The sequence below is a fragment of the Loxodonta africana genome, chromosome Y, assembly GCF_030014295.1.
Source record: "Loxodonta africana isolate mLoxAfr1 chromosome Y, mLoxAfr1.hap2, whole genome shotgun sequence".
NCBI lineage: Eukaryota > Metazoa > Chordata > Mammalia > Proboscidea > Elephantidae > Loxodonta > Loxodonta africana.
The window spans coordinates 8,594,943-8,667,031 of record NC_087370.1 but is presented as its reverse complement, the minus strand read 5'-3'; the positions used below and the strand labels follow the sequence as shown (position 1 = coordinate 8,667,031).

Below are 72,089 nucleotides of genomic sequence, written 5' to 3'. Positions count from 1 at the left end.
GTAATATATGCACAAAGGCAGAACCAAGGAAGTGAGTGGGGAGAAGATTATATGTGCTAAAAAATGAGGATAGATATTGAAGTATAATTACATGAGTATATTTATAACAATAATACACATGTACACAGATGTAATATACATATGTATGCATAAATTACACATAATAAGTAGAATTAAGATATAAAATCATTTTGTTGTATTTCCTTTCCAATGACTCTTTTGATTCCTATATTACTTAAGGAAAACTGTGCAATAATTATTATTATGCATATGGTATTAGACTTGCATTATGTTCAGATGTAATGTGTGACAATAACAACATACCCAAAAGATGGACAACTGTATAGTACTAAAACTAAATTAGTATTAAGGTACAATGAATGTTTTCTAAACTTAAGGTGTTAACATAATTTGAAGGGAAACCATAAAGAAGGAAAATGAAAAAATGCAGAAAAAAGTTAGAACAAAATTAAAAAGTTGCACTGCCATGAAGTCAATAAAACACCAAGACAGGAAGCAAAGTATAGGTCTTCCAAAAGCACTACCTTAGAGAACACTTTCTATCTCATTCTACGAGTCGAACGTTACTTTGATATCAAAGCTAGAAAAATACGCCAGGAGGGAAACAACAAAACAACTACAGAGAAATACGTTTTACGGATATGCCTGCAAAAATCCTGAACAGAATGCTAGCAAAATCCAGCAGATAATTACAAAGATTATATTCCACGTTCAAACAGAAGGTATTCCCATCATACAAGCTGACTGAATATATAAAAATTCATACACATAATACAGCTCATTGAGAGAATGAAGAGAAAATTTACATCATCTCAGTGCAGAAGAAAACTGGACACAACCCAACAGCCTTTCATGATGAAAACCCTCGAACTAGAAATAGAAGGATACTTAACGTCAAAAGGAAATTTATTAAAAACCCCAAACTAGCATCGCATTCAATAGAGAAATACTAGGAGCACCCCACTACTGCCAAGAACAAAAGTAGGATGCCTGCTTTGCCATTTGTATTCAACAGCACGCCCAGAGCTCTAGCCAGAGAAATTTAGCAAGATATAGATGGCATCAAATCAGAAGTGAAAAAGTAAAACCATCTCCTTCCACATATAACATAAACTTACAATAAAAAAAATTTTATAAAATCCACAAAAAAGAAAAACAACAAAAAGTATCACAGATAGGAAAGAAGTTAAAATTGTAGAACACAATATCAAAATGAACTAAGTCCAGTGTATTTCTCTGCACCAGTAATATACATTCTGAAAGGAAATCATTAAAATATTTGCACCTTGGGTCTCCTTTTCCTGCATTCTCTCCCAACACCTTACACATGAGTTTGCCCAAGTATGGCCAGCAGCACAGATCCTGTTAGCAGGCATAGGCCTTGGGGTATGTTTTGTTGAATGGCAAACTGAATTTGAAGGTGCTCTCCAGTGTGTGTTCCGTCGATGAGTCTGAATATATCCTAGGCTGAGCATGTTGGGTCAGGCATTATACAGGCAAAGTGTGCGACCAAGTGAGGCTTTGCCAGCCTGTTAGTCCATTGGGCTTCAGACCCTTTCCTTTACCTTTTTCACTCCTTTTTGAAAATTCTGAAGACCACAACTGACTGGCCTCGCTGAGCTCTCTGCTGCTCCCCAGCCCCTGCCCTGGGAGAAAGTGCCGAGTCTTCATCTGGAATCCCACAATATGCAGAAATCCCTTTCTCTTACTTGGTAGCCTGACTCCAGCACACATTGACAATTTCCTGACAAATTCGAAATCTCTGTGGGATTTGATGGTTTACTCACGGAGCCCACACATGCACACACAAACACTCACGCTGATACACGCACTATTCCACGTGCACTTCAATAGCAGGACACTCCAGGGTTATCACAGGCTCACATCTTTCACACACACGCCCTCATCCCAACCTCATTTATGACAGGGCAGCAGTGAGAACCAAGTTGACTATTCCTCTGCACCTCTGCACTGGCTTCCAGGTATGTGCTGTTTGAGGTAGTTTGATGCTCCATCGACTCTATGGTAAAAGCCCTGGGTGCCCTAGGAGACAGACCTAGAGACACGCGTGTGTACACACACACACACAGAAAGATAGAGAGGGAAAAGGATGCAAATGGAAAACACAAACACTCATTAAAACTGTTTATTAACCTGAACATTTTTTAACGGATTGTGTGAAATCCCTTGAGCTGCCCTGGAAAAACTCTTCTTTTCCCCCATAGGATATATTAAATTGCTCCTACCAGGACTGTAAAATTGCCCTTGCCAAACTGTGCAAGGTGGCCTGTCTTCTCAGGATGGCTGTGGGAGGGTACACATATGTAGCAGAAAAGTCAAAGAAGATTCCAATGATCACAGCAGAAGAGATGAGGGGACAATGCGGTGAGACAGTGGGTAAGATCTGGAGGTGCGGCTTGGGAGGATGGCAGGAGGGGCCTCCTTCATGCTGAGCTTAACCTCAGGAAGCTGGTGGAGGCCTGAGGGAGGCTTGACAGCCACGGGACAATAGTTCAAAGAAGGGGTTCTGCGATCCTTTTTGCTTCTGTCAGAGTGGTCTTGGCTGGTCACGCTCTGAAATGGATTGAACTGAGTCCCCCAAAGTTTACGTTGAGGTCCTACCCCAGGTGCCAGTGACCGTGACTGGGTCTAAAAAATAGCTTTTGAAGACATCATCGCTTAGGAGAGTCATCAGTACAGTAGGTCCCAATCCCCATTTGAGGTAAGCCCTGATAAAAGAGAAGAGGTACATATAGATAGGCAGAGAAATGGTGTCCATATGGAGATGAACCCACAGGGCAAGAAACTCCTGGGGGCCAGCAGATGCTGAGGGAGATAAGAAAGAATCTTCCCCTAGAGCTTTCCAACAGAACCTGGCCCTGGCAGGCTCTCTGAATTTGGACCATGGCTCTGAGGCAATGCCTATTGTTTAAAGCCACCTGCTGTGTGGCAGTTTGCTAGGCATCCCTGGGAATCCAGCACAAGTGCCTCCACTGGGGTAAAGCTTCCCTAGCCTTAAGCTCTTTTGGACTACAGTCCTCTAGTATGCATGTCTCAGACTGACTCCCCGAATGTCCTGGGGTGACTCGCTGTCTCCCTGTGTGCTCCAGGGCAGCAACTCCTCCGCTTGAGAATGACTGTCCCTGGTCCCCAAAAGCGCTCACTTCATTCAGCCCTCTACCCCCTGAGCTCTTACCTGATGTCCTCTCCACTCCTCCTTCTGGTCCTTTAGTCCCTCAGGTAGTACCGCAAGGGATCAACCCATAGGTCCTTGCAGATGATCTGGTACAGGAAAAGGATGGGTCAAGCCAGGGCTCAGATCCCTTGCCCTAGCAGCAGGGGAACCCACTGAGACCATTTGTGGTGTTATCCACAGGCACCCACCTCAGTAATCCTGTTAGACCCTGGGCTGTTGTGGTCAGAGAACCAGCTGAAGAAGTGAAGCCTGCAGTCATGCTGTCTGTGGCAGCGGGACTCACGTTCATAGTCCCACAACCACTGGATTGGGGTGGAATGAGAGGCCCTGTATCCTGGTTGTGGAGGGAGGATGAAATGGTGAGGGAAAGGGGCTGGATTGTGTTGTCCAGGACGTACCGCTCACACTCTCACCCCCCATGCAGGTTGCCACCTCTAACCTGAAACATTAACTTCATATTCCTTAATGATCATTTCATTCTGGAAATAGGGGTTGCTCTCAAAGAAAAACATGATCTTGCAGTGGTTCTTGGCACCTCTGAACTCCTGCACCTGGCCAAAAGGAATGCAAGGCCAGGGTGTTAGGTGTTTTCAGGAGCCCTGCCCATGCCTGTTTGTAGGGATGGACTCTTTCCCATTCCCCTCCCCCACCCGACTGCTGGGACTGACCTCCAAATTGATCAGGTAGCTGAGTATGTCTTCTTCAACCTCACTGATCATGGCCGATATCTGCGGGTGGTTCACAATCTGCTTTGGGTCAAGGAGTATCAGTGGCTGGAGACAGAAGGCCTCAAAGCAGGCCTCAGTACACCTGGCTAGCAATAGTGGCTGAAATTGGAGGTGCCTGCCACAGCCACCCTGCCTGCCCCTCAACCATGGTCCCTCCTGGTGCAGTGGATCCCTGGGCTTTGTGCTCATCAGAAGCTGTCTGCAGGCTCACTTGCAGTCAGCCGCCTGTCAGCTTCGGATCCGTCTCCTCTGTTGTGCGTGTGTGTGCTGAGGGCGGCCCTGACACTGGAAACACCTGCGTGTGGGTCCATGCGAAGGACAAGAGCTGGGAGGCAAAGCCGACTTGTGAGGAGGACCTTTGTTTTAGCATTGCCCCAGCCGTAGTGACTAATTGGTGAAGAAGCGCGGTCATGGGCTCTGGTCCTTTGAGCGATTCTTCTGCTCTCTGTGGACTCTGCTCCTACTTCCTGGGAAGTTTTGCCTTGCTCACTACATGGCCTAAGGGTCTAAAGGCAGTCCCTTGATCACGGTCCTCTTAGGGTGGCTGCTAGCAGGGGTCTCTCCCACCACCAAATCCTCCCTGGACTGTCTGCATGAGCCCCACCCCCCTTTCCTACACCAAGCCCTCAACCTCCCCCCCAGCCTTAGACGCCAACGCAAGACAAACCAAGTAAGGATACTGCTTGGACCCAGAAGCCGGGGATGCACTGGATGATGAGTCTTCTCCGGTCCAGGTATGGCTTGCAAGTCTGCAACAGCTTACGCCGCAGGCAAAAGTAGGCCCTGTTGGCTCTGGTGTTCCAGGCGTTCAGCTCTAATTGAATAATCTCCAGGGCCTCCAGGGAGCGCCCGAGGCTGCAGGGTGCAGGCGATGGCTGGGCCTGCTTGGGCTCGGGCTCTTCGCGCTGCTCCTGCTCCTCCGCCTGTTCCTGCTCTTCCTTGTCCCCCACGGTCACTACCTCCACCTCCTCAATTACGTCCCCCACCACCACCACCACCTCCTCATGAGCCTCCGCTCTCTCCCCCCAGGCCCCGCTCTCCTCTACCAGCACCCCACAGAAGATGGCGGCCTCCTGAGGCGTCTGGTCCTTCGCCTGCGCACCAGCTGCGACCTGCTCCGGCTTGGCGCTACAGCTCTCCGGGGGCTGCTCCCCGGGACACCCTGGGAACCGTCCTTCAAAAGGGCCACTTCGAAGGCCGAGGTCCTCCCAACCTCCCGGGGCAGCCCTGCCTTCCCCAGGCCGCGCCTCACTCGCCATGGGGCTAGTGGCCGCTGAGGCAGGTGTCACGGGTGGGGCTGGGGGGGAAGACCCCCCGGGGACAGTGGACCGACCTGGCCCTGGTCAGCCGCTCTTCTCAGAATTCTCCGCTCGTGGAGAGTGACGTTGGGCGCCCGCAGGTCTCTGTGGAGAGACTCTCGGCACTTGGCGGGAACGGGCCTTGTCGCGCCACTGGCGTCGTCGCCAAAGGCAACCAATCAGTGACGGCCAGGGGCGGAGACTGCTCCTACTCCTACCCCGCCCCTTGCCTCGCTTAGACTCAGGGCAGCCTCTGCACTACCGGGCCCCAGCCTGCAGAGGGCGCCCTGCACAGGACAGAGGGGATCATCTTGGCCCTCCAGATGGAACGTGGCTGGACCCTGGTCATTAGCGCTGCAGGAGGTCCAGGCTGCACCTACAGGCACATGGTGGCTCATCTCTACTGTGCCTCCCTCCAGAGGTACTCATTTGTCTCTCCGTCCTCAGTTGGATACCCTGGTGGCGTACTCTCCGTCCTCAGTTGGATACCCTGATGGCGTAGTGTCTAAGTCCTGCTGCTGCTAACCAAAGGGCCGGCAGTTCAAACCCACCAGGCGCTCCTTGGAAACTCTATGGGGCATTTCTACTCTGTCTTCTAGGGTCGCTATGAGTGAAAATCAATGGAGGGCAACAGGTTTTGTGCGCGGCTCATGCAGTGAGCCTGCACCATGGGTTTCCTCACTCCACCCAGCCAGAAACCCTCCTTTCACATCTGATCTCCAGGAGAACTGCTCACAGGCAATCTCGCATTGATGGCTGTGGCTGGAAGCATCTTCTTTCCGAGCTCTCCCCATCATGTTCCCTGTGGAGCCTCAAGACCACCTACCGCGACCGTGAAGCCCCTCCCCCATCAGCCTGCCTGTTAAACAGAAATGGTGGCAGTGAGGGTGGCTGAGAACCCAAACCAAACCCCTTGAATTCCAGTCAATTCAATCCTTAAACCTTAGAGAAGCTCAGTCATATTTCTTTCTTAAATCTGACACAGCAAGCCCAGTATTTTGAAGTCTGGATCAACACACCCCGCTAATTATCCTCAGGAAAACTATCCTTTTTTACCTTTATTACCTTTCAGTCAGAACCCTTAGAAGGACTTAGGTTGCCACATTAGCACTTAAAATGCTTGTTCGTTTTCTCTGTCTGCCCTTTTCATTTTCTTTTCTTGTCTGAGTTCATTCACCTTTCTTTTTGTCTTTCCATTTTTTTTTTTTTATTCCCAAGTAATAGGAACACTATAAAGTAATGTTCCTCAGGTTCCTGCTTAATCTCTATATTTTCTAAAGCAAGGGTGTAGGGGAAGTTAGTTGCACAGATTCCTTCCAAACCTCTGCCATTCTCTCTGACTTTCACTGAACAGAGAAATAGCCAAGGGGAAGGCAAAGTAACTGCGCATAACACTTTGATCCCTTGTGTCATACTCATGATGTCCTTTTGGACATTCTCAAGCCATTTGCCCACCCACTTAAAGGAAAAAAATTACCTCCCAGTCACTTTTGACTCGTGGTGACCTCATGTGTGTCAGAGTAGACCTGCTCCATAGAGTTTTGAATGGAAGATTTTTTTGGAAGTAGAGTGTCAGGCCTTTCTTCCAAGGTGCTTCTAGGTGATCCCCCAAGCTTTTTTTAATAGCCAAGCATGAAGGTGATCTGCACAATCCTGGACCCTCTAGTATGGCAAATGTAGTGATAAAAAGTTTATGTAAAACTACACACAAATACATACAGCAAAGCAGAGTGGGTAATGAGAACAAACTCTTTATGGGTGCATTATGTAGAGGCCTTATTAAAAACTAAATTAATCAGAGGCTGGAGTTGTTGGCTAGAGTGCTCAGCAAACTTTTCTGTGTGTTTTGTTTTGTTTTAATTTTATTGTGGTAAAATACACATAACATAGTTGTTGCCACGTCAACTTTTTTCTTTTTTTTAGTTTACAATTAACAGATGTTAAGCGCACTCATTAATACTGTGACAACAATTACAAATATGTATTTCCAGGATATTTTCGTCATCTCAAATAGTCACTCTGTACCCATTAAACAATAACTCATTGGCCTATTCTAGATACCTGGTATAAATGGAACTGTAAAATAGTTACCAAATTTTGTGTGGCTTCTTTTACTTACCTAATGTTTTCGTACTTCATCCATGTCATAACATGCATTACGACTCCACTCTTTTTGATGGCTGACTAATATTCCATTGCATGTAAGTATCATATTTTGTGTATCAGTTCATCTGTTGACGGACACTTAAATATTTCCACCCTTTGGCTATCGTGAATCATGCTTCTATAAACACTGGTGTACAAATACCTGCTTTAGTCCTTCAGTTCATTTCTTTGGTGTTTATACTTAGGTGTGTTATTGCTGCTTGCTATGGTAATTCTGTTTTGTCCATTTATTATGTTGTTACTTATTAATCCAGTTGTGAGGATTTTTGTTTTCTTTATGTTCAGGTGTAGCTCATACTGAAAGCTGTTGTTTTGATTTTCATCAGTAAGTGCTTCCAGTCATCTTTGCTTTCATCAAGCTGGGTTGTGTCCTCCCACTATTGCAGGTTGTTAATGGGTCTTCCTTCAATCCTGATGACACATTCTTCTTCACATAGTCCATCCTCTCAGCTTAGTCAACATACAGATTAAATACATATCATGAAAGGATACAACCTTCATGGGTGCATTTCTGATTTAAAACCACAGTCAACACCCAAGGAAGCAGCAGGCAAGAAATCAAGCAGCTTATTGCCTTGGGCAAACCTGCTGCAAAAGTCCTCTTACATTTTTGAAAATCAAAGGTCATTTTTGAGGACTGAGGTACACCTGAGCCAATCCATGATGTTTTCACTTGCCTCATATGCATGAGAATGCTGTACAATGAATAAAGAAGATGGAAGAAGAATCGATAGCTTTGCAGTATGGTTGGCAAAGAATATAGAATATTCCGTGGATGACTAGAAGATTGAACAAATCTGACTTGGAAGATATACAGACTGAATGTTCCATGACACCAAGGATAGAGAGAGTTTGTCTCATCTACTTTGGACTTGATTTCAGGTGAGACCAGTCCCTGAAAATTACATCATGATTATCAAGATAGAGAACCAGTAAAAAATAGAAAGCCCTTAGTCTGATGGACTGACACCGTAGTTGCAAATACGGGCTCAAACATAGCAACAGTTTTTAGGATTGACCTCGCCCATTGTTTTTTTCTGTTGTTCATAGTGTCACTGTGAATCAGAACCAACTTGATGGCACCTAAGAGCAACAAGTAATTGTTTAACTTTCTGAAGAACCACCAAACTGTTCTCCATAGAAACTGCATCGTTTGATATTCTCTGCAGCAAAGCAGATATGCTCTGTTTCTCCACTTCTATACGCATTGTTTTGCTTTTGTTTTTAACGGGTGGGTGTTGTTTTGTTTTTATAATAGACAAATAGAGGTAAAGTAGAATCTCATGCATTTCATTTGAATTTGTCTAATGACTAATGGTGTTGAGCATCTCATTTTGTGATTAATGGTCATTTGCATATCCTCTTTTAGAAAGTCTACCTGAGTCCACCACCAATTTTTAAGTGGGCCCTTTGTTTTTTAATTTTTGCTGTTGCTGTCATTGTTTTGTTTGTACTAGTTCTTTGTATATTCTGGATATTAATCACTTATCAAGTATGTAACATGCACATATCATCACCTAATCTCTGTTTTTCTTTTTCTTTTCAGTCTCTTGCTAGTGCACACACTTTTAAAATTTTAGCTATTAAATCCCGCTTTCTAACTGTATTTGCTCATTCTTCTGGAAGTACGTGGCATGTTCAATACTCTTCACCAACACCATAGTGTAAAGACATCAATTCTCCTTCTGTCTTCCTTAATCATTTCCAGCTTTCCCATCAAAGAGGTGATTGAAGATGCCATGGCTTGGGCCAGGCACACTTTAGTTCTCCACACAACATCTTTGCCTGTTAACACTTGGAAGAGGTCTTTTGCATCAGATTTGCCCAATGCAATTGATTTCTGACTGCTGCTTCCATGGCATTGATTGTGGGTTTGAGTAAAATGAAATCCTTGACAACATCAATATTTTCTCCATCTCTCATGATGTTGCTTATCAGTCCAGTTGTAAGGACTTTGTTTTCTTTATGGTGAGGTGTAATCCCTACTGAATGCTGCAGTCTTTGGTCTTTATTAGTAAGTGCTTAAAGACCTCTATGCTTTCGTCAAGCAATGTTGTGTCATGCAAATTCAGGTTGTTAATAAATCTTCCTTCAGTACAGTTGCTACAGTCTTCCTAAGTCCACTTATGGAATTATTAGTTCAGCATACAAATTTAACAAATATGGTGAAAGAATACACTGCTGGCCCACAAGTTTCCTGATTTTAACCCACTCAATATCCACTTGTTCTGTTCTAAGAACTGATTTTCTCTCTATATACCAGTTCTTCATGAGTGTAATTAGTGTCCTGGAGTTCCCATTCCACAGAGTGGAATGCCTTTGCACAGTCAATAAAAAAACATGTACACATTTTTGTGGTATTCTCTGCTTAGCCAAGATCATTCTGACATCATCAATGATATGCCTCATTCCACACCCTCTTCTCCATATTGCTTGAATTTTTTTGCATTTCCCTATCACTGTTCCCCCACAACTGGTTTTTAGTACTTTTCAGGAAAATTTTACTTGTGTGTGATATTAACGATATAGTTTGATAATTTGCACATTCTGTTGGGTGGCTTTCTTTGGAATGGGCACAAATAAGGTTCTCTTCTAGGTAGTTGGCCCAGAAGCTTCCTTCCAAATTTCTTGGCATAAACAAGTGCGCACTTCCAGGATTTCATTTGTTTGCAGAATCATCTCAATTGGCATTCTGTCAATTCCTGGAGCTTTTGTTTTTCGCCAATACCTTCAATGTAGCTTGGATTTCTTCCACAAGACCGACTTACTAAAATGCCTGAACGTCAACCAGTTATTTTATATATGCTGTATTCCTTCCATCTTCTTTTGATGCTACCTCTAACTTTTAATAGTTTGCCCAGAGAATAATTCATAATGGCAACTTTTTCTTTCAGAACTGATTTTCTTCAGTTCTGTCAGCTTGAAGAATTGTGCATGCATTCTTCTCTTTTGATTTTCCAATGCCTGGTCTTTGCACATTTCATAATAATACTGTAATTTGACATCTCAAGCTGCCTTATGAAATATTTTGTTCAGCTCTTTTACCTCGTCATTACTTCTATTCCGTTTAGCTGCTCTACATTAAAAAGCAAGCTTTAGAGTCTCTTCGGACACTATTTTGATCTTTTCTTCATTTCCTGTCTTTTTATGACCTTTTACTTCCCTCATTATATTGTCCTTTATGTCATCTCACAACTCATCTGGTCTTCTGTCATTAATGTTCAGTGTATGAGAGTTATTCTTGAGATGGTCTCTAAGTTCAGATGGGGTTCACTCTAGGTCACGTTTTGCCTTTCATGCCCTTGTTTTAATATTCTTCAGCTTGAATTTGAACTTGTATATGGGTATTGATGGTCTTTTCAACAGTCAGCTCTTGGCCTTGTTCTGATGATAATGAGTTTTCTTACAGTCTGTATACACAGATGTGGGGCCCTGGAAACACATTGCTTGAAGAATTTGGCTGCTAACCAAAAGCTTGTCAGTTCAAATACATCGGCTACTTTTTGGAAACCCAATGGGGTACTTCTACTCTGTCCTATAAGGTCACTATGAGTTAGATACGCCTTGAAGACAACAGATTTGGTTTTGGTTTGTTTTTTTTTTATACCCAGTTGTAGACCATTTGGTTCCTGTTTATTCCACTTTGTGGGGTTCATGTGTATAGTCAGCATTTATGTTGTTGAAAAAGGTATCCGCAATGACTAAGTCATTAGTCTAGCAAAATTATGTCATGTGATCTTCAGCATCATTTCTACTGCCAAAGCCGTATTTTCCAACTACTGATCCTTCTTCTTTGTTGCCAACTTTTACATACTAATCACCATTAATATCAATGCATCTTGGTTGCATGTTTGATCAATTTCAGGCTGCAGAAGTTGGTACAAGTCTCCAATGTATTCATCTTTAGCATTAGTATCTGGTGCCCAAATAAGAAAAACAGTTGTATTAACCATCTTCCATGTAGGCGTATATATAGTATCCTTTCACTGACAGTGTTGTATTTCAGGATGGACCTTAAAATGTTGTTTTATGATGACTGTCATACCATTCCTCTTCAATTTGTAATTCCCACATAGTGGGCCACATGATCTCCCAATTGAAAATGGGCAATACCAGTCCATTTCAGCTCATTAGTTCCTAAAATTTGGATCTTTATGTGTTTCACTTCATTTTGACGACTTCCAATTTTCTAGATTCGTGCTTCATATATGTTTCTATTATTAACGGATGTTTGCAGTGATTTATTTTCATTATGAGTGTTGCCACATCAGCAAATGAAGGTTCCAAAAGCTTTACTCCATTTACATCATTTAGGTCGACTCTACTTTGAGGAGGTTGCTTTTCCCCAAAGGAATTTTTAATGCCTTCCAACCAGAGGGCAACACTACATCGGACAATATTCCACTGCTCTTTATAAGGTTTCCACTGGACAATCTTGTGAGAATTAGACTGCCTACTTCTTCTTCCTAGTCTGGAAGATCCACTGAAATCTGTCCACAATGGGAGACCCTGCAGGTATTTGTAATACCAGTGGCATAGCTTTCAGCATCAGAGCAACACACAACCCACCACCATAAGACAAAGTGTCAGGTAGTATACAAAAAATATGCTCCTATACATTTACATGGGGGTGGCATCAAAGTACAACGAGGGTGGCCTCTGGGTCAGGATGGCCTTCCACCCCTTCACCGCCACGGGTTGGAAGCTGTGGGCAAACAACATGGTCTTCATTATGACCCTAAGCAGGAAGTTCACACCTTCTGCCACAAAGCTACCAGCTGTTCTGGTTCTTTCTCAGCAGATCCCAGTGAAGCTACAAACTGGAAGGGTGAGGTGAGCAGCATTGTTAAGGTCGCAAACCGGAGTTGCATGGGGAAGAGGGTCAGCATCATGACGGCAATCTGGGCCTTCTGTAGGGCACTGAAGCACACTCCATCCACAAAGAGATTTGGCCCAGGTGTGCCAGCTGCTACACAGCGCCACACTCCTCATTCTTTCACGCCATTCCCATGACCATGTCATCTGTCATGATGAAGGCAGAAACAGGACATCCCAATGTAGGGGAATCTGATCAAGTACATCTGGCCAGTGTTTTTGTCCTGTTCAGATCAAGATTCAAGCAGGAAAACAGTGGAAGAGATAAAGAGATGATTTTTCCAGAAGGTACTTAAAACCAACGGGACATGCTTCATTACTTTCAAGCCTGGTGTATTTATCCCTGCAGTACCTCTCCAGCGTGGTTTTACGGTACCCAGATAAGCTGGATAGTATAATGTGGATGTGGCAAGGACCTGGAGCATTGAAAATTCCATGGCTCACACTGTGTCATTTCCACAATCAGGTGGAAATTGAGCCTGTTCCAGTGTACCAGTCTTCAGAGTAGGAGACGAGGAAGCTGGCAGTGTACACCAGCAATGTTAGGTGCACCCTCATGGTGAAGGCCCTGGGTGTCTCCATGGTGGATTAGGTGTGTGAAGACTGACAGGTGGCCCTGATAGAAGGATAGCTCTGTCTCCACTGGGACGTTTCCTGTGTAGAATTTGCCAGATTTGTCAGGGGTCTTGGGCTAAAGCCAGAAAAGCTTCAAAAAGATCTAGATGAATACTCTGAAAGTACTACGTTGAGAGAGGGTGAGAAGATTGAAGTGTTGTAGTTTGAAGTGTACATGGGAGTCGCTACTTCCAACATGCTAGAGGGCATGTTCTCACTATATGACAAGAGCAACAGTGGTAATATGGACCTGCAGGAATATGTGATCCCCTTTTCCATCATCTATGACCATCCAAGACTCTGCATACCATCCAGCTGGCATTCAGTATGTACCCATTGCAGGAAGATGTGTGTATTCATTTCTTCCTTAAAATGTGGTGTTTTTGGTCATTGGTTCTTCAAGTTTTCTTTTGTTCTTTTAATGGCCTATCTCCCATAATTCATATTTTGGTATACTTGATGTTAATCCATAGGACATTTAAACACACAAACAAAAAATAGTTGCTATGAAGTTAATTCCTACTCATTCTGAACATATAGGACAGAGTATAACAGCCCCATGGGGTTTCCAAGGAAGACCTGTCCCGCATTCTGAAGATGCCCTTGGGATTGACATAGATTCCAGTGAAGGACCTTTTCAGCACCATCGATGAAGATGACATTTGCTGATTTCTGGAGGTTTGCCGACGTACCTAGACTTTGCAGAAGAATATCTTTATCTTGACCAGACATGGTTTGAAAACTTTGCAGACTCCAACTCTGAAGGGCCTCTGTACTGACTTCAGCCAGGAAAGCACTGACCCCAGGGGGAAAGCCTCTCCACAGGCAAGTGGACTGGGATGGAAAGTTCTTGAGAGACCAGAGCTCCCTGGCTCTGTTTCCATGCCCTCTGTGGGGCTACGGCTCCTCATTTCCATGTGAGGGTATCTGGTGGTCTATCTCCCCATATTGGGTACATTTATTGTCTCCAGACCTAGGTTTTAGAAAACCTGCAGTGTGTAAGGAGCCCAGGTGGTATGGTGGTTAAGCACTCGGCAGCTAACGTAAAGGTTGATGGTTTGGACCCCCCCAGCTGTTCTATGGGAAGAAGATGTGGCATTCTGCTTCTGTAAAGATTTACAGCCTTGGAAGCCCTATGGGGCATTTCTACTCTACCCTGCCAGGTAGCTATAATTCCGAATCAACTCAACAGCAATAGTTTCGGTTTTATATATTTCCCTCCTCTTTTGGTATTACTGTCACAGATTGTATCATTGTACAATATGTACCAATTAGCATACAAATATAATTGTTGTTTTCTCCATTTACCTCTTAGATTTTATAGAAAATAAAGAGAAGTTGCATACCAAAAGTACGTATCTACACATTTTCGAAGAACATTTACATTCTTTTATTGCTTCTTACAGCTTTGATATTGCTTCTTACAGCTTTGAATTACTGTCTGGGGCCTTTTGGTTTGTGCCTTAAGTACCACATGAACATTTATTGTAGGACAAATCTGCTGGTAAAGAATTATCTCAGATTTGGATTATCTGGAATTATAGGATGCTTCTTTCAAAGGACTTTTCTTTCTGGAGAGAATTCTTGATGGACAGATTTTGTTTTCTTTTTTGAGGACTTTAAATGTGTCATCTTGCTGACTTCTCATTTCCAATTTTCTAAACTTTGTTTGTTTTGTCTGTGGCAAAAATTACGCATGACAAAACATATACCATCTCAAAATATACACCTGCAATTTACCTCCATGGGCCCTGATATACATTCAGCCATTAATCTTACTGAGACTCTCTTCTGCATGATAAGTTGCTTCTCCCATGCTGCACTTAAAACTCCCCCTCTGAGTTTTCACAATTTGAGTATAATGAGTTTCAATACAGTTCCCTTTTGAGGTTACTTAGTGTCTTTTGAGTTTCTTAAATGTGTGTATTCATTTCTTCCTTAAAATGTGGTGTTTTTGGTCATTGGTTCTTCAAGTTTTCTTTTGTTCCTTTAATGGCCTATCTCCCATAATTCATATTTTGGTATACTTGATGTTGATCCATAGGACATTTAAACACACAAACAAAAAATAGTTGCTATGAAGTTAATTCCTACTCATTCTGAACATATAGGACAGAGTATAACAGCCCCATGGGGTTTCCAAAGACGTAAATCTTTATGGAAGCAGACTGCAATCCTACTCTTGGAGACCAGATGGTGGGTTCAAACTACAGACCATCCACTCTTTGGCCAAACCCGGAGCCACTGCATTGCATTCTCTCTACTTACTTTAACTTTTTTTCCTATGACTGGAAAATTTTAATTTTCTGTCATTAAAAGTGTATTGACTGCTTTTTCTGTCTGCTCAAATCTTTTGTTGAGACTCCCTATTAAAGTTTTCAGTTTAGTAATTTTACTTTTTAGCTCCAAAAACCTCCCTTTTATATCTTCTATCACTTTACTGGTATTCTCATTGTGTGTATACGTAGATTTTTTCTCTGTTTCTTTAGTTCTTTGTTCGTATTTGTCTTTCGTTCTTTGAGCATATTTAAGAGTTCCTTTATTTTTCTAGTAAGTTCAATATCCGTACTTAGAGTTTCTATCAATTTTGCCACTGTGAATTAGCATTCTTTCCTGTTGTTGTTCTTATGTGTTCCTTTGATATTGCTGAGTTTGAGCACTTTTAGTGTTAGCTGTGGGAAACAAAGTCTTTGCCCTCCTAAGCATTTGCCCTACTTGCTGTTGAGAGTTGCTTTATTCTTTCATTCTGTAACTTCTGCAAGCCTTTTTTCTTTTCATGTCATTATGTTGCTGTTGAGAATATGCATACGAAAATATAGAGCAATTCGATAGTTTCTATGTGTACAATTCAAAAGCATTAATGCCCAGTGGATTCCAACTCATAGCTACCCCAGGAGGCCAAGAAGGCCTGCCCCACAGGGTTTCCAAAGCTGTCATCTTTATGGAAGCAGAGTGCCACATCTTTCTCCTGTGGAGCTGCCAGTAGGCTTGGATCACAAACCTTACAGTTATCAGCTGAGTGCTAAACCATTGAGGCACTTTGGTTCTTATATACAATTGAGTGACATTGATTACATTCAAATTGTGCAACCATTCACCCTCCTTTTCTGGCTTTTCTTCCTCCATTAACACAAACTCACTGTTCCCTAATTTTCCTATCTAATCATTCAAGCTACTGCCGTCAATTTGGTCCCATATGTTGTCATCGTTCTTAGGTACCCTCGAATCAGCTCCTACCCAAAGTGACCCCATCTACAACAGAACTAAACACTGCCTGGTCCAGCACCGTCCTCACAATCTTTGCTATGGTTGACCCCATTGTTGAAGCCACTGTGTCAATCCCTTTCATTGAGGTTCTTCCTCTTTTTTCTGGCCCTCCACTTCACCAAGCCTGATGTTCTTCTCCAGGGACTGATTCCTCCTGACGACATGACACAGTCTCCTCATCCTTGCTTCGAAGGAGCATTCTGGCTGTACTTCTTCCATGACAGATATGTTTTTTTTTTTTTTTTGGCAGTCCATGGTATATTCAATATTCTTTGGGAACACCACAATTCAAAGGCCTCAATTCTTCTTTGGCCTTACCTTATTCACTGTCCTGCTTTCGCATGCATATGAACTTATTGAAAGCACCGCCACTTTGGTCAGTGCACGTTAGTCCTCAAGGAGAGATTTTTTTCTAACACTTAAAAGAGATCTCTCACAGCTGATTTGACCAAGGAAATGTAGCTTATGGTTACTTGACTGTTGCTTACCTGGGTGTTGATTTTGGATCCATGTAAAATGAATTCCTTTATAACTTCAATCTTTTCGGTTATTCTTCCAGTTGTGAGGATTTTTGTTTTCTTTATGTTGGCAGGTAATTCATACTGAAGGCTGCAGCCTTTGGTGTTCATCAGTATGTGCTTCAAGTCCTCTTCACTTTCAGCAAGCAAGTATATGTCATCTGCATAGCACAGGTTGTTAAAGTGTCCTCCTCCAATCCTGATACCACATTCTTCTTCTTACAGTTCAGATTCTCAGATTATTTGTTCCACGTACAGATTGAATAGGTATGGTGAAAGGATACAATGTTGAAGAGCACATTTTCTGACTTTAAACCATGCAATATCCTCTTGTTCTGTTCGAAATACTGCCTCGATTAATATACAGATTCCTCATGAGCACAACTAAGGATAGCCCCCACAAATATAAAATACTTAGGAATAAATCTAACCAGAGACATAAAAGACCTATACAAAGAAAACTACAAGACACTGCTGCACGAAACCAAGATACCTGCATAAGTGGAAAAATATGTCTTGCTCATGGATAGGAAGATTCAACATTGTAAAAATTTCCACTCTACCAAAAGCAATCTATAGATACAATGCAATTCAGACCCAAATTACAAAGACATTTTTCAATGAGATGGAAAAACAAATCATCAACTTCACATGGAAGAGAAACAGACCCCGGATAAAATAAAGCATTACTGTCAAAGAAGAACAAAGTGGCAGGCCTCACATTACCTGATTTTAGAACCTATTGTATCACCACAGTAGTCAAAACAGCCTGGAACAGTACAACAACAGATACATAGACCAATGGAACAGAACTGAATACCCGGACATAAATCCATCCACATATGAGCAACTGCTAGCAGACAAAATCCCAAAGTCTGTTAAATGGGGAAAAGACAGTCTTTTTAACAAATGGTGCTGACATAACTGGATATCCAGCTGCAAAAAAAAGAAAGAAAACAATATCCATACCTCTCAACATGCATAAAAACTAGCTCAAAAGGGATCAAAGACCTAAATCTAAAATCTAAAATGATAAAGATCATGGAAGAGAAAATAGAGACAACACTAGGAACCCTAATACACGGCAAAAACAGCGTACAAAACATTACTAACAATGCACAAACACCAGAAGAGAAACTAGGTAACTGTGAGCTCCTAAAAATCAAATACTTATGATCATCCAAAGGCTTCACCAAGGGAGGAAAAAGATTACTTACAGACCGGGAAAACAATATCAGCTATGACAATGCTGATCAGAGAGTCTATTCTCCAAATCCTATGTGATACTGCAAAAACTAAACAACAATTAAAAGACAAACAATCTGGTTAAAAAATGGGCAAGTGATATGAACAGGCCCTTCCCCAAAGACGAAAATGAGGCAGCTAACAGATACATGAGGAAATGCTCATGATCATTAGCCATTAGAGAAATACAAATCAAAACTACAATGAGATACCATCTCACTCCAAAAATGCTGGCATTATTCCAAAAAGAAAAAAAACAAGATAATAAACATTGGAGAGGTTATGGAGAGACTGGAACACTTATACACTGCTGGTCGGAATGTAGAATAGTACAGACACTTTGGAAATTGATTTGGCACTTCCTTAAAAAGCCAGAAATAGATCTACTGTATGATCCAGCAATTCCACATCTCAGAATATATCCTAAAGAAATAAGAGCCTTCACACAAACAGATATATGCACACCCGTGTTCATTGCAGCACTGTTTACAGTAGCAAAAAGATGGAAGCATCCAAGGTACCTATCACCAGATGAATGGATAATTAAATTTTGGTATATTCAAGCACTGGAATATTACACAATGATAAAAACAATGATGAATCCATGAAACATTACATAAAGCGGAGAAATGTGGAAGGCATTATGCTGAGTGAAATTAGTCAGTTGTAAAAGGACAAATATTGCATGATACCACTATTGTAAGAACTCAGGATGTAATTCAAACAGAGAGGAAAATATCTTTTGATGGTTACTTGATGCAGGGGGCAGCATTCACTAATTAGATAGTAGACAAGCAGTATTTTGGGTGAAGGGAAAGACAACACACAATACTGGAGAGGTCAGCAAAACTGGACTTATCCAAAAGCAAACAAGTTTCCTGAATAAAACAAAATGCTCCAAAGGCCACAGTAGCAGGGGTGGGGGTCTGGGGACCATAGTTTCAGGGGACATCTAGGTCAACTCGCATAGCAAACTGTATTAAAAAAAAATTCTGCATCCCACTTTGGTGAGTGGGGTCTGGGGTCTTAAATGCTAGCAAGCTGCCACCTAAGATGCATCATCAATTGGTCTCAACCCACCTGCAGCAAAGGAAAATAAAGAACACCAAAGACACAGAGTAATTATGAGCCCAACAGACAGGAAGAGCCATGTAAATCAGAGAATCTATCAGACTGAGACCAGAAGAACTAGATAGTGCCCCACTACCACTGATGATGGCCCTGACAGGGAACACAACAGAGAATCCCTGATGGAGCAGGAGAACACTGGGATACAGACCTCAAATTTGTGTAAAAAGACCAGACTGAATGGTCTGACTGAATCTAGAGGGACCCCGGAGGTCATGGTCTGCAGACTTTCTGCTAACCCAAGACAGGAACCATTCCCAAAGCCAATTCTTCGGAGTATAACACAGAAAAAATTACTTGTAAAGAGTGAGATGTTTGGCTCAAGTAGACACGTAAGACTATGTAGGCAGTTCTTGTCTAGAGGGGATATGAGAAGGCAATGGGGGACAGGAGCTGGCTGAATAGACACAGGGAATACAGGCTGGAGGAGTGTGCTGTCTCATTAGGGGGAAAGCAACTAGGAGTACATAGCAAGGTGTATGTAAATTTTTGTATGAGAGATTGACTTGATTTGTAAACTTTCTTTTAATGCACACACACACGAAACTTATGAATAGCAGATTAATATTGTCTGATATAGCGCTGGAAGTTGAGATCTTCAGGTTGGAAGGCACTCAAAATACAACTGGGAGAGAGCTGCCTCCTCAAAGTTGAGTCAAACTTAATGATGTGGATGGAGTCAAGCTTTCAAGGCCTTCATTTGCTGATGTGCCACCAGTCAAAATGAGAAGAAATAGCTGCAAAAATCCATTAATGATTGGAATGTGGAATGTATGAAGCATGATTCTAGGAAAATTGGAACTTGTCAAAAATGAAATGGGAAACATAGACATTGCTATCCTAGCATTAGTGAGCTGAAATGGGCTGGTATTGGCGATTTTGAATTGGAAAATCATATGGTCGACTCTGTTGGGAACAACACATTGAAGAGGACTGGTGTTGCATTCATCGTCAAAAGGGACATTTCAAGATCTATCCTGAAGGACAATGGTGTCAGTTTTAGGACAATATCCACACACCTACAAGGCAAGTCAGTTCATATGGCTGTTATTCCAACTTATGCACAAACCAGTAAGGCCAAAGATGAAGAAACTGAAGATTTCTACCAGCTTCTGCAGTCTGAAATTGATCAGACATGCAACCGGGATGATTTGATAATTACTGGTGATTGGAATGTGAAAGCTGGAGACCAAGAAAAGGATACGTAGTTGGAAAATATGGTGTCGGTAATAGAAACAATGCCGGAGATCACATGACGGAATTTGGTAAGACCAATGAGTTCTTCATCTCAAATACCTTTTCTCAACAACGTAAATGGCAACCTCACCAGGTGGAATACACACAGTAATCAGATTGACTGCATCTCTGGAAAGATATGGTGGAAAGGCCAGTATCATCAGTCAGAACAAATCCAGGGGCCAACTGTGGAACAGAACATCAATTGTTCATAAACAACTTAACACTGAAGAAAATTAGAACAAGTCCACCTAAGATAAAGTATGACCTTGAGCATATCCAACCTAAATTTAGGGACAATCTCAAGACTAGATTTGACATGTTGAATGGTAATGAATGAAGACAGAGAAACTGTGGAATGACATCAATAATATCATACATGAAGAAATGAGAGGTCATTAAAAAGCCAGGAAGGAAGGAAAAGACCAAAATGGATGTCAGAAAAGACTCTGAAACTTGCTGTTGAACATGGAGTAGCTAAATCAACAGGAAGAAATGGTGAAGTAAAATAACTGAACAGAATATTTCAAAGGGTGGATAGATAAGTCAAAATAAGGTATATAATGACACGTTCAAAGGCCTGGAGGTAGAAAGCCAAAAGAGAAAAACAAACCTGACATTTCTCATGCTGAATGAACTGCAGAAAAAATTTAGGCCTCGAGTTGCAATAGTGAAGCATTCTATGGAGACAATACTGAACTATGAAGGAAGCATTAAAAGAAGATGGTAGGAATACACAGAACCACTATAGCAAATAGAATTGGTTGACATTCAACCATTTCAGGAGGTATCATATGATTAGGATCTGATGGTACGGAAGAAAGGTGTCCAAGCTGCACTGAAGGCATTGGCAAAAAAAGGAGATTCCAGGAATTGACAGAATACCAACTGATATGTTTCAACAAATGGATGCAGCACTGGAAGTATTCACCCCTCTATGCCAAGAAATTTAGAAGAGAGCTACCTGGTCCACTGACTGGAAGTAATCCATATTTATGCCTATTCCCAAGAAATATGATCCAATTGAATTCTAAACTTATCAAACAACATCATTAATATCACATGCAAGTAAAATTTTGCTGAAGGTCATTCAAAACAGGCTGCAGCAGGATTTTGGCAGGGAACTGCCAGAAATTCAAGCCAGGATAAGAAGCAGATGTGGAACCAGGATATCATTGCTGATGTCAGAGGGGTTCTGGCTGAAAGCAGAGAATACCAGAAAGATATTTATCTGTGTTTTATTAACTATGCAAAAACATTCAACTGTGTACATCATAAGAAATTTATGGATAACATTGCAAACATCAGAACACTTTATTGTGCTCATGAGGAACCTGTGCACAGAAGAAGACACAGTCTTTCAAAAGAACAAGGGGTTATGTGTGGTATAAAGTCAGGAAAAGTGTGTGTCAGGATTGTATTTTTTTTTTACCATATTCATTTAATGTGTACACTGAACAAAGTAGCTGAGAAGCTGGACTATATGAAAACAAACAGTGCTTCAGGATTGGAGGAAGATTCCTTAATAGCCTGTGATGTGCAGATGAAACAATTTTGCTGAAAGTGAAGAGGATTCGAAACACTTATTGGTGCAGGTCAAAGATCATAGACTTCAGTATGGGTTATACCTCAACATAAAGAAAAAATCCTTCCAACTGGACCAATAAACAACATCATGATAAATGGAGAAAAGATTGAAGTTATCAAGGATTTCATTTTACTTGGGTCCGTAATCAACACCCATGGAAGCAGCAATCAAACGGTGGACACATTGACCAAATCTACTGCGCAATACCAATTTAATGTGTTGAAAAGCAAAGATGTTTCCCTGAAGATCAAGGTGCACCTGACCTAAGCCATGGAGTTTTCATTCACCTCATATGCATGAGAAAGTTTAATGATGAATAAGGAAGACCAAAGAAGAATTGACAATTTCGACTTGTGGTGCTGATGAATAGTATTGAAAATACCATGGACTGCCAAAAGAACAAACAAACCTGTCTTGGAAGAAGTACAACCACAATGCTCCTTAGAAGCGAGGATGATGAGACTATGTCTCATAGACGCTGGATATTTTATCAGAAGGGATCAGTCCCTTGACAAGGCCATTGTGCTTGGTAGAGTAGAGGGCCAGTGAAAAATAGGAAGACACTCAACAGGATGGACTGACTCAGTGGCTTCAGCAACGGGCTCAAGTATAAAAATGATTGTGAGGGTGGTGTAAGAGTGGGCAGTGTTTAGTGCTATTGTACATAGGGTCCCTCTGAGTCAGAAGCGACTCGAGGGCACCTAATAACAAGATTGTTAGTGATTCCCACAGGTGTGTTATTTTCTCATTGTATTGGCATCCACGTTGCTGTAATACTAGAAGCTATACCTTGCTTGAAATACCAGCAAGGTCACCCATGGTGGACAGGTTTCACCTGAGCTTCCTGACTAAGACAAACTAGGATAAAGGACCCGGTGCTCTACTTCTCAAAAGATTAGCCAGTGAAAACTATATTAAGAGCAAAGGAACATTGTCTGAGATAGAGCCAGAAAACGAGCCCCTCAGGTTGGAAGGCACTCAGAATAGGACTGGGGAAGAGCTTCCTCCGCAAAGTAGAGTCAACCATACTGACAAAGATGAAGGCAAGCTTTTGGGGTCTTCATTTACTCATGTGACACAACTCAAGATGAGAAGAACCCCCTGCAAACATACATTAATAATAAGAATGTACGTTAATAATCAATGTACAATGAATTAATTAGGAAAATCTGAATTCATCAAAAATGAAATGGAACACATTAACATTGGTATCCTAGGCATTAGAGAGCTGAAGTGGACTGGTAAAGGCCATTTTGAATTGACTATCGTATGATCTACTCTGCTGAGAATGACAAATTAAAGAGGAATGGCAATGCATTCACCATCAAAAAGAACATTTCAAGCTCTAAACTGAAGCACAACACTGTCAATAATAGGAAAATATCCATATACCTACAGAAAGACAAGTTAATATGACTATTTTTCAAATTGACACACCAAACACTAAGAGAAATGATAAAGAAATTGACAATTCGTACCACCTTCTGCAGTCTGAAATTGATCAAACATGCAATCAAAATGCATTAATAATTACTGGTGATTGGAATGCAGAGGTTGGAAACAAAGAAGTAGACACAGTAGTTGGAAAATATGGCCTTGGTGATATAAACAATGCCAGGGACCACATGGCCTGACAGAGCTTTGCATGACCAATGACTTCTTCATTACAAGTACCTTTTTTCAACAAAATAAACATCATGTATACCTGTCAATCTCACCAGAATAAATACACAGGAATCAAAATGACTAAGTCTGTGGAAAGAGACTGTGGAAAAGCTCAATTCAGTCATAAGAACCACGGGGATGACTCCGGGAAACACCATCAATTGCTCATAAGCAAGCTCAAGCTGAAGCTGAAGAGAATCAGAACAAGTCAACAACGGCCAAAGTATGAACTTGGGTATATCCCACCTGAATTTAGAGGTCATCTGAGAATATATTTGACTCATTAAACACTAATGACCAAAGGCCACACAGACAGTGGGATAACATCAAGGGCATGAAGAAAGGAAGAAGTCATTAAAAAGTAATGAAAGAAAAAGACCAAAACAGATGTCAGAAAAGGGTCTGAAACTTGTTCTTGAATGTAGAGTAACTAAGGCAAAAGGAAGAAAATATAAAGTAAAAGCGCTGAACAGAGGATTCAAATGGCAGCTAGAAAAGACAAAGTAAAGTATTATAATGAAATGTGCAAAGACCTAGAGTACAAAAGCCAAAAGGCAAGAACACACTCAGCACTTCTCAGGCTGAAAGAACTGAAGAGAAAATTCAAGTCTTAAGCTGCAATATGTATACTGAGCAAATAATTTGAGAAACTGGATTATATGAAGAAGGAAGGGACATCAGGATTGGGGGAAAAAATATTAACAACATGTGTTATGTAGATGGCACAACCTTATTTGTTGAAAGTGAAGAGGACTTGAAGCACTTATTAAGATCAAAGACCACATCCTTCAGTATGGATTACACCTCAACAAAAAGAAAACAAATATCCTCACAACTGGACCAATAAGCAACATGACAATGAAGGGAGAAAAGTTTGAAGTTGTCAAGAATTTCATTTTACTTGGATCCACAATCAACAACCATGGAAGCAGCAGTAAAGAAATCAAAAGATACATTGCCTTGGACAAATCTGCTGCAAAAACCCTCTTTAAAGTGGTGAAAATAAAAATTTTTACCTTGAGGACTAAGGTGCATGTGACCCAAGCCACGGTGTTTCCAATCAACTCATACGCATTTGAAAGGTGGACAATTAATAGGGAAGACAGAAGAAGAATCGATGCCTTTGAATTGTGGTGTTGTAGAAGAATATTGACTATACCATGACTGCCAAGAGAATGAACAAATCTGTCTTAGAAGAAGTACAACCAGAATACTCCTTAGAAACAAGGATGGCAAGGCTACATCTCAAGTACTTCAGACATCTTATCAGGAGGGATCAGTCCCTGGAGAAGGCCATCATGCTTGGTAAAGCGGAGGGTCAACAAAAAAAGAGGAAGACCCTCAATGAAATGGATTGACTCAGTGGCTGCAACAATGGGCACAAACATAGCAACAATTGTGAGGATGGCACAGAACTGAGAATTGTTTCATTCTATCATGCATAAGTTATCTATGAGTCAGTATTGACTGGACATGCCTAACAACAAGTTCTAATTTTGAAAGATTCTATGGGGAAAATATTAAACGACACAAGAAGCATCAAAAGAAGATGGAAGGAGTACACAGAATCATTGTACTAAAAAGAATTTGTTGATGCTCAACTATTTCAGGAAGTACCGTATGATCAAGAATGGAAGCTGTTGAAGGAAGAAATCCAAGCTTCACTGAAGGCATTGGTAAAAAAAAAAAAAAAAAAAACACGGCTTCAGGAATAGACAGAATACCAAGTGAGACGTTTCAACAAATGGACCCAGAGCTGGACGCAGTCACTCATCTATGCCAAGAATATGGAAGATAGTAACCTGGCCAACCAGCTGGAAGAAATTGATGTTTGTACCCATTCCAGAAAAATGTGATCCAACAGAGTGCAGAAGTTATCAAATAATACTATTACTATCACACACAAGTAAAATTTTTCTGAAGATCATTTGAAACCAAATGCAGTAATACATCAACAAGGAACTGCCAGAAATTCAAGCTGGAGACAGGAGAGGACATGGAATGAGGGATATCATTGCTGATGTCAGATGGATGCTGGCTGAAAGCAGAGAATACCTAAAATATGTCTACCTGTGTTTTATTGACCGTGCAAAGGCATTCAACTGTGTGGATCATAACAAATTAAGAATAACATTACAAAGAATGGGTATTCCACAACACTTAACTGTTTTGATGAGGAATCTACATAGACCAACATACAGTCATTCCAATAGAATGAGAGGATACTACATAGTTTCAAATCAGGAAGGTGCCTTAGGGTTGTATCCTTTCACCATACTTATTCAATCCACATGCTGAACAAAAAATCCATAAAGCTGGACTATATGAAGAAGAAAGGGGCATCAGCATTTGAGGAAGACTCATTAACTACCAGCGATATTCAGATGACACAATTGTGCTGGCTGAAAGTGAACAGCGCTTGAAACACTTTCTCATGATATCAAAGACCACAGCCTTCAATATGGATTACACCTCAATTTAAAGGAAACAAAAACCCTCACAATCAGACCAGTAAGCAATGTCATGATAAAAGGAGAAAAGATTGAATTTGCCAAGGATTTCATTTCACTTGCATCCAAAATCAACACCCATGGGAGCAGCTGTCAAGAAATCAAAAGAAGTGTTGTACCAGGCAAATCTGCTGTAAAAGACCTCTTTAAAGTGTAAAGAAGCAAATATGTCACTTTAAGGTCTAAGGTGCACATGACCCAAGCCATGTACACCTCATGTGTACACCTTTTTCAGTCACCTCATGTACATGCGAAAGCTGGACAAAGAATAAAGAACACTGAACTGATGCATTTGAATTATGGTGTTGGTAAAAAGTATTGAATATACTGTGGACCCCTCGAAGAAGGAACAAATCTGTCTTGGAAGAAGTAAAACACAGCCAGAATGCTCCTTAGAGGCAAGGATGGTGAGACTTTGCCTCCCGTACTTAGGATGCGTTATGAAGGGACCCGTCCTCGAAGAAGGACATCATATTTGGTAAAGTGGTAGTTGTTGTTGTTGTTAGGTGCCATCTAGTCAGTTCCAACTCATAGTGACCCCATATAAAACAGAACAAAACACTGCCTGATCCTGGTTGGACCTGTGCCATCCTTACAATTGTTGTTATGCTTAAGCCCATTGTTGGAGCCACTGTGTCAGTCTATCTTGTTGGGGATCTTCACCTTTTTCACATACCTGTAAAGTAGATGGTCAGCTAAAAAGAGGAATACGCTCAACAAGGTTGATTGACACAGTTGCCCCAACAATGGGCTCAAGGGTAACAACAATGGTGAGGATAACACAGGCCCAGGCAGTGTTTGTAGGGTCTTTATGAATTAGAACGAGCTCTAAGCATCTAACAACAACATTGCAAGTGATACTGCTTACTTGATTTCCTTTTCTGATCTCTTATTGTTGCAGCACAGAAAACCCAAGTGATTGGTGTGTTGATCTTGTAGCCTGCAACTTGCTTTATTTTTCTATTTGTTCTAGCAAATTTGTTGTGAAAACTTCAGGATTTTATACGCATGTTATCATGTCATTTCCAAAAAGAGATAGTTTTACGTCTTCTACTTTGGATACATTTTTTCTTTTTGTCTTTCTTTCCTCCCTCCCTCCCTTCCTTTTTTTTCTTTAGTCTTACTGTGCTCTCTAGGACTTCCATAACAATATTGAATATAAGTTGTGATAGGGGCCATGCTTGTCTCATTCTCCTTACAAAGGGAAGGCTCTGGTCATTCTTTATTGACTTTGATATTGTCACTTGGTTTTTCACAGATGCCCTTAATCGTGTTAAGGTATTTCCCCTTCATTTCTATTTGTCAAAAGTTTTAATAAGGAAATGGTGTAGGATTTTACTAAAATATTTTTTTATACATATTCAGATGATCATATGGTGTTTCTTTTTTTTAGTGTGGTATATTTCATTGATTGATGTTCTAATGTTGAACCAGCCTTGAATTCCTGGAATAAATACAATTTGATCGTGGCATAATTTTTTGTTTAATGTGCTATTGGATTCTGTTTGCTAATATTTTGTTCAGAGTTTTTATGTCTATATTTATGAGGGATTTTGGTCTGTAGTTTTCTTTTCTTGTGATGTGTTTGTCTGGCTTTGGTATCAAAGTCATGCTGGCTTAATAGAAGGACCAAAGAAACATTCCTCTCTGTCCTATATTTTGGAAGACTTTGAGTAGCATCACTGTTTGCTAGGTTCTCCAGTGAAGCCATCTGGTCATTTTTTTTTTTTTTTTTTCTGGTTGGGGGAAAGGGAGGTGTTTGATGACTGAATCTTCTCTTTTCTTAAGGGTTAGTTGATATTTTTTATTTGTGTGTGTTTGTGTGTGTGTGTGTGTGTGTGTGTGTGTGTGTTAGTAGCAATAGGTTATGTGTCTAGGTGTAGGTTCATTTTATCTAAGCATTCCAGTTTGTTGAAATGTGACTTTCCATAGTATTCTCTTATGTTCCTTTTCATTTATCTGTTGGAATGTCTCTACCTTCATTTCTTACTTTGGTTATTTGCATCTTCTCAGTTTTTTTCCTTTGTCAGTTTAGGCAGTAGATTGTCTATTGATTCTTTCAAACAACCAACTTCTGGTTTCATTGACTCTTTCAATTGTTTTTCTATTTACGAGATCATTTATTTCTCCCAGGATCTTTATTATTTTCTTTTTTTTTTGATAGTTTGGTCTTTTTCTGCTGTTCCTTTTCTGTGTCTTCATGGTAGGGAGTTAAACCATCGATGTGGGATACTCATTCATTCTTAATCACTCAATGCTAATAATTTCTCTTAGCAATTCCTTCAGTATGTTTTATAGGTTTTGGTATAGTGTATCTTCATTCTTGTTTAATTCTAATTTTTTAAAATATCTCTCCTCTTTTCTGCTGCAATCCTTTATATCTTTAGTACTGTGCTACTAATTTCCTTGTATTATCCAGCCCCTTTACTTTCTGTTTTTGATTTCTAACTTGATTCTGTTATAGTCTCAAAAGATGCTTTGTATGGTTTCAGTCTCTTTATGTTTATTAAAGTTTGCTTTAAGCACTAAAATATTGTCTATATTGGAGAATAATCTTAGTTCATTGGAGAAGAATGTATGCTAGAGCTGCTGTGGGGCAGTGTTCCATAAATGCCTGGTAGGTCCACTTGTTTAATAGTGATAGTTAAGTCTTCTATTTCCTTATTGATCTGCTTTCTATTTCCTTTCATAACAGAAAAATGGTGTTTTAAAGTTTCCTACTATTGTAACTTTTCATACATTGGTAGCACAATCATTAAGAGCTTGGCTGCTAACCAAAACGTTGGCAGGTCAAACATACCCAACAGCTCTGCAAAAGAAAAGATAACCTATTCTCTTAAAAATTTAGCGTAGGAAACTCTATGGGGCAGTTCTACTCTGTCCTGTAGCATAGTTATGAGCTGCGATTGATACAACAGCACAAAACAATGACTTTTATTGCACACCTTTCCATTCTCTGCTCAAGTCTGTCAGAGATTGCTTTATATATTTTGAGGTTCTGGTGTTAGATGTGTATTTGTAATTGTTATGTCTTCTTGAATCGACATAGTTGTTCTTTTATCTTTTATAATATTAATTTAATGCCTAATTTTTCAGATATTATCACACCTGTTTTGTTTCAATTGCTATTTGCATTGACTTTTTTTTTTCATTTTTTAGGTTTTAAACTATGTACGTCCTTGTTCCGAAGGTGTAGGCACCACATAGATGTATAATGCTTTTTTTTTTCTTATTCCTTTGTGTGTTTTATATTTTTTCAATCCATTCTGCCACTCTCCACCTCTTGATAAGAGTATTTAATCTATTTACATTTATGGTGATTATCAGTGTGGGTAGATTTACTTCTGACATTTTGTTGTACTTTTTACTTGTTTTAATTTTGGTGAAATTTACGGTTTCTTTGTTCTTTACATTCAGTGCTAAATTCTTTACGAAGATGGGCTTTTCTTCATCTTATTTATTATTTTCCTGTGAGTGCTGAGACATTTTGTTTGCTCTACTATTTATTTTCAGGAATGATTTTTTTAATTTAATTTTTTGTGCTTTCCATGAGATTTGTATTTAACACCTTGCATTTATAACAAACTGATATATCTTGATAACACCTCGACTTCCTTAACATAAAAAAATTCTGTGTTGACACTCATCCTCCCTGTTCGTTAGGTGCTATTATCAATTACATCTTAGTCTCTTCGCATTCCTGTAATGTGAAGGTAAATTACTTTATTGTTGTATGTATTTTGCTCCTATTTTTGGCATATAATTTTGCCTTAGTTAAGTATTTGCCATCCTAAAGTGTCTTAGGTGTCATGTTTATACTGACAATGCTTTTGGGTATGTATCCCTTCAGGTTACTCTTTAGTGCCATTATTTTTCTTTGTGGAAGAGTCCTTTTAGTATTTCTTGTAGGGCGGATCTGGTGCTAAGAAATTCCCTTCATTTTTGCTTATTTGAGAATGTGTTAATTTCTCCCTTGTTTCCAAACGATATTTTTGCTGTGTATATTATTCTTCCATTTTTTTTTTCTATTTCTGCACTTTAAATATGTCATCCATTACTTTCTTGCCTCCGTGGTTTCTGAAAATATAACCAAAACCGATTGCAATTTAGACTCATAGTGACCCTACAGGACAGAGTAGAACTGTCCCATAGGGATCCTAAGGAGCAAATGGTACATCTCAACTGCCAACTTTTGGACAGCGAAGCACTGTGCCATCAGGTAAGTCAGCACTTACTTGGGACAACTTGTATATAACAGTTCTCTTTTCTCATTCTCTCCAAATTTTCTCTTTGTTCTTGCTTCTCTGGAGTTTGATTATGAAATGCCTTGGTGAATTTCTTTTAGGTTTTATCTTAAATGTAGTTCACTGAGCTTCTTGGAGATTATATTTCCTTTCTTTTATGATGTTTGGGAAGTATTCTGCCATTATTTCTTCAAAAATTCTTTCTGGCCCTCTCACTCTCGTCTCTGCCTATTGCACTCATAATGCATAAGTTATTTTTCTTGATGGTCTCTCACATCTCTCTTAGACTTTGTTCATTTTCCTTCATTCTCTCTTTGTTTTTTCCTATTGCTCCTCAGACTAAGGTTTCTCAAAGTTCTGTCTTTATGTTCACTGGATGTCTCTGTTATTTCCATTCTACTTTTGTATCGTTCCATTTTGCAGCTCATCTCTTTTATTACTGAGCTCTAGTGGGTTAGTATTTGTATATATCTATCTATATATATATTTCAGTTTTCTATGTTATTAAAGTTCTTGTTTTTTGTATTGTTTTTCTAATTTCTCTTAGATTTTTTTCTGTACTTTTCAGTATCTCTTTGAACATATGTAATACTAACCATAAAATCCTTGTTGAGTATTTCTATTATATGACCTTTCTCAGGGACAATTTATTTCCTCTTATTTTGGTCATTGTATGAGCTATGGTTTCCTGTCTCAACATATGCTTTCTAACTGACTGTTGTATTTTAGACATTAAATTTACTGATTTATTTAATATTTCATTTGTTTGATTAATAGACCAGGAGAGTGGGTTCTGACCCTTCTGTTTAGGTTGCTCTTCTTCCTCATTGTTTCCTCTGGTGGTTCAAAGAAACTTCCTTCCTAGCTGTGGTCACTCAGCCATACTGTCCCAAGACAGCTTGTTCAGATGTCTTGGCCGAAACTATGTCAGCCTTACCTCTTTGTTTTTTGGGCTGACAGTTCTATTCTTCTGTCTTGAATTTTGTTCTTGGCAAGCTGTCAGGTGACTGGTAGGTGTTTCCTAGTCTTTCTCTGTTGTGCCAGAAGTCCAGTGGTAGTGGATCTCACTATGTTCTACCCAGGGGAACAACAACTCTTGGCTCAAGAACCCCGATTCACTTCTATGGTAGTAGGTAACAGGGTACTAGGATTTGCCTGAAGAGTTGCTGTCCTACTGCTGGTATGTGGTCCCATGCACTAATCCTGGACTCTTTTACCAGTACCCTCACCTCACATTTTGGAGCACACACCCTCATTGTTGCTTCTATCCTGCGTCCCTCCTTAGGGGTACGCTCTCTGCCATTTCTACCATGTGCTCATGTATTTTACCCAGGCCATTCCACACCACTTTACTCTGACTGTTTTTTCCTGGAGTTCCTGGAGCTCAATTCTATGCTGCAGTCAAGAACTGCTCTCCGTCAGATCTGGTCAACTGCAGTGTATGCCTTTCCCATCTTGTTAAAACTTTCCATGTCTGTTTATTCTGTATCTAGGTCTCAGTCTGACTCTTTCATTTTGCTCCTGCCCTGGGTACTGTTTCATTTGGAGATACCACCCAGAGCCTTCTTAAAATGGCCATACTAGCTGGGCTGGTGAGTAAAGCATGGAAGTTCTACAGATATCCTTCCCACTGTCCCTGCTACAACTGTCTCCTAATTTGGTAATCAGGCTAGTTCTCCAGCCCTTCCCTGGAGAGAGTTCTGAGATCGCCAAATTCATCAATCTTGTTTTTTCCTCTCATTGTGGTAGGGGGTCATGAGTGTACTACATTAATGCTGCCTGCTCACTGGAAGTCCTCTTTCTGACCTTTCTGATGTCACCTTTTCTTTATTCAACATCTACTTCATTGCCAGAAATTTTGATTGTCTTTCAGATTTCTGACAAATTGCTTCTACCAGTTTGTTAGTTTCTTGGAATTTTTGTTCGGGGAAGGAATGTGAAGCACTTATGCTAACTCCTCCTCAATTAAAACTGAACTAGTAATTCTCAGATGTGGGAAGTATTCAGCATGCATATTCATTTAGAGAGGAGATAAAGGTTAAAAGGCTTGTAGGTATTCTACGAGCAAGAACCTATGGGACTGAAGGAAGAAGCTGAAGCTACACTGCAGGTGTTGGTCAAAAACATAGGAAGTGACAGAATACCCACGGAGATGCTTCAACAAATGAAAGTGGTACTGGAAGTGCTCACAGCAACCTGACCAATCTACTGGAAGACATCCATATTTGGTACCATTCTAAAGAAAGGTGATCCAGCAGAGTGCAGAAATTATCAAACAATACCATCAATATCACATGCAGGTAAAATCTTGCTGAAGATAATTTAAAAAACAGTTGCAGCAGTATATCAGTAGGAAACTTCCATAAATTCAAGATGGATTCAGAAGACGACACAGAAAAATGTTTTCATTGCCAATGTCAGATGGGTCATGGCTGAAAGCAGAGAATACCAGAAAGATATCTACGTGTGTTTTATTGACTATGCAAAGACATTCAGTTATGTGGATAACAAATTATGGATAACATTGTGAAGTATGGGTTTTTAGAACACTTAATTTTGCTGGTGTGGAACCTGTACATAGACTATGAATCAGTTGCTCAAGAAGAACAAGGGAATACCGTGTGGTTTAAAATCAGGAAAGATATGCATCAGGGTTGTATCCATTCCCCATACATACTCAATTTATATGCTGATCAAATAATGTGAGAAGCTGGACTGTCTGAAGAAAAATGTGTCATCAGGATTGCAGGAAGACTCATTAACAATCTGAGAGAGATAGATGATACAACCTTGCTCACTGAAGACGAAGTGGACTTGAAGCACTTACTGATAAAGATCAAAGACTGTAGCCTTCAGTATGAATTATGCCCCAACATAGAGAAAAGAAAAATTCTTAAAACTGGGCCAACAAGCAACATCCTGAGAAATGGAGAAAAGGTAGAAGTTGTCAGGGATTTCATTTTACTTGGATACACCGTCCGTGCCAGCAGTCAGTAAATCAAATGATGTATCGCACTTGGCAAATCTTCTGCAAAAAGACCTCTTTTAAGTGTTGAATATCAAAGATGTTATTTTAAGTTGTACCTGACCCAAGCCATGATATTTTCAATCACCACTTAAGCGTTCAAAAGCTGGACAGTGAATAAGGAAGTCTGAAGAAGAACCGATGCCTTTGAGTTATGGTGTTGGAGAAGAATATTGAATATACTACGAACTGCTAGAAGAATGAACAAATCTGTCTTGGGAGAAGTGCAGCCAGAGTGTTCCTTGGAAGCAAGGATTGAAAGACTTCATCTCACACACTTTGGACACGTCATCAGTAGGGAAGGACATCGTACTTGGTAGAGGGTCAGCAAGAAAGGAGAAGGCCCTCGACCAGATGGATTAGCACAGTGTCTGCAAACAATGGCTTCAAACATAGCAGCCATTGTGAGGATGGTGCAGGGACAGGCAGTGTTTTATTCTGCTGTACATAGAGTAACTATGAGTCAGAGTGGACTAAATGGCACCAAACAATGACAACAAGAAAGATAATAGTATGGATACATACCCTGTTATGTAATTTTCAATAAATATTACAATCAGACAGCTAGAAAACTTATCAAAGGGAAAATAAGAGGCCAAAGTTCATACCAGCAGGAGCCTGCATTAATTTCATAGCAAGAAACAGGTCATGGTTGTTGCAGCCAGGAAATTAGCATCTACATCCAGCTGAAGAGGAACTCAAGATATGCATACTTGGAAACTAAATCCACATCCCAATAGGAACCCTGGTGGCACAGTGTTTGAGAGTTACAGATGCTAACCAGAAGGTCGGGAGTTCAAATCCACCAGACACTGCTTTGAAAAGCATGTGGCAGTTCTACTCCTTCCTACAGAGTTGCTGTGCATCAGAATCCACTCGATGGCAGTGAGTCATGGGCAGTAGGAAATATGGCATATTTATTACAGTCAAGAGGTTAGCATGCATGCTCAAAGAAAAACAAGACGGGGCATAACAAGCTCTGAGACTAAACATTTACCTACAAAATAGTAATGATACTAACGTCAAGGTCATTACAGCCATAAAGTGAGCACTCATAGCCAGTGAAATAAGAGGTGAGGATTAATAAAACCTGGAATTCATCCATATCGTAACATAAGGAGGGCACAATATTACAACCTCCATATACAAGGAGAAAGGAGGTTAGGGTTCAAAGAATCATGAGCCTGAAATCATATTTTAGTAAAAGATACATCATGCTTCTTAAAGCCAGGAAGCTACATTCATATACTATTTAAGAGAAGATCAGGGTTCACAAAGCCCTGGTCTGATTCAGATTGTGCTAAGAATTGTGTTATGTTTCCTATAAGCAGGTAAGTAGCAACCACGTTCATGGCCAAAAACAGATTAGGGTTCATAAAGCTAACAGCCTACATCCATACTCTAGTGAAAACAGCCCATGGTTCTCATGGCCAGGGAGCTAGAATCCATATCCTATGAAACGTAAAGACAGAGTTTAAAGAATCCAAATGTGAGTAAAAACCTGAAACTGGATCTGAGTATTAAACAGGCCGTGGTTGTTAGAGTCAAGAAACTAATATATTGGGAGACTGAAGGTCAGGGTTCCCTGAGCCAGAAAAATGCATCCATAGCCAAGGGAAAAGGGGGCCAGAGTAAGTACAGCCAGAGAGGTAGTATTCATATTCATGATTAAAGATGGTCAGAGTCCATATGAAAGGAAATTTGCATTGATACCTACTTAAAAAAAGACACATGGCTTGTGAGGGCTGGAAATTAACATCTATACCCGGAGAAAAATGAAGGCAGGATTCACAGAGAAGAAACTTCATGTATGTACTGGTGAGGAAAAGGTCATTTTTAACAAAGCTAGAAAGGGAACATCCATAGCCTTAAAATAATATGTACGTCTTTACTAAGATATTGACATAAGGTAAGATTCACAGAGAAAAACCCTAATGTATATACTAGTGAGAAAAAGTCACACACACATATACATACATGTCTTAGAATAAGTATAGCCACAATTCTCCTTAGAAGAGAGGATGGTGAGACTTTGTCCCAACTCCTTTGGACATGTTATCAGGAAGGACCAGTCCCTGGAGAAGGACATCATGCTTGGTAAAGTAGGGGGGCAGTGAAAAAGAGGGAGCCCCTCAATGAGATGGATTGACACAGTGGCTGCAACAACGGGCTCAAGCATAACGATTGTGAGGATGGCTCTGGACCAGGCAGTGTTTCATTCTGTTCTACATAGGGTCCCTTTGAGTTGGAATCAACTCTACAAGACCTAACAAGAACAACAACAAAATATATATGTATATATGATATATGCGCCTGGTAGTGCAGTAGTTAAGGCCTTGGCTGCTAAGTGAAAGGTTAGCAGTCAGAACCCACACAAGAGGCTCTGCGTGAGAAAGACCTGGCAATCTGCTGCTGTAAAGACTACAGCCTAGGAAACCCTGTGCGGCAGTTCTCTTAAGTGACATGGGATCGCTATGAGTCCGAGGACCTGGACAGCACTCACAACAACAATGTGTGTGTGCGTATTTATGCATGGGGAGAGAGAAAGAACACAAGCAAACCTCTGTGTTGTTAGTTGGTGTCTAGTCAGCTCTGACTCATGACAACCCTATGCACACTGCCCGGCCCTGCACCATCTCCATGATTGTCGGTCGGCTTGAGTCCATTGCTGTGACCACCGTGTGTTCTGGTCGGCTTCCAGCCCGAGGGGCTCATCATCCAGTACTGTATAGGACAGTGTGCTGTTGGGATCCACAGGGTTTTCACTGGCTGCCTTTCAGAAGTAAATCACTGGGTCTTTCTCCCTAGTCTTAGTCCAGCAGCTGCACTGAAACCTGTCCACCATGGATGACCCTGCTGGTATTTGAAAGGCCCACGGGATTCCTTCCAGCATCTCAGCAGCATACAAGGCACTATGGTACAACAAATTAATAAAGGAGACAAAAAAAGGTAAAATATTAATAATTAGTGAATCTCCATGAAGGGTGTACAGGTGTTCATGGTATTATTCTATTTTCTCTAGGTTTGAATCTTTTTTTAACTTGCATTTGAGAGAGAAGTGAAAAAGGCCTGGTGCTAAAGGCGGAAAATATGAGTAAAAGTTATTAAGTACTTCCTGCAGCAAGCTTTCCCAGTCCAGCCATCAACTATCCCCTGTGTTTTGCTTCTCCCTTTTGGCCTCTGCATTTTAATATCATTGAAATTGCTTTGAGAGACAACTCATTTTTTTTTTTACTGTCTCAATGATGTGAAATAGTTTTTAAATCTCTGACAGTGGCTTTCAGCCCAGGAAATTACTAAATTTATGAAGAGCCAACTCCTGTGAATTAGGTGGGCAATCCAAATGGTAGTTTCACAGAGTAAGACAGAATAGAAGGTGAGTTGGAAAATCAGACAAAGCCAGTGAGTTCTGGTCTAACTCAGACAGCCACAATCATGGCACCCCCACGTGTGTCAGAGTAGAACTGTGCTCCCTAGGGTGTTCAATGGCTGATTTTTCAGAAGTAGGTCACCAGGCCATTCTTCCAAGGAACCTCAGGGTAGACTCCAACCTCCTGGGTTGCAGCCGAGCTTGTTAATTGTTTGTACCACCTAGGAACTCCAAACAGTTGATAGGTGTGACATATACTAGCAAAGTGGGAAATACTGGCTTTGTTAAAATCTAGACGTTTTAAAGCTATAGGACTTATTATTTTTTGTAGGTTATATATTATCTTTTCCAAACAATTTCTACCAAAGGAGTTTAAGAAATAGTTTGAATGATGACATTAACATTGTGGAATAACAGTTGGATTTTTAGGTTAGATCCATCAATTTCAAAGTGCTGTATTAACCAATGAAACAGGTAACAGGCATTTATGTAGGATTACATTTGTGTGTTCATATGCAGTTAGGCACGCAGCGATAAAAGCATCAAGTGATATTCTAAAAGCTACAAAAAAGTGGAATATGTTCAAGAAAAGGAATGAGATAAAATAAATAAGGGTGGAGGGCGGGGCCAAGATGGAGGACTAGGTGGACGCTACCGCGGATCCCTCTTGCAACAAAGACTCGGAAAAACAAGTGAATCGATCACATACATAACAATCTACGAACTCTGAACAACAAACACAGATTTAGAGACGGAGAACGAACAAATACGGGGAGACAGTGATTGTTTTCAGAGCCAGGAGCCAGCGTACCAGTCAGCAGATTTTCTGGAAAAACTAGTTTCCCAGTGATGGCTCAGAGACAGCAGTCCATATCAAACCACATAAAGAAGCAGACCATGACAGCTTCTACAAGCCCCCAAACAAAAGAATCAAAATCTTTCCCAAATGAAGATACAATCCTGGAATTATCAGATACAGAATACAAAAAACTAATTTACAGAATGCTTAAAGACATCACAAATGAAATTAGGCTAACTGCAGAAAAAGCCAAGGAACACACTGATAAAACTGTTGAAGAACTCAAAAAGATTATTCAATAACGTAGTAGAAAAATTAATAAGTTGCAAGAATCCATAGAGAGACAGCATGTAGAAATCCAAAAGATTAACAATAAAATTACAGAATTAGACAACGCAATAGGAAGTCAGAGTAGCAGACTCGAGCAATTAGAATGTAGACTGGGACATCTGGAGGACCAGGGAATCAACACCAACATAGCTGAAAAAAAATCAGATAAAAGAATTTAAAAAAATGAAGAAACCCTAAGAATCATGTGGGACTCTATCAAGAAGGATAACTTGCGAGTGATTGGAGTCCCAGAACAGGGAGGGGGGACAGAAAACACAGAGAAAATAGTTGAAGAACTCCTGACACAAAACTTCCCTGACATCATGAAAGACGAAAGGATATCTATCCTAGATGCTCATTGAACTCCGTTTAAGATTGATCCAAAAAGAAAAACACCAAGACATATTATCATCAAACTTGCCAAAACCAAAGATAAACAGAAAATTTTAAAAGCAGCCAGGGATAAAAGAAAGGTTTCCTTCAAGGGAGAATCAATAAGAATAAGTTCAGACTGCTCAGCAGAAACGATGCAGGCAAGAAGGGAATGGGACGACGTATACAGAGCACTGAACAAGAAAAACTGCCAACCAAGGATCATATATCCAGCAAAACTCTCTCTGAAATATGAAGGAGAAATTAAGATATTTACAGATAAACACAAGTTTAGAGAATTTGCAAAAACCAAGCCAAGGCTACAAGAAATGCTAAAGGAGATTGTTTGGTCAGATCACCAATAATATCAGGTATCAGCACAATACAACGTCACAAAACAGAATGTCCTGATATCAACTCAAATAGGGAAAGCACAAAAACAAACAAATTAAGATTAATTCTAAAAAATAAATAAATAAATAAAATAATACACATAACAGGGAATCATGGAAGTCAATAGGTAAAAGATCACAATAATCAAAAAGAGGGACTAAATACAGGAGGCATTGAACTGCCAGATGGAGAGTGATACAAGGCGATACAGAACAATACAAGTTAGGTTTTTACTTAGAAAAATAGGGGTAAATAATAAGGTAACCACAAAAAGGAATATCAACTCCATAACTCAAGAAAAAAGCCAAGAAAAACATAATGACTCAACTAACATAAAGTTAAACATTATGAAAACGAGGATCTCACAATCTACTAAGAAAAACGTCTCAGCACAAAAAAGTATGTGGAAAAATGAAATGGCCAACAACACACATGAAAAGGCATCAAAATGACAGCACTAAAAACTTATTTATCTATAATTACGCTGAATGTAAATGGACTAAATGCACCAATAAAGAGACAGAGAGTCACGGACTGGATAAAGAAGCACGATCCATCTATATGCTGCCTACAAGAGACACACCTGAGACTTAGAGACACAAACAAACTAAAACTCAAAGGATGGAAAAAAATATATCAAGCAAACAATAAGCAAAAAATAAGAGGAGTAGCAATATTAATTTCTGACAAAATAGACTTTAGACTTAAATCCACCACAAAGGATAAAGAAGGACACTATATAATGATAAAAGGGACAATTGATCAGGAAGACATAACCATATTAAATATTTATGCACCCAATGATAGGGCTGCAAGATACATAAATCAAATTTTAACGGAATTGAAAAGTGAGATAGACACCTACACATTTATAGTAGGAGACTTCAACACACCACTTTCGGAGAAGGACAGGACATCCAGTAAGAAGCTCAACAGAGACACGGAAGACCTACTTACAACAATCAACCAACTTGACCTCATTGACTTATACAGAACTCTCCACCCAACTGCTGCAAAATATACTTTTTTTTCTAGTGCACATGGAACATTCTCTAGAATAGACTACATATTAGGTCATAAAACAAATGTTTGCAGAGTCCAAAACATCGAAATATTACAAAGCATCTTCTCAGACCACAAGGAAATGAAACTAGAAATCAATAACAGAAAAACTAGGGAAAAGACATCAAATACTTGGAAAATGAACAATACCCTCCTGAAAAAAGACTGGGTTATAGAAGACATCAAGGAGGGAATAAGGAAATTCATAGAATGCAACGAGAATGAAAATACTTCCTATCAAAACCTCTGGGACACAGCAAAAGCACTGCTCAGAGGCCAATTTATATCGATAAATGCACACATACAAAAAGAAGAAAGAGCCAAAATCAGAGAACTGTCCCGACAACTTAAACAAATAGAAAGTGAGCAACAAAAGAACCCATCAGGCACCAGAAGCAAACAAATAATAAAAATTAGAGCTGAACTAAATGAATTAGAGAACAGAAAAACAATTGAAAGAATTAACAAAGCCAAAAGCTGGTTCTTTGAAAAAATTAACAAAATTGATAAACCATTGGCTAGACTGACTAAAGAAATACAGGAAAGGAAACAAATAACCCGAATAAGAAACGAGAAGGACCACATCACAACAGAGATTACTACGAAAAATTGTACTCTAACAAATTTGAAAACCCAGAAGAAATGGATAAATTCTTGGAAAAACACTACCTACCTAAACTAACACATTCAGAAGTAGAACAACTAAATAGATGCATAACAAAAAAAGAGATTGAAACGGTAATCAAAACTTCCAACAAAAAAAAGTCCTGGCCCGGACGGCTTCACTGCAGAGTTCTACCAAACCTTCAGAGAAGACTTAACACCACTACTACTGAAGGTATTTCAAAGCATAGAAAAAGACGGAATACTACCCAACTCATTCTATGAAGCTACCATCTCCCTGATACCAAAACCAGGTAAAGACATCACATAAAAAGAAAATTATAGACCTATATCCCTCATGAACATAGATGCAAAAATCCTCAACAAAATTCTAGCCAATAGAATCCAACAACACATCAAAAAAATAATTCACCCTGATCAAGTGGGATTTATACCAGGTATGCAAGGCTGGTTTAATATCAGAAAAACCATTAATGTAATCCATCACATAAATAAAACAAAAGACAAAAACCACATGATGTTATCAATAGATGCAGAAAAGGCATTTGACAAAGTTCAACACCCATTTATGATAAAAACTCTTACCAAAATAGAAATTGAAGGAAAATTCCTCAACATAATAAAGGGCATCTATGCAAAGCCAACAGCCAATATCACTCTAAATGGAGAGAACCTGAAAGCATTTCCCTTGAGAACGGGAACCAGACAAGGATGCCCTTTATCACCGCTCTTATTCAACATCGTACTTGAAGTCCTAGCCAGGGCAATTAGGCTAGACAAAGAAATAAAGGGTATCCGGATTGGCAAGGAGGAAGTAAAGCTATCACTATTTGCAGATGACATGATCGTATACACAGAAAACCCTAAGGAATCCTCCAGAAAACTACTGAAACTAATAGAAGAGTTTGGCAGAGTCTCAGGTTATAAAATAAACATACAAAAATCACTTGGATTCCTCTACATCAACAAAAAAAAACACCAAAGAAGAAATAACCAAATCAATACCATTCACAGTAGCCCCCAAGAAGATAAAATACTTAGGAATAAATCTTAGCAAGGATGTAAAAGACCTATACAAAGAAAACTACAAAGCTCTACTAGAAGAAATTCAAAAGGACATACTTAAGTGGAAAAACATACCCTGCTCATGGATAGGAAGACTTAACATAGTAAAAATGTCTATTCTACCAAAAGCCATCTATACATATAACACACTTCTGATCCAAATTCCAATGTCATATTTTAAAGGGATAGAGAAACAAATCACCAATTTCATATGGAAGGGAAAGAACCCCTGGATAAGAAAAGCATTAGTGAAAAAGAAGAAGAAAGTGGGAGGCCTCACTCTACTTGATTTCAGAACCTATTATACAGCTACAGTAGTCAAAACAGCCTGGTACTGGTACAACAACAGGCACATAGACCAATGGAACAGAATTGAGAATCCAGATATAAATCCATCCATGTATGAGCAGCTGACATTTGACAAAGGACCAGTGTCAGGTAATTGGGGAAAAGATAGTCTTTTTAACAAATGGTGCTGGCATAACTGGATATCCATTTGCAGAAAAATGAAACAGGACTCATACCTCACACCATGCACAAAAACTAACTCCAAGTGGATCAAAGACCTAAACATAAAGACTAAAACGATAAAGATCATGGAAGAAAAAATAGGGACAACCCTAGGAGCCCTAATACAGGGCATAAACAGAATACAAAACATTACTAAAAATGATGAAGAGAAACCCGATAACTGGGAGCTCCTAAAAATCAAACACCTATGCTCATCTAAAGACTTCAACAAAAGAGTAAAAAGACCACCTACGGACTGGGAAAGAATATTCAGCTATGACATCTCAGACCAGCGCCTGATCGCTAAAATCTACATGATTCTGTCAAAACTCAACCACAAAAAGACAAACAACCCAATCAAGAAGTGGGCAAAGGATATGAACACACATTTCACTAAAGAAGATATTCAGGCAGCCAACAGATACATGAGAAAATGCTCCCGATCATTAGCCATTAGAGAAATGCAAATTAAAACTACGATGAGATTCCATCTCACACCAACTAGACTGGCATTAATCCAAAAAACACAAAATAATAAATGTTGGAGAGGCTGTGGAGAGATTGGAACTCTCATACACTACTGGTGGGAATGTAAAATGGTACAACCACTTTGGAAATCCATCTGGCGTTATCTTAAACAGTTAGAAATAGAACTACCATACAACCCAGAAATCCCACTCCTCGGAATACACCCTAGAGATACAAGTGCCTTCACACAAACAGATATATGCACACCCATGTTTATTGCAGCTCTGTTTACAATAGCAAAAAGCTGGAAGCAACCAAGGTGTCCATCAATGGATGAATGGGTAAATAAATTGTGCTATATTCACACAACGGAATACTACGCATCGATAAAGAACAGTGACCAATCTGTGAAACATTTTATAACATGGAGGAATCTGGAAGGCATTATACTGAGCGAAATGAGTCAGAGGCAAAAGGACAAATATTGTATAAGACCACTATTATAAGATCTTGAGAAATAGAGAAAACTGAGAAGAACGCATACTTTTGTGGTTATGAAGGGGGGAGGGAGGGAGGGAGGCAGAGGGTTTTTTATTGATCAATCAGTAGCTAAGAACTGCTTTGGGTGAAGGGAAAGACAACACTCAATACAAGGAAGGTCAGCCCAATTGGTCTGGACTAAAAGCAAAGAGGTTTCCGGGATAAAATGAATGCTTCAAAGGTCAGCGGAGCAGGGGCAGGGATCTGGGGAACATGGTTTGCGGGGACTTCTAAGTCAATTGGCAAAATAATTCTATCATGAAAACATTCTGCATCCCACTTTGAAATGTGGCGTCTGGGGTCCTAAATGCTAACAAGCGCCCATCTAAGATGCATCAATCGGTCTCAACCCACCTGGAGTAAAGGAAAATGAAGAACACCAAGGTCACATGACAACTAAGAACCCAAGAGACAGAAAGGGCCACATGAACCAGAGACCTACATCATCCTGAGACCAGAAGAACTAGTTGGTGCCCGGCCACAATCAATGACTGCCCTGTCAGGGAGCACAACGGAGAACTCCTGAGGGAGCAGGAGATCAGTGGAATGCAGACCCCAAATTCTCATAAAAAGACCATACTTAATGGTCTGACTGCGACTAGAGGAATCCAGGCGGCAATGCTCCCCAGACCTTCTGTTGGCACAGGACAGGAACCATCCCTGAAGACAACCCATCAGACATGAAAGGGACTGGTCAGTGGTGGGGAGATAGATGCTGATGAAGAGTGAGCTAATTAAATCAGGTGGACACTGGAGAGTGTGTTGGCAACTCTTGACTGGAGGGGGGATGGGAAGATAGAGAGAGAGGGAAGATGGCAAAATTGGCACGAAACGAGAGACTGAAAGGGCTGACTCAACAGGGGTAGAGCAAGTGGGAGTAGGGAGTAAGATGTATGTAAACTTACATGTGACAGACTGATTGGATTTGTAAATGTTCACTTGAAGCTTAATAAAAGTTAATTAAAAAAATAAAAATAAATAAATAAGGGTAAATTCTGATTCGTCAGGTGTAAAATGAAAAGTGTAATATCTAGCAGACAGATTCAGGCAGATGATGGGATTTAAAATAGAAATTGGTCCATGGAAACTATTGGTGAGAACTGGCAGGCTCAACAATCAAGAACTTTGAAAGAAAAAAAAATCACTCCTGCTGTTGTTAGGTGCCATCAAGTTGTTCCTGACTTATCTGAACTATAAATATGATGAAGAAGAACTGCCCCATAGGGTTTCATAGGCTGTAATCTTTACAGGAGGAGATCACCAGATGTTTTCCCCCTTGATGGCACTGGGTGGGTTCAAACTATCAACCTTTTGGTGAACAGCCAAACACTTAACTACTTGCACAAATACAACTGTCATCTTCATTAATGAGTTGCTTTTCTGAGAGTTATTTTGCTAGAACCACCATTAATACCTCTATCCATGAGGCTCAGGAACTTAAAGGATTAACTTTTAGTTCTTTGAGATATGAAAGACCAAACCAGACCCGTTGCCAGGGAGTAGATTCTGACTCACAGTGACTCTACAGGACAGAGTACAACTGCTCCATAGGGTTTCCAAGGCTGTCATCTTTACGGAAGCAGACTGCCGCATCTTTCTTCCACGGAGCAGCTGGTGGGTTCAGACTGCCAAATGTTTGCTTAGCAACCAAGCGCTGAGCCACCGACCCACCAACCATAATCTCTCTACGTTGTCAATCACATTGTAATTTTCAAAACCACTCCCCTACCTTCACTCTTGTCAATATCCGTGAAGCTGTAACAGCATATTTTGTTAACTTTCCCCTTCTGTAACATCTGCTTTACCCAGGTGCTGGCTCCTGTGCATGAGAATGCTGTACAATGAATAAAGAAGACGAAAGAATCGATAACTCTGCAGTATGGTGTACCCAAAGAGTATAGAATACTCCGTGGACAGCTAGAAGTTTGAACAAATCTGTCTTGGAAGAAACACAGACTGAACGTTCCTTGAAAGCAAGGATAGAGAGAGTTTGTCTCATCTACTTTGGACATGATTTTAGGTAGGACCAGTCCCTGGAAAATGACATCGTGATTATTAAGATGGAGAACAAGTAAAAAATAGAAGACCTTCAGTCTGATGGATTGACACCATAGTTGCAAATATAGGCCCAAACATAGCAATGGTTCTTAGGATTGGCCTCACCCAGGCATTGTTTTTTCTGTTGTTCATGGGGTCACTGTGAGTCAGAACCAACTTGATGACACCTAAGAACAACAAGTAATTCTATGTTTAACTTTCTGAAGAACCACCTAACTGTTTTCCATAGAAGCTGCATTATTTGATATTCTCAGCAGCAAAGCAGACTTGCTCTGTTCCTCCAGTTCTATACACATTGTTTTGGCTTTGTTTTTAACAGGTGGCTGTTGTTTTCTTTTTATAATAGACTAATAGAGGTAAAGTAGAATCTCATGCATTTCATTTGAATTTGTCTAATGACTACTGGTGTTGAGCATCTGTTTTTGTGGTTAACGGTCATTTGCATATCTTCTTTTAGAAAGTCTACCTAAGTCCACTGCCAATTTTTAAGTGAGCTCTTTGTTTTTTTAATTTTTGTTATTGCTGTCACTGTTTAGTTTATACCAGTTCTTTGTATATCCTGGATATTAATCACTTATCAAGTATGTAACATGCACATATTATCACCTAGCCTCTGTTTTTCTTTCTTTTCAGTCTCTTGCTAGCAGACACACTTTTAAAATTTTAGTTATGAAATCCAGTTTTCTAACTGTATTTCTCTAAGACAGGTTTGCTCATTCTTCTGGAAGTACGTAGTATGTTCAATGTTCTTCACCAACACCATAGTGTAAAGACATCAATTCTCCTTCTGTCTTCCTTAATCATTTCCAGCTTTCCCATCAAAGAGGTGATTGAAGATGCCATGGCTTGGGCCAGGCACACTTTAGTTCTCTGCGCAACATCTTTGCCTGTTAACACTTTGAAGAGGTCTTTTGCTTCAGATTTGCCCAATGCAATTGATTTCTGACTGCTGCTTCCATGGCATTGATTGTGGGTTTAGTAAAATGAAATCCTTGACAACATCAATATTTTCTCCATTTCTCATGATGTTGCTTATCGGTCCAGTCATGAGGACTTTATGGTGAATTGTAATCCTTACTGAATGCTGCAGTCTTTGGTCTTTATTAGTAAGTGCTAAAGACCTCTATGCTTTCGTCAAGCAATGTTGTGTCATGCAAATTCAGGTTGTTAATAAATCTTCCTTCAGTACTGTTGCTACATTCTTCCTAAGTCCACTTATGGAATTATTAGTTCAGCATACAAATTTAGCAAATATGGTGAAAGAATACACTGCTGGCCCACAAGTTTCCTGATTTTAACCCACTCAATATCCACTTGTTCTGTTCTAACACTGATCTTCTCTCTATATACCAGTTCTGCATGAGCGCAATTAGTGTCCTGGAATTCTCATTCTTCACAGCATTATCCATCATTAGTTATGATCCACAGAGTGGAATGCCTTTGCACAGTCAATAAAAAAACAGGTACACATTTTTGTGGTATTCTCTGCTTACTCCAAGATCATTCTGACATCATCAATGACATGCCTCATTCCACAGCCTCTTCTCAATATGGCTTGAATTTTTTTGCATTTCCCTCTCACTGTTCCACTACAACTAGTTTTGAATTCTTTTCAAAAATTTTACTTGTGTGTGATATTAATGATATAGTTTGATAATTTTCACATTCTGTCGGATGATTTTCTTTGGAATGTGCACAAATAAGGATGTCTTCTAGGTAGTTGGTCCAGTAGCTTTCTTCCAAATTTCTTGGTATAAACAAGTGAGCACTTCCAGCATTTCATTTGTTTTAGGAATCATCTCAATTTGCGTTCCATCAATTCCTGGAGCTTTGTATTCCACCGATACCTTCAGTGTAGCTTGGACTTCTTCCGTAAGACCGTCAGTTCATGACCATATGCTTCTTACTAAAATGGTTGAACATCAACCAGTTATTTTATGTACAGTGTATTCCTTCCCCCTTCTTTTGATGCTACTTCTACCTTTTAATAGTTTTCCCATAGAATTATTCATAATTGCAACATAGGGTTTCAAGATTTTCTTCAGTTCTGTCAGCTTGAAAAATTGTGCATCTGTTCTTCTCTTTTGATTTTCCAACTCCTGGTCTTTGCACATTTCGTAACACTTTAATTTGCCTTCTCAAGCTGCCTTACGTTTTGTTCAGCTCTTTCACTTCATCATTTCTTCTATTTGCTTTAGCTGCTCTACAGTAAAATGCAAGCCTCAAAGTCTCTTTGGACACTATTTTGATCTTTTATTTCCTGTATTTTTAATGATCTTTTACTTCCTTCATTACATTGTCCTTGATGTCGTCCCACAACTCATCTGCTCTTCTGTCATTAATGTTCAGTGTATCAAATGTATTCTTGAGCCGGTCTCTCAGTTCAGGTGAGATATACTCAAGGTCGTATTTTTACTTTCATGGCCTTGTTTTAATACTCTTCAGCTTGAACTTGAACTCGTATATGGATAATTGATGGTCTTTTCCACAGTCAGCTCTTGGCCTTGTTCCGATGATACTGAGTTTTCTTACAGTCTGTATACACAGATATGAGGCCCTGGTGGCACAGTGTTTGAAGCATTTGGCTGCTAACCCAAAGCTTGGCAGTTCGAATCCATCAACTGCTTTCAGAAACCCTATGGGGTAGTTCTACTCTGTCCTATAGGGTCACTATGAGTTAGATACAGCTTGAAGGCAATACGTTCGGTTTTGGTTTGTTTTTTTATACCCAGATGTAGACCATTAGGTTCCTGTTTATTCCATTTTGTGGGGTCCATGTGTATGGTCACCATATAAGTTGTTGAAAAAGGTATCCACAATGACTGTCATTAGTCTAGCAAAATTATGTCATGTGATCTTCAGCATTGTTTCTACCGCTAAAGCCATATTTTCCAACTACTGATCCTTCTTCTTTGTCGCCAACTTTTACGTACTAATCACCATTAATATCAACGTATCTTGCTTTCATGTTTGATCAGTTTAAGACTGCAGAAGTTGGTACAAGTCTCCAATGTATTCATCTTTAGCATTAGTAGCTGGTGCCCAAATTTGAAAACAGTTGTATTAACCATCTTCCATGTAGGTGTATATATAGTATCCTTTCACTGACAGTGTTATATTTCAGGATGGACCTTGAAATGTTGTTTTATGATGAGTGTCACACCATTCTTCTTCAATTTGTAATTCCTGTATAGTGGGCCACATGATCTCACAATCGAAAATGGTCAATACCAGTCCATTTCAGCTCATTAATTCCTAAGATGTGGATCTTTATGTGTTTCACTTCATTTTGATGACTTCCAATTTTTCTAGATTCGTACCTCATATATTATATGCTCCTATTATTAATGGATGTTTGCAGCTATTTATTTCATCCTGAGTCTTGTCACATCAGCAAATGAAGATTCCAAAAGCTTTACTCCATTCACATCATTTAGGTCAACTCTACTTTGAGGAGGCTGCTTTTCCCCAGAGGAATTTTTAATGTCTTCCAACCAGATGGCAACACTACATCAGACAATGTTCCACTGCTATTTATGAGGTTTCCACTGGTCAATCTTGTGAGAATTAGACTGCCTACTCCTTCTTCCTAGTCTGGAAGATCCACTGAAATCTGTCCACAATGGGAGACCCTGCAGGCATTTGAAATACCAGTGGCATATCTTGCAGCATCACAGCAACACAGAAGCCGCCACCATATCACAAAACATCAGGCAGTATACAAAAAATTTGCTTCTGTATGTTTACATGGGTATGGCATCAAAGTACAAGGAGAGTGGCCTCTGGGACAGGATGGCCTACCACCCCTTCACCACCACAGGTTGGAAGCTGTGGGCAAAGCACATGGTTTTCCTGATGACCCTGAGCAGGAAGTCCACACCTTCTGCCACAAAGCCACTAGCAGTTCTGGTTCTTTCTCAGCAGATCCCAGTGAAGCTACAAACACAAAGGGTGAGGTAAGCAGTATTGTTAAGGTGGCAAACCAGAGTTGCATGGGGAAGACAGTCAGTGTCACGACAGCAATCTGGGCCTTCTGCAGGGTGCTGAAGTGCAATTCATGAATGAGGTTTGGCCCGGGGGTGCCAGCTACTGCACAGCACCACACTCCTCGTTCTTTCACGCCATTCCCGGGACCATGACCATGTCATCTGTCATGATGAAGGCAGAGAGCAAGGACATCCCAATGTAGGGAACTCTGATCAAGTACATCCAGCTAGTGTTTTTGTCCTGATCAGACCAGGATTCAAGCAGGAAACAGTGGAAGAGATAAAGAGATGATTTTTCCAGAAGGTACTTTAACCAACAGGACATGCTTCATTACCTTCAAGCCTGTGTTTATCCCCACAGTTCCTCTCCAGTGTGGTTTTACAATACACAGATAAACAGTCCCAGATAAACTGGATACTGTAACGTGAATGTGGCAAGGAACTGAATCATTGGAAATTCTGTGGTTCACACTGTGTCATTTCCACAGTCTGGTGGAAATTGAGTCTGTTTTGCTGTACCACTCTTCAGAGGAGGAGACGATGAAGCCGGCAGTGTACACCAGCAGTGTGAGGTGCATCATCATGGCAGAGGCCCTGGGTGTCTCCATCGCATGTTAGGTGTATGAAGACTGACAGGTGGCCCTGACAGAAGGATAGCTCTGTCTCCACTGGGACATTTGCTGTGTAGAATTTGCCAGGACTCTCAGGGGTCGTGGGCTAAAGCCAGAAAAACTTGAAAAAGATCTAGATGAATACTCCGAAGGTGCTAAATTGAGAGAGGGTGAGAAAATTGAAGTGTTGGAGTTTGCAGTATACATGGGAGTCCCTGTTTCCAACATGTTGGTGGACATGTCTTCACTATTTGACAAGAGCAACAGTGGTAATATGGACCTGTAGGAATATATGATCCCCTTTTCCATCATCTATGACCATCCAAGACTCTGTACTCCATCCAGCTGGCATTCAGTATGTACCCATTGCAGGAAGATGTATGCATAAATGAGAAAGACCCGTCCTGCATTCTAAAGATGGCCTTGGGATTAGCAGAGTTTCCAATGATGGACCTTTTCAGCACCATTGATGAAGATGACATTTGTCAATTTCCGGAGGTTTGCAGATGTACCCAGACTTTGCAGAAGAGTGTCTTTATCCTGACCAGACATGGTTTGAAAACTTTGCAGACTCCAACTCTGAAGGGCCTCTGTACTGACCTCAGCCAGGAAAGCACTGACCCCAGGGGGAAAGCCTCTCCACAGGCAAGTGGACTAGGATGGAAAGTTCTTGAGAGACCAGAGCTCTCTGGCTCTGTTTCCATGCCCTCTGTGGGGCTACGGCTCCTCATTTGCATGTGATGGCATCTGGTGTTCCATCTCCCCGTATTTGGTACATTTATTGTCTCCAGACCTAGGTTTTAGAAAACCTGGGGTGTGTAAGGAGCCCAGGTGGTATGGTGGTTAAGTACTTGGCTGCTAATGTAAAGGTTGATGGTTCGGACCCACAAGCTGTTCTATGGGAAAAAGATGTGGTATTCTGCTTCTGTAAAGATTTACAGCCTCAGAAACCCTATGGAGTATTTCTTCTCTATCCTGCAGTGTGGCTATGATTCCGCATCAACTCAATTGCAATAGTTTTGGTTTTATATATTTCCTTCCTCTTTCTGTATCATTATCATGGATTGTATCATTGTACAATATGTACCAATTAGCATACAGATATAATTGTTGTTTTCTCCATTTACCTTTTAGATTTTATAGAAAATAAAGAGAAGTTGCATACCAAAAGTAAGTATCTGCACATTTTCAAAAAACATTTATGTTCTTTATTTCTTCTTACAGCTTTGAATTACTGTCTGGCGTCTTTTGGGATTGTGTCTTAAGTACCACATGAACGTTTATGGTAGGACAGGTTGACTGATAATGAATTATCTCAGTTTTAGATTATCTGGAATTATAGGAATGCTTCTTTCAATCTTGAAGGACTTTTCTTTCTGGAGAGACTTCTTGGTGGACAGATTTGCTTTTCTTTCTTTGAGGACTTTAACGTGTCTTCTTGCCGACTTCTCATTTCCAATTTTTTAAATTTTGTTTGTTTTGTCCATGGTAAAAATACACATGACAAACATACACCATCTCAAAATGTACACCTGCAATTTACCTCCATGGGCCCTGATACACATTCAGCTGTTGATCTTACTGAGACTCTCTTCTGCATGATAAGTTGTTTCTCACATGCTGCACTCAAAACTCCCCCTCTGAGTTTTCACAATTTGAGTATAATGAGTTTCAGTATGGTTCTCTTTTGAGGTTACTCAAAATGTGTTGAGTTTCTTAAATGTGTGTATTCATTTCTTCCTTAAAATGTGATGTTTTGGTCGTTAGTTCTTCAAACTTCCTTTTGTTATTTTAATGGCCTATCTCCCATAATTCTTATTTTGGTATACTTGATGATGATCCATTGGACATTTAAACAAACAAAAAATACTTGCCATCAAGTTAATTCCTACTCATTCTGAATGTTTAGGACAGAGTGTAACATCCGCATAGGATTTCCAAAGATGTAAATCTTTATGGGAGCAGACTGCAACCCTACTCTTGCAGAGTATATGGTGGGTTCAAAGCACAGACTGCCCACTCTTTGGCCAAACCCATAGCCACTGCATTGCATTCTTCCTACTTACTTTAACTTTTTTTCCTATGAGTGGAAAATTTTAGTTTTCTGTCATTAAAAATGTATTGATTGCTTTTTCTGCCTGCTCAAATCTTCTGTTGAGACTCCCTATTAAAGCTTTCACTTTAGTAATTATATTTTTTTTACCTCCCAAGGGCTCCCGTTTATATTTCCTATCACTTTACTAGTATTCTCATTGTGTACACACATAGATTTTTTTTCTCCGTTTCTTTAGTTCTTTGTCCATATTTGACTTTCATTCTTTGAGCATATTTAAGAGTTACTTTATTTTTCTAGTAAGTTCAATATCCGTACTTTCTCAGAATTTCTATCAATTTTGCCACTGTGAATTAGCATTCTTTCCTGTTGTTCTTATGCATTTCTTTGATATTGCTGAGTTTGAGCACTTTTAGTGTTAGCTTTGGGAAACAAAGTCTTTGCCCTCCTAAGCATTTGCCCTACTTGCTGTTGAGAGTTGCTTTATTCTTTCATTCTGTAACTTCTTTTATCTTTTTATATCATTCTGCCTCTGTTGAGAATATGCACAGCCAAATATACAGGAATTCAATAGCTTCTGCACGTAAAATTCAAAAGAATTGGTGCTGAGTGGATTCCAACTCATAGCGACCCTATAGGACCAAGATGGACTGCCCCATAGGGTTTCCAAAGCTGTCATCTTTATGGAAGCAGAGTGCCACATCTTTCTCCTATAGAGCCATTAGTAGGCATGGACCACTAACCTTACAATTATCAGCTGAGTGCTAAACCACTGAGACGCCTTGGTTCTTATATATAATTGAATGACATTGATTACATTCAAGTTGTGCAACCATTCACCCTTCTTTTCTGACTTTTCCTCCCCCATTGATACAAACTCACTGTTCCCTAATTTTCCTATGTAATCTTTCAAGTTACTGTTGTCAATTTGGTTCGATATGTTGTCATCATTGTTAGGTACTCTCGAATCAGCTCCTACCCAAAGTGGACCCCATGTACAACAGAACTAAACACTGCCTGGTCCTGCACCACCTTCATAATTTTTGCTGTGGTTGAACCCACTGTTGAAGCCACTGTGTCAATCTATCTCGTTGATGGTCTTCCTCTTTTTTGCTGGCCCTCTACTTTACCAAGCATGATGTTCTTCTCCAGGGACTGATCCCTCCTGTCAACATGACACAGTCTCCTCATCCTTGCTTCCAGGGAGCATTCTGGTTGTACTTCTTCGAAGACAGATTTGTTCATTTTTCTTGGCAGGCCATGGTCTATTCAATGTTCTTTGGGAACAGCACAATTCAAAGGCCTCAATTCTTCTTTGGCCTTCCTTACTCATTGTCCTGCTCTTGCATGCATATGAACTTGTTGAAAACACCACCACTTGGGTTAGTGCACCTTAACCCTCAAGGAGAAATTTTTTTTTTTTCTTTTTAATAACTTCAACACTGATTTGCCCACAGAAATGTATCTTTTGGTTTCTTGACTTTTGCTTCCCTGGGTGTTGATTTTGGATCCAAGTAAAATGAATTCTTTTATAACTTCAATCTTTTCTTCATTTATTCATCCAGTTGTGAGGATTTTTGTTTTCTTTATGTTGATGGGTAATCCATACTGAAGGCTGCAGCCTTTGATCTTCATCAGTATGTGCTTCAAGCACTCTTCACTTCCAGCAAGCAAGGATATGTCATCTGCATAACACAGATTGTTAGAGTCTTCCTCCAGTCCTGATACCCCATTCTTCTTACACTCCAGCTTCTCAGATTATTTGTTCAGCATACGGATTGAAAAGATATGGTGAAAGGATACAACCCTGAAACGCACAATTTCTGACTTTAAACCGTGCAATATCTTCTTGTTCTGTTCGAACTACTGCCTCTTGATCAATGTACAGATTCCTCGTGAGCACAACTAAGTATAGCCCCCACGAAAATAAAATACTTGGGAATAAATCTAACCAGAGACATAAAATACCTATACAAAGAAAACCACAAGACGCTACTGCAAGAAACCAAAAGATACCTATATAAGTGGAAAAACATACCTTGCTCATGGATAGGAAGACTCAACATCATAAAAGTGCCCATTCTACCAAAAGGGATCTATAGATACAATGCAATTCTGACCCAAATTCCAAAGACATTTTTCAGTGAGATGGAGAAACAAATCATCAACTTCACATGGAAGAGAAAGAGACCCCAGATAAATAAAACATTACAGAAAAAGAAGAACAAAGTGGCAGGCCTCACACTACCTGATTTTAGAGCCTGTTATAACACCACAGTAGTCAAAATAACCTGGAACTGTACAACATATACATAGACCAATGGAACAGAACTGAATACCCAGACATAAATCCATCCACATATGAGCAGCTGCTAGCAGACAAAGTCCCAAAGTCTGTTAAATGGGGAAAAGCCAGTCTTTTTAACAAATGGTGCTGACATATCTGGATATCCAACTGCAAAAAAAAATGAAACAATACCCATACCCCTCAACATACATGAAATCTAGCTCAAAATGAATCCAAGACGTGAATATAAAACTTGAAATGATAAAGATCATGGAAGAAAAAATTGAGAGAACACTAGGAACCCTAATGCATGGCATAAACAGTATATAAAACATTAGTAACAATGCACAAACACCGGAAGAGAAACTAGGTAACTGCAAGCTCCTAAAAATCAAATACTTAGGATCATCCAAAGACTTCACCAAGGGAGGAAAAAGATTACTTACAGACTGGGAAAACAATTTCAGCTCTGACAATACTGATCAGTCTGATCTCTAAATCCTATGTGATACTGCAAAAACTAAACAATAAAAAGAGAAATAATCCAGTTAAAAAATGAGCAAGTGATATGAACAGACCCTTTACCAAAGAAGACAATCAGGCAGCTAACAGATACGTGAGGAAATGCACACAATCATTACTCATTAGGGAAATTCAAAGCTACAATGAGACACCATCTAACTCCAGAAATGCTGGCATTATTCCAAAGAGAAAAAAAAAAGATAATAAATGTTGGAGAGGTTATGGAAAGACTGGAGTACATATACACTGCTGGTGGGAATGCAGAACAGTACAGACACTTTGGAAATGGATTTGGCACTTCCTTAAAAAGCTAGAAATAGATCCACCATATGATTCAACAATTCTGCTTCTCAGAATATATCCTAAAGAGCCTTCACACAAACAGATATATGCACACCCATGTTCACTGAAGCACTGTTTACGATAGCAAAAAGATGGAAGCATCCAAGGTACCTATCAACAGATGAATGGATAATTAAATTATGGTATATCCATGCAGTGGAATATTACACATAGATAAAAACAATGATGAATCCATGAAACATTTCATAACATGGAGAAATCTGGAAGGCATTAGGCTGAGTGAAATTAGTACGTTGCAAAAGGACAAATATTGCATGATACCAGTATTGTAAAACCTCAGGATGTAATTTAAACAGAGAGGAAAATATCCTTTGATGGTTATATCCTGGGGGGTGGGGGTGGGCAGCATTCAGTAATTAGATAGTAGACAAGCAGTATTTTAGGGGAAGGGAAAGACAACACGCAATACAGCAGAGATCAGTGCAACTGGACTTATCCAAAAGCAAACAAGTTTCCTGACTACAACCAAATGCTTCAAAGGCCAGAGTAACAGGAGTGGGGGTCTGGGGACCATGGTTTCAGGGGACATCTAGGTCAATTGGCATAGCAAACTGTATTAAGAAAACATTCTGCATCCCACTTTGGTGAGTGGGGCCTGGGGTCTTAAACGCTAGCAACCTGACAGCTAAGATGCATCATCAATAGGTCTCAACCAACCGGGAGTAAAGGAGAATGAAGAACACCAAAGTCACAGGGTAATTATAAGCCCAAGAGACAGGAATAGCCACATAAAATAGAGACTCTATTAGCCTGAGACAGGAAGAACTAGATGGTGCCCCACTACTACTGATGATGGCCCTGACAGGGAACACAACAGAGAACCCCTGATGGAGTAGGAGAACAGTGCGATGAGACCTCAAATTCTTGTAAAAAGACCAGACTGAATGGTCTCACTGAAAATTGAGGGACCCCTGAGCTCATGGTCCCCAGAACTTCTGTTAGCCCAAGACAGGAACCATTCCCAAAGCCAATTCTTCAGACTGTAAGACAGAAAAATGATACTGGTGAAGAGTGGGATTTTTGGCTCAAGTAGACACATAAGACTATGTGGGCTGCTCTTGTCAGGAGGGGATATGAGAAGGCAATGGGGGACAGGAGCTGGCTGAATAGACATGGGGAATACAGGCTGGAGGAGTATTCATTGGGGGAGAGCAACTAGGAGTACATAGCAAGGTGAACGTAAATTTTTGTATGAGAGGTTGACTTGATTTGTAAACTTTTAATGCACACACACACACACAACTTATGAATAGCAGATTAATATTGTCTGATATGGTGCTAGAAGGTGAGATCTTCAGGTTGGAAGACACTCAAAATGCAACTGGGAGACAGTTGCCTCATCAAAGTTGAGTCAACCATAATGACGTGGATGGAGTCAAGCTTACAAGGCCTTCATTTGCTGATGTGCCACCAGTCAAAATGAGAACAAACAGCTGCAAAAATCCATTAATGATTGGAATGTGGAATGTATGAAGCATGATTCTAGGAAAACTGGAACTTGTCAAAAATGAAATGGGAAACGTAGACATTGCTATCCTAACATTAGTGAGCTGAAATGGGCTGGTATTGGCGATTTTGAAGTGGAAAATCATATGGTTGACCACGCTGGGAACAACAAATTGAAGAGGAAGGGTGTTCCATTCACCATCAAAAAGGACTTTTCAAGATCTATCTGAAGGAAAATGTTGTCAGTTTTAGGAAAATATCCATACACCTACAAGGCAAGTCAGTTCATATAGCTTTTATTCCAATTTATGCACAAACCAGTAAGGCCAAAGATGAAGAAAATGAAGATTTCCACCAGCTTCTGCAGTCTGAAATTGATCAGACACGCAACCGGGATGATTTGATAATTACTGGTGATTGGAATGTGAAAGTTGGAGACCAGGAAAAGGATAGGTAGTTGGAAAATATGGCGTTGGTGATAGAAACAATGCCAGAGGTGGCATGACAGAATTTGGTAAGACCAATGAGCCCTTCATCTCAAATACCTTTTCTCAGCAACATAAATGGCGACCTCACCAGGTGGAATACACAGTAATCAAAGTGACTACATCTGTGGAAAGGTACGGTGGAAAAGTTCAGTATCATCAGTCAGAACAAATCCAGGGGCCAAATGTGGAACAGAACATCAATTGTTCTTAAACAACTTAACACTGAAGAACACTAGAGTAAGTCCACCTGAGATAAAGTATGACCTTCAGCATATTCCACCTAAATTTAGAGACAATCTCAGGAATAGATTTGACGCTTTGAATGATAATGACTGAAGACAGAGAAACTGTGGAATGACATCAAGGATATCATACATGAATAAACAAGAGGTCATTAAAAAGACAGGAAAGAAGGAAAAGACCAAAATGGATGTCAGAAGAGACTCTGAAACTTGCTGTTGAACACGGAGTGGCTAAATCAACAGGAAGAAATGATGAAGTAAAGTAACTAATTAGAAGATTTCAAAGGGCGGCAGGAGAAGACAAAGTAAAGTACATAATGACATGTTCAAAGGCCCTGAGGTAGAACACCAAAGGGGAAGAACACACCTGACATTTCTCAAGCTGAATGAACTGCAAAAAAAATTCAGACCTCGAGTTGCAATACTGAAGCATGCTATGGAGACAATACTGAACTATGAAGGAAGCATTAAAAGAAGATGGTAGGAATACACAGAGTTATTATACCAAATAGAATTGGTTGACATTCAAACATTTCTGGAGGTATCATATGATTAGGATCTGGTGATGCTGAAGAAAGGTGTCCAAGCTGCACTGAAGGCATTGGCAAAAAAGTAGCTTCCAGGAATTGACAAGATACGAACTGATATGTTTCAACAAATGGATGCAGCACTGGAAGTATTCACCCCTCTATGCCAAGAAATTTAGAAGACAGCTACCTGGTCGATTGACTGGAAGTAATCCATATTTATGCCTATTCTAAAGAAATATGATCCAAGTGAATTCCATTATTATCGAACAACATCATTAATATCACATGCAAGTAAAATTTTTCTAAAGATCATTCAAAAGAGGCTGCAGCAGGATTTTGGCAGGGAACTACAAGAAATTCAAGCCAGAATCAGAAGTGGATGTGGAACCAGGATATCATTGCTGATGTCAGATGGATTCTGGCTGAAAGCAGAGAATACCAGAAAGATATTTACCTGTGTTTTATTAACTATGCAAAGACATTCAGCTGTGTAGATCATAAAAAATTATGGATAACATTGCGAACTTCAGTACACTTTATTGTGCTCGTGAGGAACCTGTACATAGATCAAGACACAGTCATTCAAAAGAACAAGGGAATACTGTGTGGTATAAAGTCAGGAAAAGTGTGTGTCAGGATAGTATATTTTCACCATATTCATTCAATCTGTATGCTGAACAAAGAATCCCAGAAGCTGGACTATATGAAAAAGAACGGAGCATCAGGATTGGAGGAAGATTCATTAATAACCTGTGATATGCAGATGACACAATTTTGCTGAAAGTGAAGACAACTCAAAACACTTATTGGTGAAGGTCAAAGACCATAGACTTCAGTATGGGTTATACCTCAACATGAAGAAAAAAATCCTTCCAACTGGACTAATAAACAACATCATGATAAATGGAGAAAAGATTGAAGTTATCAAGGATTTCATTTTACTTGGATCCACAATCAACACCCATGGAAGCAGCAGTCAAACATCAAATGGTGCATGCAGTGAGCAAATTTACTGCAAAACACCAATTTAATGTGTTGAAAAGCAAAGATGTTACCACGAAGACCAAGGTGCACCTGACACAAGCCATGGTGTTTTCATTCACCTCATATGCGTGAGAAAGCTGGATGATGAATAAGGAAGACCAAAGAAGAATTGACAATTCCGAATTTTTGGTGTTGATGAATGATATTGAAAATACCATGGACTGCCAAAAGAACAAACAAACCTGTCTTGGAAAAAGTACAACCACAATGCTCCTTAGAAGCAAGGATGGTGAGACTACGTCTCACGTATGTTGAATATGTTATCGAAGGGTTCAGTACCTTGACAGGCCATTGTGCTTGGTAAAATAGAGGGCCAGGGAAAAATAGGAAGACCCTCAACAGGATGGACTGACTCAGTGGCTGCAGCAATGGGCTCAAGAATAACAATGATTGTGAGGATGGTATAAGACTGGGTAGTGTTTCTTGCTGTTGTGCATAGGGTCCCTCTGAGTCAGAAGTGACTCGAGGGTACCTAATAACAACATTGGAAATAAGTCCCACACATGTGTTATTTTTTCATACTATATTGTCATCCGTGTTGCTGTAATGCTAAAAGCTCTGCCACCGGTATTTCAAATACCAGCAGGGTCACCCATGGTGGACAGGTTTCACCTGAGCTTCCTGACTAAACTAGGATAAAGGACCTGGTGCTCTACTTCTCAAAAGATTAGCCAGTGAAATGTATATTAAGAGAAAAGGAACATTGATACAGTGCCAGAAAACGAGTCCTTCAAGTTGGAAGGCACTCAAAATAGGACTGGGGAAGAGCTTCCTCCTCAAAGTAGAGTCAACTGTACTGACATGGATGAAGACAAGCTTTTGGAGCCTTCCTTACTCATGTGACACAACTCAAAATCAGAAGAAACCTCTGCAAACATCCATTAATAATAAGAATGTACATTAATAATCAGTGTACAATGAATGAATCTAGGAAAATTGGAAGTTATCAAAAATGAAATGGAACACATTAACATCCATATCCTAGGCATTAGAGAGCTGAAATGGACCGGTAAAGCCATTTTGAATTGACTATCGTATGACCTACTCTGCTGAGAAAGACAAATTAAAGAGGAATGGCAATACATTCATCGTCAAAAAGAACATTTCAAGCTCTAACCTCAGGCACAACGCTGTCAATAAAAGGGAAACATCCATACACCTACAAGCAAGACAAGTTAATATGACTATTTTTCAAATTGACACGCCAATCACCAAGACAAAAGATAAAGAAATCGACAATTCATACCACCTTCTGCAGTCTGAAATTGATCAAGATTCATTAATAATTGCTGGTGATTGGAATGCAGAGGTTGGAAACAAAGAAGTAGACACAGTAGTTGGAAAATATGGCCTTGGTGATATAAACAATGCCAGGGACCACATGGCCTGACAGAGCTTTGCATGACCAATGACTTCTTCATTACAAATACCTCCTTTCAACCACATAAACAGCATCTATACGTGGAAACCTCACCAGATGAAATACACAGGAATCAAAATGACTAAGTCTGTGGAAAGAGACTATGGAAAAGCTCAATTCAGTCGTAAGAAACACGGGGATGACTCCGGGAAACACCATCAGTTGCTCATAAGCAAGCTCAAGCTGAAGCTGAAGAGAATCAGAACAAGTCAACAACGGCCAAAGTATGAACCTGGGTATATCCCACCTGAACTTAGAGGTCATCTGAGAATATATTTGACTCATTAAACACTAATGACCAAAGGCCACACAGACAGTGGGATGACATCAAGGGCATGAAGAAAGGAAGAAGCCACTAAAAAGTAATGAAAAAAAAAGACCAAAACAGATGTCAGAAAAGGGTCTGAAACTTGTTCTTGAATGTAGAGTAACTAAGGCAAAAGGAAGAAAATATAAAGAAAAGCGCTGAACAGAGGATTCAAATGGCAGCTAGAAAAGACAAAGTAAAGTATTGTAATGAAATGTGCAAAGACCTAGAGTACAAAAACCAAAAGGCAAGAACACACTCAGCATTTCTCAGGCTGAAAGAACTGAAGAGAAAATTCAAGTCTTAAGCTGCAATATGTATACTGAGCAAATAATTTGAGAAACTGGATTATATGAAGAAGGAAGGGACATCAGGATTGGGGGAAAAAATATTAACAACATGTGTTATGTAGATGGCACAACCTTATCTGTTGAAAGTGAAGAGGACTTGAAGCACTTATTAAGATCAAAGACCACATCCTTCAGTACGGATCACACCTCAACAAAAAGAAAACAAATATCCTCACAACTGGATGAATAAACAACATTATGATGAATGGAGAAGAGTTTGAAGTTGTCAAGGATTTCATTTTACTTGGATCCATGAACAACAGCCAAGGAAGCAGGAGTCAAGAAATCAAAAGATACATTGTAAAAGACACATAAGCTGCAAAAACCCTCTTTAAAGTGGTGAAAATAAAAATTTTTACCTTGAGCACTAAGGTGCGAGTGATCAAAGCGATGGTGTTTCCGATCACCTCATACACATGTGAAAAAGCTGGACGACGAATAAGGAAGGCAGAAGAAGAATTGATGCCTTTGAATTGTGGTGTTGTAGAAGAATATTGACTATGCCATAACTGTGAAGAGAATGAACAAATCTGTCTTGGAAGAAGTAAAACCAGAACACTCCTTAGAAACAAGGATGGCAATGTTACATGCCACATACTTTGGACATATTATCAGGAGGGATCAGTCCCTGGAGAAGGCCATCATGCTTGGTAAAGTGCAGAGTCAACAAAAAAGAGGAAGACCCCCAAATAAAATGGATTGGCTCAGTGGTTGTAACAATGGACACAAGCATAGCAACGATTGTGAGGATGGCACAGAATTGAGAAGTGTTTAATTCTATCACACATAAGGTATCTATGAGTCAGTATTGACTCGACGTGCCTAACAACAAGTTGCAATTTTGAAAGATTCTATGGGGATAATATTAAATGACACAAGAAGCATCAAAAGAAGGTGGAAGGAGTACACAGAGTCGTTGTACCAAAAAGAATTTGTTGATGCTCAACCATTTCAGGAAGTACCATATGCTCAAGAACAGAAGATGTTGAAGGAAGAAATCCAAGCTTCACTGAAGGCATGGGTAAAAAAAAAAGAAAGAAAGAAAAAAACCAAGGCTCCAGGAATAGACAGAACATCCATACACCTACAAGGAAGACAAGTTAATATGGCTATTTTTCAAATTGACACGCCAATCACTAAGACAAAAGATAAAGAAATCGACAATTCATACCACCTTCTGCAGTCTGAAATTGATCAAACATGCAATCAAAATGCATTAATAATTACTGGTGATTGGAATGCAGAGGTTGGAAACAAAGAAGTAGACACAGTAGTTGGAAAATATGGCCTTGGTGATATAAACAATGCCAGGGACCACATGGCCTGACAGAGCTTTGCATGACCAATGACTTCTTCATTACAAGTACCTTTTTTCAACAAAATAAACATCATGTATACCTGTCAATCTCACCAGAATAAATACACAGGAATCAAAATGACTAAGTCTGTGGAAAGAGACTATGGAAAAGCTCAATTCAGTCGTAAGAAACATGGGAATGACTCCGGGAAACACCATCAATTGCTCATAAGCAAGCTCAAGCTGAAGCTGAAGAGAATCAGAACAAGTCAACAACGGCCAAAGTATGAACCTGGGTATATCCCACCTGAATTTAGAGGTCATCTGAGAATATATTTGACTCATTAAACACTAATGATCAAAGACCAGACAGGCTGTGGGATGACATCAAGGGCATGAAGAAAGGAAGAAGCCACTAAAAAGTAATGAAAAAAAAAGACCAAAACGGATGTCAGAAAAGGATCTGAAACTTGTTCTTGAATGTAGAGTAACTAAGGCAAAAGGAAGAAAATATAAAGAAAAGCGCTGAACAGAGGATTCAAATGGCAGCTAGAAAAGACAAAGTATTATAATGAAATGTGCAAAGACCTAGAGTACAAAAACCAAAAGGCAAGAACACACTCAGCATTTCTCAGGCTGAAAGAACTGAAGAGAAAATTCAAGTCTCAAGTTGCAGCATGTATACTGAGCAAATAATTTGAGAACCTGGATTATATGAAGAAGGAGGGGAAATCAGGATTGGAGGGAAAAATATTAACAACATGCGTTATGTACATGGCAGAACCTTATTTGTTGAAAGTGAAGAGGACTTGAAGCACTTACTAAGATCAAAGACCACATCCTTTAGTATGCATTACACCTCAACAAAAAGAAAAATATTCTCACAACTATACGAATACGCAACATCATGATGAATAGAGAAAAGTTTGAAGTTGTCAAGGATTTCATTTTACTTGGATCCACAATCAACAGCCAAGGGAGCAGGAGTCAAGAAATCAAAAGATACATTGAGCTGGACAAATCTGCTGAATAAAACCTCTTTAAAGTGGTGAAAATAAAAATTTTTACCTTGAGGACTAGGGTGCATGTGACCCAAGCCATGGTGTTTCCAATCACCTCATATGCATTTGAAAGCTGGACAATGAATAAGGAAGACAAAAGAAGAATCGATGCCTTTGTATTGTGGTGTTGTACAAGAATATTGACTGTACCATGACTGCCAAAAGAATGAACAAATCTGTCTTGGAAAAGGTACAACCAGAATACTCCTTAGAGACAGGGCTGGCAAGGCTACATCTCACATACTTAGGACATTTTATCAGGAGGGATCAGTCCCCAGAGAAGGCCATCAGGGTTGGTAAATTGGAGGGTCAACAAAAAGGAGGAAAACCCTCGATGAAATGGATTAACTCAGTGGCTGCAAGAATGGGCACAAGCATAGCAACAATTGTGAGAATGGCACGGAACTGAGAAGTGTTTCGTCCTTCCATGCATAAGTTATCTATGAGTCAGTATTGACTCGACGTGCCTAACCACAAGTTGCAATATTGAAAAATTCTATGCAGAAAATATTAAACAACACAAGAAGCATCAAAAGAAGATGGAAGGAGTACACAGAGTCATTGTATCAAAAAGAACTTGTTGACACTCAGCCATTTCAGCAAGTACCATATGATCAAGAACCGAAGGTGTTGAAGGAAGAAGTCCAAGCTTTACTGAAGGCATTGGTTAAAAAAAAAAAAAAAAAAAAAAAAAATCCATGGCTCCAGGAAAAGACAGAATACCAAGTGAGATGTTTCAACAAATGGACCTAGAGCTGGACACACTTACTCATCTATACCAAGAATTTGGAAGATAGTAACCTGGCTAACCAACTGGAAGAAATTGATGTTTGTGCCCATTCCAGAGAAAGGTGATCCAACAGAATGCAGAAGTTATCAGATAATACCATTACTATCACACAGAAGTAAAATTTTGCTGAAGATAATTTGAAACGAAATGCAGTAGTACGTTGACAAGGAACTGCCAGAAATTCAAGCTGGAGACAGAAGAGGACATGGAATGAGGGATATCACTGCTGATGTCAGATGGATCCTGGCTGAAAGCAGAGAATACCTAAAATATGTCTACCTGTGTTTTACTGACCATGCAAAGACATTATACTTGAGTTGATCCTGACTCAGAGTAATGTTGTAGGTTAGAGTAGAACTGCCCCATGGTGGTTACAAGGTGCAGCTGGTGGATTCAAACTACCAACTTTTTGGATGGCAGCCAATTGCTTAACCACTGCCCTATCAGTGCTAAACCACTGCCCTATCAGTGCTAAAACAAAATTCTAGCTCAAAAAAAAGGACCAGATTTACTGGCCTGACAGAGAATGGAGAAACCTTAAGAGTATGGTCCGCAGACATCCACCTTCAGAAACTCTATGTTGTTGTTAGTTGCTGAGTCCGTTTTCAACTCAAAGCAACCCCACGTGACAGAGTAAAACTCCTGTGGAGCTGCTGATGGTTTTGAACCTCAGACCTTTTAACAGCTGTGCCACCAGGGATTCAAAGTCAACAAAGAGTAATTTCTACTAAATAAAATACATCATTGAAGGGGAAACCACACAGACGTCCACCAGCGGATAAACGGATAAACAAAAGGTGGTCTAGCCATACGACAGAGTATTACCTGGTCATAAAAAGCCATACGACAGAGTATTACCTGGTCATAAAAAGATCACAGTACTGAAACATACACAATGTAGAAGAACCCTGAAGACATGGTATTAACTGAAGGAAGGCAGTCCCAGAATACCACATATGGTCTGTTTCCACGTATATGAAATGTCCAGAACAGGCAAATTTATAGAGACAGAAAGTAGTTTGTTACTGCTGGGTGCTGTGGAGTCAATTCTGACCCCATGTGTTACACAGCAGAAGTGCCCCAGGGGGTTTCCCAGGCTGTAATCTTTATGGGAGCAGGTCACCAGGTCTTTATTCCTCAGAGCTCCTGTGCGATTGGAACCCCCAACTTTTAGTTTAACAGCTAAGCGCTTAAGCAGGGCTCCCAGAAAATAGATTAGTGTTTGCTTACTGTTGGAAGCTGGGAGACATGGGGTGATAACTGCAGGGTAAAAGGGTATGGGGTTTCTTTTGGGGGTGATGAAACTGTGCTGAAATTGATCACGGTGATGGTTGAACAACTCTGACTATGCTAAAAAGCACTGAAACACACACTTTAAATGGGTAAATTGTACGGCATGCGAATTCTCTCTCAATAAAGTGGGTGCCAAAAATAAAATAGCATCTTTGAAACAACACAGGTGGGACATGGAGTGTAAGAATTGGTGACATTCCTTGTCCCTGAGTTTTTCTCTTCTTTTGCACCCAAGAGCTTGGTGTGTTAACACACCTGCCAAGCACACACCTCCAAGGCTTATAAAAGGTGTTTTTGACATGGCACAAATGGACCTGGGGTAATTCTGTGCTGATAACTGTCCCAAACAGAGCCAAACACTGCACTTTATTGTCTTGGAGACCCCAGAAGAGTCAGGGGCATTGCCGCCAGGGAAAGTTGCCAAGCAACTCCCTCGAACCTCCACTTGCCCCTAAAACGAAACCACCTTCAGAAACTCAACGTTGTTGTTAGGTGCTGAGGCCATTTTCAACTCAAAGCAACCCCATGTGACAGAGTAAAACTGCCCATAGGGTTTTCTCGGCTGTAATCTTCATGGGAGCAGGTCACCAGGTCTTTCTTCCACAGTGCTGCTGGCTGGGTTCAAACCAACAACATTTTGATTAGCAGCTGACCACTTAACCATTGCTCCGCCAGGGCTCCCAAACTCAATATATGAAATAGTAAATGCAGTATGTGATTTTCTTTTTTAATTTAAATTTGTAGCTGTTTCTTATAATGTCATAGAGCCTCTGAGTGGAGCAAACAGTTAAAGTGCTCAATTACTAACCAAAAGGTTGGTGTTTCGAGCCCACCTAGAGGTAACGAGGGCTGGCAATCTACTCCCAAAATGTCACAGACATTGGAAACCCTAGGGAGCTGTGCTCTGCGCACGTAGGGTCATCGTGGGTTGGCATTGACACGGCAGCCACTGGTTGGGGGTTTTTGGTTCTTTTAAGATCAATCCACAAAAACCAATATGGCTGCTTTAATAAATGTGAGAATTGGAAGTTGGAATACACAGGAGACAGGTACAAACTTCTTTTAACTTCAGTATCCACAGATTTGAATCAAAGGCTTTCAGGGAATTTGAAATGTCTTCCTAAAGCAAGGCTTTCCAGGAAATAACGTGGAAAGAAACCTCTTCTAACTGACCTAATCATCTCTTAACCCTGAATAACTGGCTTTCAGGGTTGTTGTCTGTAAAATGAGTCTGTTTCTGGTGTGTTGACCTGGTTTTTGAAACTCCAGTCCTAAATCTGAGCATATGTATTTATGTATGTATGAATGGATGGATATGAGGAGCTCTGGTGATGCAGTGGTTAAAGCACTCGACTGCTAACTGAAAGGTCACTACGAAACCACCAGCTGCTCAGCTGAAGAAAGACTACAGCCTTGGAAATCCTATAGGGAAGTTCTACTCTGTCCTGTAGGGACATTGTAAATTGGAATCAACTTGACAGCAGAGCGTAGTGCTTTTGGGTTTTTTTGATATATATACACACAGATATATATTTATTTATATATGTAAATATATGCAGAAATAAATGTATGTGTATGCATATAAACTTCTCTCTGTGTGTGTATACATATAAACAGACAAAAAAAAGCCAAACCCATTGCTGTTGAGTCAATTCTCACTCATAAGGCAGAGCAGAAGTGCCCCATAGGGCTTCCAAGGAGTGGCCAGTGGATTTGAAGTGCAGACCTTTTGGTTAGGAGCCAAGCATGTGCATATGCATATACATGGAGCCCTGGGTGGGGCCCTGGTTAAGCATTCAGCTGCTAACCAAAAGGTGGGTGGTTCCCATCCACCAGCTACTCTTTGGAAACCCTCTGGGGGCAGTTCTACTCTGTCCTATAGGTCCACTCTGAGCTCAAACTCAATCGATGGCACCTAAGAATGACCCACATACATATATGTAAATAGATTTTATATATACATATACAAAAAAGAAAAAAACCACTGCCGTTTAGTCGATTCTAACTCATAGTGACTTCAGAGGATTTCAAAGGATGTAAATCTTTACGGAAGCAGACTGCCACGCCTTTCTCCCAAGGAGCTGCTGGTGCTTTCCAACTGCTGACCTTTCAGGTAGCAGTTGAGTGCTTTAACCACTGTGCCACCAAGGCCCCTTATACATATATATATATATATATACACACACACATATATATATATATATATATATATACATATAATATACATACATACAAATGTAAATCCTGTCCTATCACCCAGGAGCACCATCTATGTCACCTAAAAAAACAAAAACAGTTGCCAGGCGACCCCATGTGTTGCAGAGTAGAACTGCCCCACAGTGTTTTCTTGGCTGTAATCTTGGAAGCAGAGTGCCCAGGCCTTTATTCCACAGCACTGCTGCGTGGGCTTGAACCACAAACCTTTAGGTTGTGCCAGCAGGAAACTTTGAAACTTTAATCCAAACTTGTATAAAAAAAAATTAACATAATTCTATTGTTATTTGATGAAAAATTTCTTTAGAAACAAAGAATTGCATTGATAAAAGCATCTTGAGAATGTAGGGTCTATTCTGATCATTGTTCTTCCGAGCAAGGTGGGAAGAGAAGGTGAGAGAATGTTCTGTCTACAACCACAGGAATACAGTAAACAAACGGCCCTCTCGGGTGGCCAGGGAGGTGGGGGCCACGTTTATATTTAAGTATGTAGGAAAACTGTCTCTCTTTTTTTACAACCATTTACTTTCCTTTTTTCATAAAAAGTCGCCTAGATATGCCACTCCTAATGGTAACATTTTTATTTCACCTCTCAGGAACACGGCCTGGAATTGTGAAGCCCATGATAATGGAAAATCTCGCCAAACACATTTGCAGTAGGTGATACGCTTTTCTTCATTTTGGCTGTAGAATTTTTCTACAGGAAATTCAGTTTGCTCACTTGGAATTAAAATGCCCTGCCAATGATGTTTAATTTTTTCCACCATGAATAAACCCAACCCCTGTCTCTTTCCTTTGTCTCTCTCTCTCCTTATTTATATGCACAGACACACACACACACACTTGCATAAGAATTTCCTTGTTGGTCAGACATTTTCAAAGTCTTTGAATCCTGCTTTCCCTGTGTACATGGCTCTAGCAGATTCTAAAGCAAACAGGCCTTCCTCCATTGCTGGTGGGAGTGTAAAATGCTACAGCTACTGTGCAGAACAGTTTTGGCCATGCCTCAAAAAGTTAAACATATGACGACCCTGAGATCCAGCAAACCCAGTCCTAGGTATGTACCCAGAAAAAGCAAAAACAGGAATGCAAACAGAACCCTGTACACCAGTTCATTACAGCGCTTTTCATAATAGCCAAAAGATGGAAACCACCTACATGTTCATCACCATATGAATGGATAAACAAACTGTAGTCTCCCCTGCCCTTGCTGGTCCTCTACTTCACCAAACATGATGTCCTTCTCCAACAATTGACCCCTCCTGATGACGTGTCCATGGCAAGCAAATCAGACAATGTTCTGGGTTAATCTATTTGGTTTTTGCTGCCTAGTTTCAGAAGTAGATGGCCAGGCCTTTCTTCCTAGTCTGTCTTAGTCTGGAAGCTCTGCCTAAATCTATCCACCATGGGTGGCCTTGCTGGTATTTGAAATACTAGTAGCATAACTTCCAACATCTCAGTAACACCCAAGCCACTACAGTAGGACAGACTGACAGATGGGGAGTGGACTGTTCTCTACACACACCATTCCTCAAACCACACTACCTATGCACGAGCCTTCAAGCATTTCCTTTGTTACTCTCCCTGAATGGTCTTGTTGTTCCCCTTGGCATGTTCTTCGGAACCTCTTGCTTTCTCATCTATACCCATTACATGCTCCGCCTTCCAGGACACCTTTCTGAACGTCCCCAGAAGATTGAGCAGCATTGTGGATGGCACACCTGTATTCCAGGTAGCATGCACTGTACCTTTGGAAAGCCTAGCTCCCCTACTAGACTGTTACCCCTTCCTCTTTATTTCTATACAGTCTTCTAGTGCATCCCAGAATATGGTAGGTGCTGAGTCAACGTTTGTAGAATGAAGAATTATTAATACAAATTAAATAGACTGATGATAAATCGTGCTGTTGAATGTCAGTAGTGAAAAGCTTATATAATTACTATGTTTGGAAACCCTGGTGGCATAGTGGTTAAGAGCTGTAGCTGCTAATCAAAAGGTCAGCAGTTCAAATCCACCAGGTGCTCCTTGCAACTCTGTGGCACAGTTCTACTCTGTTCCTCAGGGTCACTATGAGTTGGAACTGACTCGATGGCAACGGATTTGGTTTCTTTTTCGTTAGCAGTGAAGGACCTCTACCATCATAAGGGTTAAGCACTCAGCTGCTAACAGAAAAGTTGGTGGTTGAAACTCACTCTCTGGCTCCAGGGGAGAAAGGCCTGGCTATCTGCTCCTGTGAAGATGGTTGTTATTCAGTGCCGTCGAGGCACTTCCAACTCATAACGATCCTATGTGCAACAGAAAGAAACACTGCACGGTCCTGCCCCATCCTCACAATCATTGTTAGGCTTGAGCCCATTTTTGTAGCCACTGTGTTAGTCCATCTTGTTGAGGGCCTTCTTCTCTTTCACTGACCCTCTACCTTACCAAACATGGCCTTCTCCAGGCACTGGCCTCTTCTGATAACATGTCCAAAGGAAAGATGACAGCCTAGGAAACCCTATGGGGCAGTTGTATTCTGTCACATGGGGTTCCCGTGAGTTGGAATCAACTGCAAAGCACCCAATAACAACAGCTTAACAATGAACCCAAAGTTGAGCACTTTTCTTTAGGGCTTAAGGATTCTGTTGACAACAAAAGCAGAAAAAGACAATGAAATTTAAATATTGATGGGGCATTAACTGGCTGAGCCTAAGCAGAAAGAAGAGGACTGACTGAGAGAAGGGCAAGGCAACCCCAGAGGGGAGTAAAAATCAACCCTCCAGTCTGTAGAGGTAGAGCTAGTTTTCTGTAAGTGATACCATCAGGTACAATAGCAACAGTAAGCACAAAGAACTTCCACTAGAGTCTTGGACCTTTGAGGATGGGGGAGATTTATAATGTGCTCTAAGATGAAGGCTCTGTGGGTAAATTAGGTCTGGAAATTGTCCTCAGATGTCACCCTGGCTGGTTTTGAGTTGGGTCTTTGAAAAAAGTAGTATTTTATCCAGAAGAGTTGCTTACAAGGGCAATAAAAATCATTTGAAATAACTCCATGTCGGTTCTGTACACTGGACTTCCGTAACCTTCCTACCTGCTTAAAGTTCCAGGAGGAAATGTCGACACATCCAGCATTGAAAGAAGAGAATCTCAGCTCCCTCAGTAGTTTACCAATTAATTCATGACTTCAAGGGCTTCATAGGAGTCCCTGGGTAGTGCAAATGGTTAAATTCTTGACTAGCGGTTGAAAGATTGGTGGTTCGAACCAACCCAGAGATGCCTTGGAGGAAACACCTGGCAATCTGCCTGTAAAAGGCCACAGCCATTGAAAACCCTCTGGAGGGCAGTTTTCGCCATGATTTGGATTGATCTGATGGCAACTAACAACACGAAGGGCTTCATTAACTGTGCATGCTGGGTATTATCATTCTCTATTGCTGTCATAACAAATGACCACCCACTTAGTGGCTTGAAGTGGAGTCCCTGAGTGGAAAAAATGGCTAAGCATTCAGCTAGTAACACAATGGTGGGAAATGCAAGCCTACTCGCAGGTGCCACAAAATAATGGCTCGGTGATATACTTCTGAAAGAGAGCCATTGAAAACTCTATGGAGCACAGTTCTACTCTGACACAATGGGGGTGCCATGTCAGAATCCACTGGAAAGCAACGGGTTTTGATTTTTTGTTGTTGTTTGATTCCTGATGGCTATGGAGTCCCCTGGTAGTTTAAACAGCTAAGGAAGATGGATGCTAAACCAAAGTTTGGGGATTTGGGTCCATCCAGCGGAACCTAGAAAAAAGGACTGCTAATCTACATCTGAAAAATCAGCCACTGAAAACCCTACAGAGCCCAGTTCTACTCTGACACACACGGGGTCACCATGAATCAGGCTCGACTCCAGGGCAACAGGTTTGGTTTTTGTTTTTAGAGGTTATCTTAGTTATCTAGCGCTGCTATAACAGAAATACTGCAAGTGCTGGTTTTAACAAAGAGACATTTATTCTCTCACAGTCTGGTATAGGGTAAGTTCAAATTCAAGGCATCAGCTTCAGGGGAAGGTTTTCTCTCTGTGTAGGCTCTGGCGGAAGGTCCTTCTCATCAATCTTCTCCTGGTCTAGGAGCTTCTTATCACAGGAACCCCAGGTCCAGAGGACGGCCTCTGCTCCCAGCTCTCCTTTCTTGGTGGTATGAGGTCCCCCTGTCTGTCTGCTCAATTCTCCCTTTTATATCTCAAAGGAGATCTACTCAAGATACAACCTCATCTTATAGATTGAGTCCAGCCTCATTATCATAACTGCCTCTGATCCTGCCTCGTTAACATCATAGAAGTATGATTTACAACACATGGGAGAATCACATGAGATGACAAAATGGTGGACAATCACAAAATACTGGGAACCATGGCCTAGCCAAGTTGACTCATACTTTGGGGGAGCACCACAATCAACACCCACGGAAGCAGCAGTCCAGAAATCAAACAATCAAATGATGCATTGCATAGGGCAAATCTGTTGCAAAAGATCCCCTTAAAGTGTTCAAAAGCAAAGACGTCACATTGAGGAAGGACTAAGGTGTGCCTGACCCAAGCCACGGTATTTCAATATATTATCCTATATGACCATCATAAATACATACTCCAGTGTTTGCATTTTGTTGACAATGTTTTCACCTTCTCTTTTGGAATCTCTTTTTTTTTTCTGGTCTTCAGCAATACCTTCTAAGACATCTAGAATCTTAGTGTGGGATTTCAGAATTGTGCTTGTTGCTACAATACGTGCATTCCAACAAATATTAGAAAGACGTTTTAATCCTCATTCAGTGCCTAAATACTGCCCATTGGTGAGTAGACATGACAAAAAGTGTGCAGAGTAACTGAACAGTAGAAAAAACT

General features: G+C 40.2%; 1 protein-coding gene and 1 pseudogene across 1 annotated transcript; one reads left to right on the top strand and one right to left on the bottom strand.

Annotated features, from left to right (window-relative positions):
- Positions 1–3,249: 3,249 nt before the first annotated feature.
- Positions 3,250–5,204, bottom strand: LOC135229019 (testis-specific Y-encoded protein 2-like). Its single transcript, XM_064278761.1, has 5 exons — positions 4,626–5,204; positions 3,886–3,963; positions 3,657–3,768; positions 3,406–3,551; positions 3,250–3,303 (listed from the first exon to the last, which is right to left on the bottom strand). The coding sequence occupies exons 1-5, from the start codon at positions 5,202–5,204 to the stop codon at positions 3,250–3,252; spliced, it is 969 nt and encodes a 322-aa protein (XP_064134831.1).
- Positions 5,205–12,078: 6,874 nt separating this feature from the next.
- Positions 12,079–49,799, top strand: LOC135229018 (lysophosphatidylcholine acyltransferase 1-like; annotated as a pseudogene).
- The last annotated feature ends 22,290 nt before the right edge of the window (positions 49,800–72,089 follow it).

Coding starts and splice junctions, on each gene's coding strand:
- LOC135229019 (XM_064278761.1), bottom strand. CDS start 5,204: ATGGCGAGTGAGGCGCGGCCTGGGGAAGGCAGGGCTGCCCCGGGAGGT. Junction 3,964..4,625: donor CCGGCTTCTGGGTCCAAGCA/GTATCCTTACTT, acceptor GACCCAAAGCAG/ATTGTGAACCACCCGCAGAT. Junction 3,552..3,656: donor ATATGAAGTTAATGTTTCAG/GTTAGAGGTGGC, acceptor CTCCACAACCAG/GATACAGGGCCTCTCATTCC.